This window comes from Oncorhynchus kisutch, linkage group LG16 (genome assembly GCF_002021735.2).
Source record: "Oncorhynchus kisutch isolate 150728-3 linkage group LG16, Okis_V2, whole genome shotgun sequence".
NCBI classification, from domain to species: Eukaryota; Metazoa; Chordata; class Actinopteri; order Salmoniformes; family Salmonidae; genus Oncorhynchus; species Oncorhynchus kisutch.
Genome location: NC_034189.2, coordinates 10247037 through 10309536, shown reverse-complemented (window position 1 = coordinate 10309536; position 62500 = coordinate 10247037). Strand labels below are relative to the sequence as shown.

Below are 62500 nucleotides of genomic sequence, written 5' to 3'. Positions count from 1 at the left end.
CAACACTTTGAGCTAATATTCTGTAAGAGGAACAGGAGCTCAAACAGTAGAACACTCAGCTCCGGTACTCAGCTCCGGTACTCAGCTCCGGTACTCGGCTCCGGTACTCAGCTCCGGTACTCGGCTCCGGTACTCAGCTCCGGTACTCAGCTCCGGTACTCGGCTCCGGTACTCAGCTCCGGTACTCGGCTTCGGTGCTCCTACCTAAGTCAACCACTGACTGTAGCAGGTTATTATCAGTAAAGACACGTTAAATATCTCTCTCTGGTCCATTTCCCAGAGAGCATCCTGAGTGTCACATGGGGTGGTGTGTATGGATGACTGTGACTGTGCCAAAACATGAGGCTCCCTTTCTAAGAATGTCTACCAAATGGGGGGTATCCCTCTTCTGTCTGTTGCTCCCCCTCATCTTCCCCCTCTCACCGGCTCAGAGAGGGGTGGATCTGGAAGACACACACACCACACACACACGCTGATTCGCACTCGTCTCCTCCATCTTTATTGTTGAAGCATATATCAACACTTTGGCTGAATGGAATGCAGACCAGTGAGACCACAGGGGGTGTGTGTGTGTGTGTGTGTGTGTGTGTGTGTGTGTGTGTGTGTGTGTGTGTGTGTGTGTGTGTGTGTGTGTGTGTGTGTGTGTGTGTGTGTGTGTGTGTGTGTGTGTGTGTGTGTGTGTGTGTGTGTGTGTGTTCTTTCTGCCCAGCTCTCTCAAACACACACACTTCATTGACTGAAAATCTTGACACTATTAATAAGAGAAAAGTAAACCATGAATCAGATTGGCCTAAATGAAAAGAGACACCGCCCCGATCACGACCGGTTGTGATACAGCCTGGAATCGAACCAGGGTGTCTTGAGATGCAGTGCCTTGGACCCCTGCGCCACTAGTTGTTTGTTTTTAATATTATCTAAAAAGAGGTATCCAAAATATTTACAGGTAGGAGCATATCAGCATATCATTGTATGTCCCTGACATTTTATCTCTAAAGTTTCTTAGAAAGATACATGTAAAAATGTGTAGATACATTTACTGGTGAGGTGCGACTACATTAGGTGGCAATATAGTTTTCCTGGATAGTCAACAAGGGTAGTTACACCGTTCTACACAGACTGGGCATGTAGATAGTAGTTACTATGTAACTATGTAACAGACTGAAACCACATAAATGTAGCCTGACAAAATGCACATTGCATTAGCTATAGGCCTACATAAAATGTTGCAAAGCTGTCAGCCTTTAACAATAAAAAATAAACGCTATTCCACGACAACAGAGAGCGTTGGTGACTTTCTGAAATCCAAATCACGACTCACTTTAGTGATGATGAGCGGTTCTCCGTGTTCGAGACCTCCTTTCAGCGTGAAGCCCCAAGGCGAGCCTCCCTTCAGCTGGACTTGGATATGGTTAAACGAAACGAGCTGCTCAACCGTCTCCATTCTCGATCTCTTTTACCGTTATTATCCTCGCCGTAATCGACCACGAGGAGTCACTTTTCTACCGGCGCAGTTTAAGAACTCTGAGTCTCCATCACGGGTCTACCACCGGAACGGACAGAGGAATGAGTGTGAGAGAGGTGGGGGGAGGGCTCAAAAAAAGTTTGGCCAGTGTTCCAAAACTTCTCTGACGCGTAGGAAGAAGTTATTTCCCAGTCCCACTATTCGAAAGCGAGTTTGATTGACTTCTTTCGCAGCCAGTCACGGTAGAGATTGAGCTGTGATTGTCCAATGAGAGCGCCCGGAGGGATGGACGTGTCAGGCGTCAACCGCTGTGTTGTATCGCCTTGTCTGTCTGAAAAGACACAACTTTAGAGAAATAATTGTATCCGCTATGTAGTGTGCTACGTTCCAAATGGTACCCTTTCCCATATGTAGTGCACTATTTTTGACCAGGACCCATAGGGTAGTGCATTATATAGGCTATAGTGAGTCGTTTGAGACGTAATTCCTGTGAATATCCAGTCGTTCATTTGTAACCTGAAACCGCTACTTTAGTAGCGGTGTTGTGAAGCTGTAAAGTTGTTATTAGGCCACTAGCGTACACACATTAAAAAAAAATATTTTTGTTGTCGGACATGTTTGAGACATAGGGGTCGCCTAGGCGTAGTTAGCCTACAGTAAAACAACATCGATATGTTTTCTATCCACTCTAATCATTTATTAAACATTTTGTGAAAGAAATGTTTACATTTCTAAGCCTTAAATTAAACAATTATTCAACTGTGAGCACGTTAATGAGAGCAAATTATATCTTACCTGTATATAACCATATATAAACATAACTGAGAAAGAAACCTTAGTTTGAAATGGATTGTCTTCAGATGGGTCTATTGTTTTTTGTGTTCAGTTTTCCCACATTCTTCTCCCCTGTAATTCACTTCAGATAATGACCGTTGTGGAATGTTTCAAACTGGCCCAACCTCTAATTTCTAAATACTGTGTGTGTGTGTGTGTGTGTGTATGTGTGTATGTTTCTAAAAATGACTTGCAACTAAAGCCTGCAGCCATTCTGTAGTTTTCCCTTAACAATAATACATTGGATTTCTTCACATTTAATTGTTACAAAGTGGGATTAAAATTGATTTAATTTTGATTTCTTGTCAACAATCTACACAACATAGTCTGTAATGTAAAAGTAGATGAAAATGTATATTTCTTTTAATGATAAAAAAATATATAAATAAATATAAAATATAGCCGTTGTATAGGTATTTCTTTAGGGAAACCTAAATTAGTTTGGGAGTAAAATTTGGCTTAGCAAATGACATGTACTCACTGTATGAAATAATAGCAGTTTACTTTATTTTTGAACGACTTACCCTTCTTCTGTCCCCATACATACAACATCTGTAAAGTCCCTCAGTCAAGTATTACATTTCAAACACAGATTCAATTACAAAGACCAGGGAGCTTTTCGAAAGCCTAATTTCGTATTTATTTAAATGTAACCTTTATTTATCTAGGCAAGTCAGTTTAAGAACTAATTCTAATTCTAATTATGGCAACTCTGAATAATTGATTATCAGAGGTCTCAATCTGGACTGGCTGATGCCAGCATCGCTTAAATTAAAAGACATTTGTAAAAAAACTCAATCTTACTCAACTAATAACTAATACCTACCCATCCTAATCCAAAAGACTCGGAAAAGTCTACATTAAAATACCTTATCTTAACAAATACACCTCAAAAATATATGGCTAGTGGGTTATTTTGCTAATGACATCAGTGACCACTGCCCTATTGCATGTATCAGAGACACTAGGCAAAAAAAAAACCTGACCCCCATATACTTCCAAAGAGAAACTATAAACACTTCTCAGAGCGAGTCTTTATCCATGACCTTCATTACTCAGAGCATTTTTCCGTAAACTGCATAATGGACCCCGTTTAAGCATTCTCTTTCTTTTCATCTTTTTTTTTTTAACCTCCAAGGCTGGTAAACACACCTCGTTAAAGAGGCTTAAGGTTTAAAAATATAAAACTAATCCTTTTCCTGCAAAATAATCAAACATGGGCCTGTTTCGGGTAATACAAGTTAATGTGCTGTTAGGGGAATAACCTGTTAGGGGAATAACCTGTTAGGGGAATGACCTGTTAGGGGAATAACCTGTTAGGAGAATAACCTGTTAGGAGAATGACCTGTTAGGAGAATAACCTGTTAGGAGAATAACCTGTTAGGGGAATAACCTGTTAGGAGAATAACCTGTTAGTAGAATAACCTGTTAGGGGAATAACCTGTTAGGGGAATAACCAGTTAGGAGAATAACCTGTTAGGGGAATAACCTGTTAGGAGAATAACCTGTTAGGAGAATAACCTGTTAGGAGAATAACCTGTTAGGGGAATAACCTGTTAGGGGAATAACCTGTTAGGAGAATAACCTGTTAGGGGAATAACCTGTTAGGAGAATAACCTGTTAGGGGAATAACCTGTTAGGGGAATTAGCTGTTAGGGGAATAACCTGTTAGGAGAATGACCCGTTAGGAGAATAACCTGTTAGGAGAATAACCTGTTAGGGGAATAACCTGTTAGGAGAATAACCTGTTAGGAGAATAACCTGTTAGGGGAATAACCTGTTAGGAGAATAACCTGTTAGGGGAATAACCTGTTAGGAGAATAACCTGTTAGGAGAATAACCTGTTAGGGGAATAACCTGTTAGGGGAATAACCTGTTAGGGAATAACCTGTTAGGAGAATAACCTGTTAGGAGAATAACCTGTTAGGAGAATAACCTGTTAGGGGAATAACCTGTTAGGGGAATAACCTGTTAGGAGAATAACCTGTTAGGGGAATAACCTGTTAGGAGAATAACCTGTTAGGAGAATAACCTGTTAGGGGAATAACCTGTTAGGAGAATAACCTGTTAGGAGAATAACCTGTTAGGGGAATAACCTGTTAGGAGAATAACCTGTTAGGAGAATAACCTGTTAGGGGAATAACCTGTTAGGAGAATAACCTGTTAGGGGAATAACCTGTTAGGAGAATAACCTGTTAGGAGAATAACCTGTTAGGAGAATAACCTGTTAGGGGAATAACCTGTTAGGGGAATAACCTGTTAGGGGAATAACCTGTTAGGGGAATAACCTGTGTAAATGTAACAATCTACTGTTGTTTTTTTTGTGTGTTATCTGTGATCGTTTTGTATTATCTTGTGTAGTTTCTTAATCATTCTACCTAAACTGTATGTGTAAGCATGTACACGCAGGGCCCAGCTGTAACAGAGACCTTGGTCTCAGTCTGTGTTCCTTGTTGAAAGAAAGTTGAATAACAACCACCGCTTCCAAGTGGTTATCAATAATCCTCGCTAACGTTCAGTCCCTGGATAATAAAATAGACACGCTCAGGGCGAAGGATCTCCTTCCAAATAGACATAAGGGACTGTAACATACTCTGTTTTACAGAATTATGGTTCTTTCCGGATATACTGTCCCCGTCCATTCAGCCAGCGGGGTTCTCCGTCCATTGTGTAGACAGGAAAATATATATCTTTGGGAAAACTAAAGGTGGAGGTGTATGTTTAATGATTAACTATCCGCGGTGTGATTGTGGTAACATACAGGAACTCGTGTCCTTTTGTTCTCCCGATCTGGAATAGCTCACCATTAAATGCCGACCGCATTACCTCCAGAGAGAATTCTAGTCGGTCATCGTCACAGACGTGTATATTCCCCCTCAAGTCGATACCAAGCCGGGTCCTCAGAGGATGTGCAGAACAGCTCGCTGAAATGTTTACAGATATATCCAATCTCTCCCTGTCTGTTGTCCCCACTTGCTTCAAGATGTCCACCATTGTTCCTGTACACAAGAAAGTGTAGGTAACTGAACTAATGACTATCGCCCTGGAGCACTCACTTCGGCCCTCAAGGAACCACACTGGACTTTGTGCAAACTTGGAAAAAGCATATCTTGAAACGACATTTATTGTAGCTGGGGACTTTAATAAAGGAAAATCTAAAGAAAACGATACTGAAGTTCTATCAGCACATCCCCTACTTGTGTATCGAGCACTTTTAACCATTGCTACTGCCCCTTCCGGGAGGGCTACAAGGCCCGCCCCCACCCTCCCTTTGGTAAATCAGATCACGCCTCCTTTAGTCATAAACTTAAACAGGCTGTATCTGTGGTAAGGACTGTTCAACGTTGGTCTGACCAATCGAAATATATATAAGTTTCAAGATTCATTTGATCACTCACTCACTCAGAATAGGGAATCTTGCAGGCGTTGCCTCCGAGAATAGTATCGACCATATACACTGACTAAGTGACTGGGTTCATCAGGAAGTGCATAGAGGATGCTGTTCCCATGATGACAATTAGAACCTATCCAAACCAAAAACTGTGGATATATGGCAACATTCGTGCAAAACTGAAATTGCAAACCACCACATTTAACCACGACAAGGTGACTGGGATGGATGGATGGGTACAAACAGACCATCTATACAGACCATTACAGTCAGAAAGTATTCCGGCCACTTTACCTTTTCCACATTTTTTTAACAGCCTTATTTTTGCCCTCATCAATCTACACACAATACCCCATAATGACAAAGTAAAAAAATTGCCAATTTATACAAAATTAAACACTGAAATATCACATTTACATAAGTATTCAGAACCTTCACTCAATACTTTTTCAAGCACCTTTGGCAGCGAATACAGCCTTGAGTCTTCTTGAGCATGACGTTACAAGCTTGGCACGCCTGTATTCTGGGAGTTTCTCCTATTCTTCTCAAACTCAATATCTCTCAAACTCTGTCAGATTGGATGGGGACAGGTGCTGCAGAGATATTTTCAGGTCTCTCCAGAGATGTTCGATCGGATTCAAGTCAGGACTCTGGCTAGGCCACTCAAGGACATTCAGAGACATGTCCCGAAGCCACTCGTCATCTTGGATGTGTGATTAGGGTTGTTGTCCTGTTGAAAGGTGAACCTTCGCCCCAGTCTGAGGTCGTGAGCACTCTAGAGCAGGTTTTCATCAAGGATCTCTCTGTACTTGGCTCCATTCATCTTTCCCTCAATCCTGACTAGTCTCCCAGTCCCTGCTGCAGAAAAACATCCCCACAGCATGATGCTGCCACCACCATGCTTCACCGTAGGGATGGTGCCAGGTTTCCTCCAGATGTGAAGCTTGGCATTCAGGCCAGAGAGTTTAATCTCGGTTTCATCAGACCAAAGAATCTTGTTTCTCACGGTCAAAGTCCTTTAGGTGCCTTTTGGCAAACTCCAAGTGGACTGTCATGTGACTTGTACTGATGAGTGGTTTCCATCTGGCCACTACCATAAAGGCCTGATTGGTGGAGTGCTGCAGAGATGGTTGTTCTTCTGGAAGGTTCTCCCATCTCCACAGAGGAACTCTGGAGCTCTGTCAGAGTGACCATCAGGTTCATGGTCACCTCTCTGACCAAGGTCCTCCCCTGATTGTTCAGTTTGGCTGAGTGGCCAGCTCTAGGAAGAGTCTTGGTGGTTCCAAACTTCTTCCATTTAAGAATGATGGAGGCCACTGTGTTCTTGGGGACCTTCAATGCTGCAGATTACTTTTTTTTGATACCCTTCCCCAGATCTGTGCCTCAACACAATCAAGTCTAGGTGCTCTACAGACCATTCCTTCAACCTCATGGCTTCGTTTTTGTTCTGACATGCACTGTTAACTGTGGGACCTTATGTAGACAGGTATGTGCCTTTCCAAATCATGTCCAATCAATTGAATTTACCACAGGTGGACTCCAATCAAGCTGTAGAAACACCTCAAGGATGATCAATGGAAACAGGAAGCACCGGAGCTCCATATCAAGTCTCATAGCAAAGGATCTGAATAATTAAACGTTTTTTTTTATATACATTTTCAAAATTGTATCCACTGCATTTTTAACTGCTTTTTTCCCACAAAAAAGGGTGTTTTATATAGAGAGTCAAAATGGCAGCCAAGATGATCAGTAATGAGAGTACGCCCACTCCAGTATTGCCACGTGTGCTCAGGCTAGGGATCACGTATAAGCCTACTTTAGATGATGGACAAAAGTGGAATCGTTTATCTTTGTCAAAACGGCAGCCAAGATGATCAGTAATGAGAGTACGCCCACTCCAGTATTGCCACGTGTGCTCAGGCTAGGGATCACGTGTAAGCCTACTTTAGATGATGGACAAAAGTGGAATCATTTATCTTTGTCAAAACGGCAGCCAAGATGATCAGTAATGAGAGTACGCCCACTCCAGTATTGCCACGTGTGCTCAGGCTAGGGATCACGTATAAGCCTACTTTAGATGATGGACAAAAGTGGAATCATTTATCTTTGTCAAAACGGCAGCCAAGATGATCAGTAATGAGAGTACGCCCACTCCAGTATTGCCACATGTGCTCAGGCTAGGGATCACGTATAAGCCTACTTTAGATGATGGACAAAAGTGGAATCATTTATCTTTGTCAAAACAGCAGCCAAGATGATCAGTAATGAGAGTACGCCCACTCCAGTATTGCCACGTGTGCTCAGGCTAGGGATCACGTATAAGCCTACTTTAGATGATGGACAAAAGTGGAATCATTTATCTTTGTCAAAACGGCAGCCAAGATGATCAGTAATGAGAGTACGCCCACTCCAGTATTGCCACGTGTGCTCAGGCTAGGGATCACGTATAAGCCTACTTTAGATGATGGACAAAAGTGGAATCATTTATCTTTGTCAAAACGGCAGCCAAGATGATCAGTAATGAGAGTACGCCCACTCCAGTATTGCCACGTGTGCTCAGGCTAGGGATCACGTATAAGCCTACTTTAGATGATGGACAAAAGTGGAATCATTTATCTTTGTCAAAACGGCAGCCAAGATGATCAGTAATGAGAGTATGCCCACTCCAGTATTGCCACGTGTGCTCAGGCTAGGGATCACGTATAAGCCTACTTTAGATGATGGACAAAAGTGGAATCATTTATCTTTGTCAAAACGGCAGCCAAGATGATCAGTAATGAGAGTACGCCCACTCCAGTATTGCCACGTGTGCTCAGGCTAGGGATCACGTATAAGCCTACTTTAGATGATGGACAAAAGTGGAATCATTTATCTTTGTCAAAACGGCAGCCAAGATGATCAGTAATGAGAGTATGCCCACTCCAGTATTGCCACGTGTCCTCAGGCTAGGGATCACGTATAAGCCTACTTTAGATGATGGACAAAAGTGGAATCATTTATCTTTGTCAAAACGGCAGCCAAGATGATCAGTAATGAGAGTATGCCCACTCCAGTATTGCCACGTGTCCTCAGGCTAGGGATCACGTATAAGCCTACTTTAGATGATGGACAAAAGTGGAATCATTTATCTTTGTCAAAACGGCAGCCAAGATGATCAGTAATGAGAGTACGCCCACTCCAGTATTGCCACGTGTGCTCAGGCTAGGGATCACGTATAAGCCTACTTTAGATGATGGACAAAAGTGGAATCATTTATCTTTGTCAAAACGGCAGCCAAGATGATCAGTAATGAGAGTACGCCCACTCCAGTATTGCCACGTGTGCTCAGGCTAGGGATCACGTATAAGCCTACTTTAGATGATGGACAAAAGTGGAATCATTTATCTTTGTCAAAACGGCAGCCAAGATGATCAGTAATGAGAGTATGCCCACTCCAGTATTGCCACGTGTCCTCAGGCTAGGGATCACGTATAAGCCTACTTTAGATGATGGACAAAAGTGGAATCATTTATCTTTGTCAAAACGGCAGCCAAGATGATCAGTAATGAGAGTATGCCCACTCCAGTATTGCCACGTGTCCTCAGGCTAGGGATCACGTATAAGCCTACTTTAGATGATGGACAAAAGTGGAATCATTTATCTTTGTCAAAACGGCAGCCAAGATGATCAGTAATGAGAGTACGCCCACTCCAGTATTGCCACGTGTGCTCAGGCTAGGGATCACGTATAAGCCTACTTTAGATGATGGACAAAAGTGGAATCATTTATCTTTGTCAAAACGGCAGCCAAGATGATCAGTAATGAGAGTACGCCCACTCCAGTATTGCCACGTGTGCTCAGGCTAGGGATCACGTGTAAGCCTACTTTAGATGATGGACAAAAGTGGAATCATTTATCTTTGTCAAAACGGCAGCCAAGATGATCAGTAATGAGAGTACGCCCACTCCAGTATTGCCACGTGTGCTCAGGCTAGGGATCACGTATAAGCCTACTTTAGATGATGGAGAAAAGTGGAATCATTTATCTTTGTCAAAACGGCAGCCAAGATGATCAGTAATGAGAGTACGCCCACTCCAGTATTGCCACGTGTGCTCAGGCTAGGGATCACGTATAAGCCTACTTTAGATGATGGACAAAAGTGGAATCATTTATCTTTGTCAAAACGGCAGCCAAGATGATCAGTAATGAGAGTACGCCCACTCCAGTATTGCCACGTGTGCTCAGGCTAGGGATCACGTATAAGCCTACTTTAGATGATGGACAAAAGTGGAATCATTTATCTTTGTCAAAACGGCAGCCAAGATGATCAGTAATGAGAGTACGCCCACTCCAGTATTGCCACGTGTGCTAAGGCTAGGGATCACGTATAAGCCTACTTTAGATGATGGACAAAAGTGGAATCATTTATCTTTGTCAAAACGGCAGCCAAGATGATCAGTAATGAGAGTACGCCCACTCCAGTATTGCCACGTGTGCTCAGGCTAGGGATCACGTATAAGCCTACTTCAAATTATGGACAAAAGTGGAATCATTTATCTTTGTCAAAACGGCAGCCAAGATGATCAGTAATGAGAGTACGCCCACTCCAGTATTGCCACGTGTGCTCAGGCTAGGGATCACGTATAAGCCTACTTCAAATTATGGACAAAAGTGGAATCATTTATCTTTGTCAAAACGGCAGCCAAGATGATCAGTAATGAGAGTACGCCCACTCCAGTATTGCCACGTGTGCTCAGGCTAGGGATCACGTATAAGCCTACTTTAGATGATGGACAAAAGTGGAATCATTTATCTTTGTCAAAACGGCAGCCAAGATGATCAGTAATGAGAGTACGCCCACTCCAGTATTGCCACGTGTGCTCAGGCTAGAGATCACGTATAAGCCTACTTTAGATGATGGACAAAAGTGGAATCATTTATCTTTGTCAAAACGGCAGCCAAGATGATCAGTAATGAGAGTACGCCCACTCCAGTATTGCCACGTGTGCTCAGGCTAGGGATCACGTATAAGCCTACTTTAGATGATGGACAAAAGTGGAATCATTTATCTTTGTCAAAACGGCAGCCAAGATGATCAGTAATGAGAGTACGCCCACTCCAGTATTGCCACGTGTGCTCAGGCTAGGGATCACGTATAAGCCTACTTTAGATGATGGACAAAAGTGGAATCATTTATCTTTGTCAAAACGGCAGCCAAGATGATCAGTAATGAGAGTACGCCCACTCCAGTATTGCCACGTGTGCTCAGGCTAGGGATCACGTATAAGCCTACTTTAGATGATGGACAAAAGTGGAATCATTTATCTTTGTCAAAACGGCAGCCAAGATGATCAGTAATGAGAGTATGCCCACTCCAGTATTGCCACGTGTGCTCAGGCTAGGGATCACGTATAAGCCTACTTTAGATGATGGACAAAAGTGGAATCATTTATCTTTGTCAAAACGGCAGCCAAGATGATCAGTAATGAGAGTACGCCCACTCCAGTATTGCCACGTGTGCTAAGGCTAGGGATCACGTATAAGCCTACTTTAGATGATGGACAAAAGTGGAATCATTTATCTTTGTCAAAACGGCAGCCAAGATGATCAGTAATGAGAGTACGCCCACTCCAGTATTGCCACGTGTGCTCAGGCTAGGGATCACGTATAAGCCTACTTCAAATTATGGACAAAAGTGGAATCATTTATCTTTGTCAAAACAGCAGCCAAGATGATCAGTAATGAGAGTACGCCCACTCCAGTATTGCCACGTGTGCTCAGGCTAGGGATCACGTATAAGCCTACTTTAGATGATGGACAAAAGTGGAATCATTTATCTTTGTCAAAACGGCAGCCAAGATGATCAGTAATGAGAGTACGCCCACTCCAGTATTGCCACGTGTGCTCAGGCTAGAGATCACGTATAAGCCTACTTTAGATGATGGACAAAAGTGGAATCATTTATCTTTGTCAAAACGGCAGCCAAGATGATCAGTAATGAGAGTACGCCCACTCCAGTATTGCCACGTGTGCTCAGGCTAGAGATCACGTATAAGCCTACTTTAGATGATGGACAAAAGTGGAATCATTTATCTTTGTCAAAACGGCAGCCAAGATGATCAGTAATGAGAGTACGCCCACTCCAGTATTGCCACGTGTGCTCAGGCTAGGGATCACGTATAAGCCTACTTTAGATGATGGACAAAAGTGGAATCATTTATCTTTGTCAAAACGGCAGCCAAGATGATCAGTAATGAGAGTACGCCCACTCCAGTATTGCCACATGTGCTCAGGCTAGGGATCACGTATAAGCCTACTTTAGATGATGGACAAAAGTGGAATCATTTATCTTTGTCAAAACAGCAGCCAAGATGATCAGTAATGAGAGTACGCCCACTCCAGTATTGCCACGTGTGCTCAGGCTAGGGATCACGTATAAGCCTACTTTAGATGATGGACAAAAGTGGAATCATTTATCTTTGTCAAAACGGCAGCCAAGATGATCAGTAATGAGAGTACGCCCACTCCAGTATTGCCACGTGTGCTCAGGCTAGGGATCACGTATAAGCCTACTTTAGATGATGGACAAAAGTGGAATCATTTATCTTTGTCAAAACGGCAGCCAAGATGATCAGTAATGAGAGTACGCCCACTCCAGTATTGCCACGTGTGCTCAGGCTAGGGATCACGTATAAGCCTACTTTAGATGATGGACAAAAGTGGAATCATTTATCTTTGTCAAAACGGCAGCCAAGATGATCAGTAATGAGAGTATGCCCACTCCAGTATTGCCACGTGTCCTCAGGCTAGGGATCACGTATAAGCCTACTTTAGATGATGGACAAAAGTGGAATCATTTATCTTTGTCAAAACGGCAGCCAAGATGATCAGTAATGAGAGTACGCCCACTCCAGTATTGCCACGTGTGCTCAGGCTAGGGATCACGTATAAGCCTACTTTAGATGATGGACAAAAGTGGAATCATTTATCTTTGTCAAAACGGCAGCCAAGATGATCAGTAATGAGAGTACGCCCACTCCAGTATTGCCACGTGTGCTCAGGCTAGGGATCACGTATAAGCCTACTTTAGATGATGGACAAAAGTGGAATCATTTATCTTTGTCAAAACGGCAGCCAAGATGATCAGTAATGAGAGTACGCCCACTCCAGTATTGCCACGTGTGCTCAGGCTAGGGATCACGTATAAGCCTACTTTAGATGATGGACAAAAGTGGAATCATTTATCTTTGTCAAAACGGCAGCCAAGATGATCAGTAATGAGAGTACGCCCACTCCAGTATTGCCACGTGTGCTCAGGCTAGGGATCACGTATAAGCCTACTTTAGATGATGGACAAAAGTGGAATCATTTATCTTTGTCAAAACGGCAGCCAAGATGATCAGTAATGAGAGTACTGCCCACTCCAGTATTGCCACGTGTGCTCAGGCTAGGGATCACGTATAAGCCTACTTTAGATGATGGACAAAAGTGGAATCATTTATCTTTGTCAAAACGGCAGCCAAGATGATCAGTAATGAGAGTACGCCCACTCCAGTATTGCCACGTGTGCTAAGGCTAGGGATCACGTATAAGCCTACTTTAGATGATGGACAAAAGTGGAATCATTTATCTTTGTCAAAACGGCAGCCAAGATGATCAGTAATGAGAGTACGCCCACTCCAGTATTGCCACGTGTGCTCAGGCTAGGGATCACGTATAAGCCTACTTTAGATGATGGACAAAAGTGGAATCATTTATCTTTGTCAAAACGGCAGCCAAGATGATCAGTAATGAGAGTACGCCCACTCCAGTATTGCCACGTGTGCTCAGGCTAGGGATCACGTATAAGCCTACTTTAGATGATGGACAAAAGTGGAATCATTTATCTTTGTCAAAACGGCAGCCAAGATGATCAGTAATGAGAGTACGCCCACTCCAGTATTGCCACGTGTGCTCAGGCTAGGGATCACGTATAAGCCTACTTTAGATGATGGACAAAAGTGGAATCATTTATCTTTGTCAAAACGGCAGCCAAGATGATCAGTAATGAGAGTACGCCCACTCCAGTATTGCCACGTGTGCTCAGGCTAGGGATCACGTATAAGCCTACTTTAGATGATGGACAAAAGTGGAATCATTTATCTTTGTCAAAACGGCAGCCAAGATGATCAGTAATGAGAGTACGCCCACTCCAGTATTGCCACATGTGCTCAGGCTAGGGATCACGTATAAGCCTACTTTAGATGATGGACAAAAGTGGAATCATTTATCTTTGTCAAAACGGCAGCCAAGATGATCAGTAATGAGAGTACGCCCACTCCAGTATTGCCACGTGTGCTCAGGCTAGGGATCACGTATAAGCCTACTTCAGATGATGGACAAAAGTGGAATCATTTATCTTTGTCAAAACGGCAGCCAAGATGATCAGTAATGAGAGTACGCCCACTCCAGTATTGCCACGTGTGCTCAGGCTAGGGATCACGTATAAGCCTACTTTAGATGATGGACAAAAGTGGAATCATTTATCTTTGTCAAAACGGCAGCCAAGATGATCAGTAATGAGAGTACGCCCACTCCAGTATTGCCACGTGTGCTCAGGCTAGGGATCACGTATAAGCCTACTTTAGATGATGGACAAAAGTGGAATCATTTATCTTTGTCAAAACGGCAGCCAAGATGATCAGTAATGAGAGTACGCCCACTCCAGTATTGCCACGTGTGCTCAGGCTAGGGATCACGTATAAGCCTACTTTAGATGATGGACAAAAGTGGAATCATTTATCTTTGTCAAAACGGCAGCCAAGATGATCAGTAATGAGAGTACGCCCACTCCAGTATTGCCACGTGTGCTCAGGCTAGGGATCACGTATAAGCCTACTTTAGATGATGGACAAAAGTGGAATCATTTATCTTTGTCAAAACGGCAGCCAAGATGATCAGTAATGAGAGTACGCCCACTCCAGTATTGCCACGTGTGCTCAGGCTAGGGATCACGTATAAGCCTACTTTAGATGATGGACAAAAGTGGAATCATTTATCTTTGTCAAAACGGCAGCCAAGATGATCAGTAATGAGAGTACGCCCACTCCAGTATTGCCACGTGTGCTCAGGCTAGGGATCACGTATAAGCCTACTTTAGATGATGGACAAAAGTGGAATCATTTATCTTTGTCAAAACGGCAGCCAAGATGATCAGTAATGAGAGTACGCCCACTCCAGTATTGCCACGTGTGCTCAGGCTAGGGATCACGTATAAGCCTACTTTAGATGATGGACAAAAGTGGAATCATTTATCTTTGTCAAAACGGCAGCCAAGATGATCAGTAATGAGAGTACGCCCACTCCAGTATTGCCACGTGTGCTCAGGCTAGGGATCACGTATAAGCCTACTTTAGATGATGGACAAAAGTGGAATCATTTATCTTTGTCAAAACGGCAGCCAAGATGATCAGTAATGAGAGTACGCCCACTCCAGTATTGCCACGTGTGCTCAGGCTAGGGATCACGTATAAGCCTACTTTAGATGATGGACAAAAGTGGAATCATTTATCTTTGTCAAAACGGCAGCCAAGATGATCAGTAATGAGAGTACGCCCACTCCAGTATTGCCACGTGTGCTCAGGCTAGGGATCACGTATAAGCCTACTTTAGATGATGGACAAAAGTGGAATCATTTATCTTTGTCAAAACAGCAGCCAAGATGATCAGTAATGAGAGTACGCCCACTCCAGTATTGCCACGTGTGCTCAGGCTAGGGATCACGTATAAGCCTACTTTAGATGATGGACAAAAGTGGAATCATTTATCTTTGTCAAAACGGCAGCCAAGATGATCAGTAATGAGAGTACGCCCACTCCAGTATTGCCACGTGTGCTCAGGCTAGGGATCACGTATAAGCCTACTTTAGATGATGGACAAAAGTGGAATCATTTATCTTTGTCAAAACGGCAGCCAAGATGATCAGTAATGAGAGTACGCCCACTCCAGTATTGCCACGTGTGCTCAGGCTAGGGATCACGTATAAGCCTACTTTAGATGATGGACAAAAGTGGAATCATTTATCTTTGTCAAAACGGCAGCCAAGATGATCAGTAATGAGAGTATGCCCACTCCAGTATTGCCACGTGTGCTCAGGCTAGGGATCACGTATAAGCCTACTTTAGATGATGGACAAAAGTGGAATCATTTATCTTTGTCAAAACGGCAGCCAAGATGATCAGTAATGAGAGTACGCCGACTCCAGTATTGCCACGTGTGCTAAGGCTAGGGATCACGTATAAGCCTACTTTAGATGATGGACAAAAGTGGAATCATTTATCTTTGTCAAAACGGCAGCCAAGATGATCAGTAATGAGAGTACGCCCACTCCAGTATTGCCACGTGTGCTCAGGCTAGGGATCACGTATAAGCCTACTTCAAATTATGGACAAAAGTGGAATCATTTATCTTTGTCAAAACAGCAGCCAAGATGATCAGTAATGAGAGTACGCCCACTCCAGTATTGCCACGTGTGCTCAGGCTAGGGATCACGTATAAGCCTACATTAGATGATGGACAAAAGTGGAATCATTTATCTTTGTCAAAACGGCAGCCAAGATGATCAGTAATGAGAGTACGCCCACTCCAGTATTGCCACGTGTGCTCAGGCTAGGGATCACGTATAAGCCTACTTTAGATGATGGACAAAAGTGGAATCATTTATCTTTGTCAAAACGGCAGCCAAGATGATCAGTAATGAGAGTACGCCCACTCCAGTATTGCCACATGTGCTCAGGCTAGGGATCACGTATAAGCCTACTTTAGATGATGGACAAAAGTGGAATCATTTATCTTTGTCAAAACAGGCAGCCAAGATGATCAGTAATGAGAGTACGCCCACTCCAGTATTGCCACGTGTGCTCAGGCTAGGGATCACGTATAAGCCTACTTTAGATGATGGACAAAAGTGGAATCATTTATCTTTGTCAAAACGGCAGCCAAGATGATCAGTAATGAGAGTACGCCCACTCCAGTATTGCCACATGTGCTCAGGCTAGGGATCACGTATAAGCCTACTTTAGATGATGGACAAAAGTGGAATCATTTATCTTTGTCAAAACGGCAGCCAAGATGATCAGTAATGAGAGTACGCCCACTCCAGTATTGCCACGTGTGCTCAGGCTAGGGATCACGTATAAGCCTACTTTAGATGATGGACAAAAGTGGAATCATTTATCTTTGTCAAAACGGCAGCCAAGATGATCAGTAATGAGAGTACGCCCACTCCAGTATTGCCACGTGTGCTCAGGCTAGGGATCACGTATAAGCCTACTTTAGATGATGGACAAAAGTGGAATCATTTATCTTTGTCAAAACGGCAGCCAAGATGATCAGTAATGAGAGTACGCCCACTCCAGTATTGCCACGTGTGCTCAGGCTAGGGATCACGTATAAGCCTACTTTAGATGATGGACAAAAGTGGAATCATTTATCTTTGTCAAAACGGCAGCCAAGATGATCAGTAATGAGAGTACGCCCACTCCAGTATTGCCACGTGTGCTCAGGCTAGGGATCACGTATAAGCCTACTTTAGATGATGGACAAAAGTGGAATCATTTATCTTTGTCAAAACGGCAGCCAAGATGATCAGTAATGAGAGTACGCCCACTCCAGTATTGCCACGTGTGCTCAGGCTAGGGATCACGTATAAGCCTACTTTAGATGATGGACAAAAGTGGAATCATTTATCTTTGTCAAAACGGCAGCCAAGATGATCAGTAATGAGAGTACGCCCACTCCAGTATTGCCACAGTGTGCTCAGGCTAGGGATCACGTATAAGCCTACTTTAGATGATGGACAAAAGTGGAATCATTTATCTTTGTCAAAACAGCAGCCAAGATGATCAGTAATGAGAGTACGCCCACTCCAGTATTGCCACGTGTGCTCAGGCTAGGGATCACGTATAAGCCTACTTTAGATGATGGACAAAAGTGGAATCATTTATCTTTGTCAAAACGGCAGCCAAGATGATCAGTAATGAGAGTACGCCCACTCCAGTATTGCCACATGTGCTCAGGCTAGGGATCACGTATAAGCCTACTTTAGATGATGGACAAAAGTGGAATCATTTATCTTTGTCAAAACGGCAGCCAAGATGATCAGTAATGAGAGTACGCCCACTCCAGTATTGCCACGTGTGCTCAGGCTAGGGATCACGTATAAGCCTACTTTAGATGATGGACAAAAGTGGAATCATTTATCTTTGTCAAAACGGCAGCCAAGATGATCAGTAATGAGAGTATGCCCACTCCAGTATTGCCACGTGTGCTCAGGCTAGGGATCACGTATAAGCCTACTTTAGATGATGGACAAAAGTGGAATCATTTATCTTTGTCAAAACGGCAGCCAAGATGATCAGTAATGAGAGTACGCCCACTCCAGTATTGCCACGTGTGCTAAGGCTAGGGATCACGTATAAGCCTACTTTAGATGATGGACAAAAGTGGAATCATTTATCTTTGTCAAAACGGCAGCCAAGATGATCAGTAATGAGAGTACGCCCACTCCAGTATTGCCACGTGTGCTCAGGCTAGGGATCACGTATAAGCCTACTTCAAATTATGGACAAAAGTGGAATCATTTATCTTTGTCAAAACGGCAGCCAAGATGATCAGTAATGAGAGTACGCCCACTCCAGTATTGCCACGTGTGCTCAGGCTAGGGATCACGTATAAGCCTACTTTAGATGATGGACAAAAGTGGAATCATTTATCTTTGTCAAAACGGCAGCCAAGATGATCAGTAATGAGAGTACGCCCACTCCAGTATTGCCACGTGTGCTCAGGCTAGGGATCACGTATAAGCCTACTTTAGATGATGGACAAAAGTGGAATCATTTATCTTTGTCAAAACGGCAGCCAAGATGATCAGTAATGAGAGTACGCCCACTCCAGTATTGCCACGTGTGCTCAGGCTAGGGATCACGTATAAGCCTACTTTAGATGATGGACAAAAGTGGAATCATTTATCTTTGTCAAAACGGCAGCCAAGATGATCAGTAATGAGAGTACGCCCACTCCAGTATTGCCACGTGTGCTCAGGCTAGGGATCACGTATAAGCCTACTTTAGATGATGGACAAAAGTGGAATCATTTATCTTTGTCAAAACGGCAGCCAAGATGATCAGTAATGAGAGTACGCCCACTCCAGTATTGCCACGTGTGCTCAGGCTAGGGATCACGTATAAGCCTACTTTAGATGATGGACAAAAGTGGAATCATTTATCTTTGTCAAAACGGCAGCCAAGATGATCAGTAATGAGAGTACGCCCACTCCAGTATTGCCACGTGTGCTCAGGCTAGGGATCACGTATAAGCCTACTTTAGATGATGGACAAAAGTGGAATCATTTATCTTTGTCAAAACGGCAGCCAAGATGATCAGTAATGAGAGTACGCCCACTCCAGTATTGCCACGTGTGCTCAGGCTAGGGATCACGTATAAGCCTACTTTAGATGATGGACAAAAGTGGAATCATTTATCTTTGTCAAAACGGCAGCCAAGATGATCAGTAATGAGAGTACGCCCACTCCAGTATTGCCACGTGTGCTCAGGCTAGGGATCACGTATAAGCCTACTTTAGATGATGGACAAAAGTGGAATCATTTATCTTTGTCAAAACGGCAGCCAAGATGATCAGTAATGAGAGTACGCCCACTCCAGTATTGCCACGTGTGCTCAGGCTAGGGATCACGTATAAGCCTACTTTAGATGATGGACAAAAGTGGAATCATTTATCTTTGTCAAAACGGCAGCCAAGATGATCAGTAATGAGAGTACGCCCACTCCAGTATTGCCACGTGTGCTCAGGCTAGGGATCACGTATAAGCCTACTTTAGATGATGGACAAAAGTGGAATCATTTATCTTTGTCAAAACGGCAGCCAAGATGATCAGTAATGAGAGTACGCCCACTCCAGTATTGCCACGTGTGCTCAGGCTAGGGATCACGTATAAGCCTACTTTAGATGATGGACAAAAGTGGAATCATTTATCTTTGTCAAAACGGCAGCCAAGATGATCAGTAATGAGAGTACGCCCACTCCAGTATTGCCACGTGTGCTCAGGCTAGGGATCACGTATAAGCCTACTTTAGATGATGGACAAAAGTGGAATCATTTATCTTTGTCAAAACGGCAGCCAAGATGATCAGTAATGAGAGTACGCCCACTCCAGTATTGCCACGTGTGCTCAGGCTAGGGATCACGTATAAGCCTACTTTAGATGATGGACAAAAGTGGAATCATTTATCTTTGTCAAAACGGCAGCCAAGATGATCAGTAATGAGAGTACGCCCACTCCAGTATTGCCACGTGTGCTCAGGCTAGGGATCACGTATAAGCCTACTTTAGATGATGGACAAAAGTGGAATCATTTATCTTTGTCAAAACGGCAGCCAAGATGATCAGTAATGAGAGTACGCCCACTCCAGTATTGCCACGTGTGCTCAGGCTAGGGATCACGTATAAGCCTACTTTAGATGATGGACAAAAGTGGAATCATTTATCTTTGTCAAAACGGCAGCCAAGATGATCAGTAATGAGAGTACGCCCACTCCAGTATTGCCACGTGTGCTCAGGCTAGGGATCACGTATAAGCCTACTTTAGATGATGGACAAAAGTGGAATCATTTATCTTTGTCAAAACGGCAGCCAAGATGATCAGTAATGAGAGTACGCCCACTCCAGTATTGCCACGTGTGCTCAGGCTAGGGATCACGTATAAGCCTACTTTAGATGATGGACAAAAGTGGAATCATTTATCTTTGTCAAAACGGCAGCCAAGATGATCAGTAATGAGAGTACGCCCACTCCAGTATTGCCACGTGTGCTCAGGCTAGGGATCACGTATAAGCCTACTTTAGATGATGGACAAAAGTGGAATCATTTATCTTTGTCAAAACGGCAGCCAAGATGATCAGTAATGAGAGTACGCCCACTCCAGTATTGCCACGTGTGCTCAGGCTAGGGATCACGTATAAGCCTACTTTAGATGATGGACAAAAGTGGAATCATTTATCTTTGTCAAAACGGCAGCCAAGATGATCAGTAATGAGAGTACGCCCACTCCAGTATTGCCACGTGTGCTCAGGCTAGGGATCACGTATAAGCCTACTTTAGATGATGGACAAAAGTGGAATCATTTATCTTTGTCAAAACGGCAGCCAAGATGATCAGTAATGAGAGTACGCCCACTCCAGTATTGCCACGTGTGCTCAGGCTAGGGATCACGTATAAGCCTACTTTAGATGATGGACAAAAGTGGAATCATTTATCTTTGTCAAAACGGCAGCCAAGATGATCAGTAATGAGAGTACGCCCACTCCAGTATTGCCACGTGTGCTCAGGCTAGGGATCACGTATAAGCCTACTTTAGATGATGGACAAAAGTGGAATCATTTATCTTTGTCAAAACGGCAGCCAAGATGATCAGTAATGAGAGTACGCCCACTCCAGTATTGCCACGTGTGCTCAGGCTAGGGATCACGTATAAGCCTACTTTAGATGATGGACAAAAGTGGAATCATTTATCTTTGTCAAAACGGCAGCCAAGATGATCAGTAATGAGAGTACGCCCACTCCAGTATTGCCACGTGTGCTCAGGCTAGGGATCACGTATAAGCCTACTTTAGATGATGGACAAAAGTGGAATCATTTATCTTTGTCAAAACGGCAGCCAAGATGATCAGTAATGAGAGTACGCCCACTCCAGTATTGCCACGTGTGCTCAGGCTAGGGATCACGTATAAGCCTACTTTAGATGATGGACAAAAGTGGAATCATTTATCTTTGTCAAAACGGCAGCCAAGATGATCAGTAATGAGAGTACGCCCACTCCAGTATTGCCACGTGTGCTCAGGCTAGGGATCACGTATAAGCCTACTTTAGATGATGGACAAAAGTGGAATCATTTATCTTTGTCAAAACGGCAGCCAAGATGATCAGTAATGAGAGTACGCCCACTCCAGTATTGCCACGTGTGCTCAGGCTAGGGATCACGTATAAGCCTACTTTAGATGATGGACAAAAGTGGAATCATTTATCTTTGTCAAAACGGCAGCCAAGATGATCAGTAATGAGAGTACGCCCACTCCAGTATTGCCACGTGTGCTCAGGCTAGGGATCACGTATAAGCCTACTTTAGATGATGGACAAAAGTGGAATCATTTATCTTTGTCAAAACGGCAGCCAAGATGATCAGTAATGAGAGTACGCCCACTCCAGTATTGCCACGTGTGCTCAGGCTAGGGATCACGTATAAGCCTACTTTAGATGATGGACAAAAGTGGAATCATTTATCTTTGTCAAAACGGCAGCCAAGATGATCAGTAATGAGAGTACGCCCACTCCAGTATTGCCACGTGTGCTCAGGCTAGGGATCACGTATAAGCCTACTTTAGATGATGGACAAAAGTGGAATCATTTATCTTTGTCAAAACGGCAGCCAAGATGATCAGTAATGAGAGTACGCCCACTCCAGTATTGCCACGTGTGCTCAGGCTAGGGATCACGTATAAGCCTACTTTAGATGATGGACAAAAGTGGAATCATTTATCTTTGTCAAAACGGCAGCCAAGATGATCAGTAATGAGAGTACGCCCACTCCAGTATTGCCACGTGTGCTCAGGCTAGGGATCACGTATAAGCCTACTTTAGATGATGGACAAAAGTGGAATCATTTATCTTTGTCAAAACGGCAGCCAAGATGATCAGTAATGAGAGTACGCCCACTCCAGTATTGCCACGTGTGCTCAGGCTAGGGATCACGTATAAGCCTACTTTAGATGATGGACAAAAGTGGAATCATTTATCTTTGTCAAAACGGCAGCCAAGATGATCAGTAATGAGAGTACGCCCACTCCAGTATTGCCACGTGTGCTCAGGCTAGGGATCACGTATAAGCCTACTTTAGATGATGGACAAAAGTGGAATCATTTATCTTTGTCAAAACGGCAGCCAAGATGATCAGTAATGAGAGTACGCCCACTCCAGTATTGCCACGTGTGCTCAGGCTAGGGATCACGTATAAGCCTACTTTAGATGATGGACAAAAGTGGAATCATTTATCTTTGTCAAAACGGCAGCCAAGATGATCAGTAATGAGAGTACGCCCACTCCAGTATTGCCACGTGTGCTCAGGCTAGGGATCACGTATAAGCCTACTTTAGATGATGGACAAAAGTGGAATCATTTATCTTTGTCAAAACGGCAGCCAAGATGATCAGTAATGAGAGTACGCCCACTCCAGTATTGCCACGTGTGCTCAGGCTAGGGATCACGTATAAGCCTACTTTAGATGATGGACAAAAGTGGAATCATTTATCTTTGTCAAAACGGCAGCCAAGATGATCAGTAATGAGAGTACGCCCACTCCAGTATTGCCACGTGTGCTCAGGCTAGGGATCACGTATAAGCCTACTTTAGATGATGGACAAAAGTGGAATCATTTATCTTTGTCAAAACGGCAGCCAAGATGATCAGTAATGAGAGTACGCCCACTCCAGTATTGCCACGTGTGCTCAGGCTAGGGATCACGTATAAGCCTACTTAGATGATGGACAAAAGTGGAATCATTTATCTTTGTCAAAACGGCAGCCAAGATGATCAGTAATGAGAGTACGCCCACTCCAGTATTGCCACGTGTGCTCAGGCTAGGGATCACGTATAAGCCTACTTTAGATGATGGACAAAAGTGGAATCATTTATCTTTGTCAAAACGGCAGCCAAGATGATCAGTAATGAGAGTACGCCCACTCCAGTATTGCCACATGTGCTCAGGCTAGGGATCACGTATAAGCCTACTTTAGATGATGGACAAAAGTGGAATCATTTATCTTTGTCAAAACAGGCATCCAAGATGATCAGTAATGAGAGTACGCCCACTCCAGTATTGCCACGTGTGCTCAGGCTAGGGATCACGTATAAGCCTACTTTAGATGATGGACAAAAGTGGAATCATTTATCTTTGTCAAAACGGCAGCCAAGATGATCAGTAATGAGAGTACGCCCACTCCAGTATTGCCACATGTGCTCAGGCTAGGGATCACGTATAAGCCTACTTTAGATGATGGACAAAAGTGGAATCATTTATCTTTGTCAAAACGGCAGCCAAGATGATCAGTAATGAGAGTACGCCCACTCCAGTATTGCCACGTGTGCTCAGGCTAGGGATCACGTATAAGCCTACTTTAGATGATGGACAAAAGTGGAATCATTTATCTTTGTCAAAACGGCAGCCAAGATGATCAGTAATGAGAGTACGCCCACTCCAGTATTGCCACGTGTGCTCAGGCTAGGGATCACGTATAAGCCTACTTTAGATGATGGACAAAAGTGGAATCATTTATCTTTGTCAAAACGGCAGCCAAGATGATCAGTAATGAGAGTACGCCCACTCCAGTATTGCCACATGTGCTCAGGCTAGGGATCACGTATAAGCCTACTTTAGATGATGGACAAAAGTGGAATCATTTATCTTTGTCAAAACGGCAGCCAAGATGATCAGTAATGAGAGTACGCCCACTCCAGTATTGCCACGTGTGCTCAGGCTAGGGATCACGTATAAGCCTACTTTAGATGATGGACAAAAGTGGAATCATTTATCTTTGTCAAAACGGCAGCCAAGATGATCAGTAATGAGAGTACGCCCACTCCAGTATTGCCACGTGTGCTCAGGCTAGGGATCACGTATAAGCCTACTTTAGATGATGGACAAAAGTGGAATCATTTATCTTTGTCAAAACGGCAGCCAAGATGATGCAGTAATGAGAGTACGCCCACTCCAGTATTGCCACGTGTGCTCAGGCTAGGGATCACGTATAAGCCTACTTTAGATGATGGACAAAAGTGGAATCATTTATCTTTGTCAAAACGGCAGCCAAGATGATCAGTAATGAGAGTACGCCCACTCCAGTATTGCCACGTGTGCTCAGGCTAGGGATCACGTATAAGCCTACTTTAGATGATGGACAAAAGTGGAATCATTTATCTTTGTCAAAACGGCAGCCAAGATGATCAGTAATGAGAGTACACCCACTCCAGTATTGCCACGTGTCCTCAGGCTAGGGATCACGTATAAGCCTACTTTAGATGATGGACAAAAGTGGAATCATTTATCTTTGTCAATACGGCAGCCAAGATGATCAGTAATGAGAGTACGCCCACTCCAGTATTGCCACGTGTGCTCAGGCTAGGGATCACGTATAAGCCTACTTTAGATGATGGACAAAAGTGGAATCATTTATCTTTGTCAAAACGGCAGCCAAGATGATCAGTAATGAGAGTACGCCCACTCCAGTATTGCCACATGTGCTCAGGCTAGGGATCACGTATAAGCCTACTTTAGATGATGGACAAAAGTGGAATCATTTATCTTTGTCAAAACGGCAGCCAAGATGATCAGTAATGAGAGTACGCCCACTCCAGTATTGCCACGTGTGCTCAGGCTAGGGATCACGTATAAGCCTACTTTAGATGATGGACAAAAGTGGAATCATTTATCTTTGTCAAAACGGCAGCCAAGATGATCAGTAATGAGAGTACGCCCACTCCAGTATTGCCACGTGTGCTCAGGCTAGGGATCACGTATAAGCCTACTTTAGATGATGGACAAAAGTGGAATCATTTATCTTTGTCAAAACGGCAGCCAAGATGATCAGTAATGAGAGTATGCCCACTCCAGTATTGCCACGTGTGCTCAGGCTAGGGATCACGTATAAGCCTACTTTAGATGATGGACAAAAGTGGAATCATTTATCTTTGTCAAAACGGCAGCCAAGATGATCAGTAATGAGAGTACGCCCACTCCAGTATAGCCACGTGTGCTAAGGCTAGGGATCACGTATAAGCCTACTTTAGATGATGGACAAAAGTGGAATCATTTATCTTTGTCAAAACGGCAGCCAAGATGATCAGTAATGAGAGTACGCCCACTCCAGTATTGCCACGTGTGCTCAGGCTAGGGATCACGTATAAGCCTACTTTAGATGATGGACAAAAGTGGAATCATTTATCTTTGTCAAAACGGCAGCCAAGATGATCAGTAATGAGAGTACGCCCACTCCAGTATTGCCACGTGTGCTCAGGCTAGGGATCACGTATAAGCCTACTTTAGATGATGGACAAAAGTGGAATCATTTATCTTTGTCAAAACGGCAGCCAAGATGATCAGTAATGAGAGTACGCCCACTCCAGTATTGCCACATGTGCTCAGGCTAGGGATCACGTATAAGCCTACTTTAGATGATGGACAAAAGTGGAATCATTTATCTTTGTCAAAACAGCAGCCAAGATGATCAGTAATGAGAGTACGCCCACTCCAGTATTGCCACGTGTGCTCAGGCTAGGGATCACGTATAAGCCTACTTTAGATGATGGACAAAAGTGGAATCATTTATCTTTGTCAAAACGGCAGCCAAGATGATCAGTAATGAGAGTACGCCCACTCCAGTATTGCCACATGTGCTCAGGCTAGGGATCACGTATAAGCCTACTTTAGATGATGGACAAAAGTGGAATCATTTATCTTTGTCAAAACGGCAGCCAAGATGATCAGTAATGAGAGTACGCCCACTCCAGTATTGCCACGTGTGCTCAGGCTAGGGATCACGTATAAGCCTACTTTAGATGATGGACAAAAGTGGAATCATTTATCTTTGTCAAAACGGCAGCCAAGATGATCAGTAATGAGAGTACGCCCACTCCAGTATTGCCACGTGTGCTCAGGCTAGGGATCACGTATAAGCCTACTTTAGATGATGGACAAAAGTGGAATCATTTATCTTTGTCAAAACGGCAGCCAAGATGATGAGTAATGAGAGTACGCCCACTCCAGTATTGCCACGTGTCCTCAGGCTAGGGATCACGTATAAGCCTACTTTAGATGATGGACAAAAGTGGAATCATTTATCTTTGTCAAAACGGCAGCCAAGATGATCAGTAATGAGAGTACGCCCACTCCAGTATTGCCACGTGTGCTCAGGCTAGGGATCACGTATAAGCCTACTTTAGATGATGGACAAAAGTGGAATCATTTATCTTTGTCAAAACAGCAGCCAAGATGATCAGTAATGAGAGTACGCCCACTCCAGTATTGCCACGTGTGCTCAGGCTAGGGATCACGTATAAGCCTACTTTAGATGATGGACAAAAGTGGAATCATTTATCTTTGTCAAAACAGCAGCCAAGATGATCAGTAATGAGAGTACGCCCACTCCAGTATTGCCACATGTGCTCAGGCTAGGGATCACGTATAAGCCTACTTTAGATGATGGACAAAAGTGGAATCATTTATCTTTGTCAAAACGGCAGCCAAGATGATCAGTAATGAGAGTACGCCCACTCCAGTATTGCCACGTGTGCTCAGGCTAGGGATCACGTATAAGCCTACTTTAGATGATGGACAAAAGTGGAATCATTTATCTTTGTCAAAACGGCAGCCAAGATGATGAGTAATGAGAGTACGCCCACTCCAGTATTGCCACGTGTCCTCAGGCTAGGGATCACGTATAAGCCTACTTTAGATGATGGACAAAAGTGGAATCATTTATCTTTGTCAAAACGGCAGCCAAGATGATCAGTAATGAGAGTACGCCCACTCCAGTATTGCCACGTGTGCTCAGGCTAGGGATCACGTATAAGCCTACTTTAGATGATGGACAAAAGTGGAATCATTTATCTTTGTCAAAACGGCAGCCAAGATGATCAGTAATGAGAGTACGCCCACTCCAGTATTGCCACATGTGCTCAGGCTAGGGATCACGTATAAGCCTACTTTAGATGATGGACAAAAGTGGAATCATTTATCTTTGTCAAAACGGCAGCCAAGATGATGAGTAATGAGAGTACACCCACTCCAGTATTGCCACGTGTCCTCAGGCTAGGGATCACGTATAAGCCTACTTTAGATGATGGACAAAAGTGGAATCATTTATCTTTGTCAAAACGGCAGCCAAGATGATCAGTAATGAGAGTACGCCCACTCCAGTATTGCCACGTGTGCTCAGGCTAGGGATCACGTATAAGCCTACTTTAGATGATGGACAAAAGTGGAATCATTTATCTTTGTCAAAACGGCAGCCAAGATGATCAGTAATGAGAGTACGCCCACTCCAGTATTGCCACATGTGCTCAGGCTAGGGATCACGTATAAGCCTACTTTAGATGATGGACAAAAGTGGAATCATTTATCTTTGTCAAAACGGCAGCCAAGATGATCAGTAATGAGAGTACGCCCACTCCAGTATTGCCACGTGTGCTCAGGCTAGGGATCACGTATAAGCCTACTTTAGATGATGGACAAAAGTGGAATCATTTATCTTTGTCAAAACGGCAGCCAAGATGATCAGTAATGAGAGTAGGCCCACTCCAGTATTGCCACATGTGCTCAGGCTAGGGATCACGTATAAGCCTACTTTAGATGATGGACAAAAGTGGAATCATTTATCTTTGTCAAAACGGCAGCCAAGATGATGAGTAATGAGAGTACGCCCACTCCAGTATTGCCACGTGTCCTCAGGCTAGGGATCACGTATTAGCCTACTTTAGATGATGGACAAAAGTGGAATCATTTATCTTTGTCAAAACGGCAGCCAAGATGATCAGTAATGAGAGTACGCCCACTCCAGTATTGCCACGTGTGCTCAGGCTAGGGATCACGTATAAGCCTACTTTAGATGATGGACAAAAGTGGAATCATTTATCTTTGTCAAAACGGCAGCCAAGATGATCAGTAATGAGAGTACGCCCACTCCAGTATTGCCACGTGTGCTCAGGCTAGGGATCATGTATAAGCCTACTTTAGATGATGGACAAAAGTGGAATCATTTATCTTTGTCAAAACGGCAGCCAAGATGATCAGTAGAGTACGCCCACTCCAGTATTGCCACGTGTCCTCAGGCTAGGGATCACGTATAAGCCTACTTTAGATGATGGACAAAAGTGGAATCATTTATCTTTGTCAAAACGGCAGCCAAGATGATCAGTAATGAGAGTACGCCCACTCCAGTATTGCCACGTGTGCTCAGGCTAGGGATCACGTATAAGCCTACTTTAGATGATGGACAAAAGTGGAATCATTTATCTTTGTCAAAACGGCAGCCAAGATGATCAGTAATGAGAGTACGCCCACTCCAGTATTGCCACGTGTGCTCAGGCTAGGGATCACGTATAAGCCTACTTTAGATGATGGACAAAAGTGGAATCATTTATCTTTGTCAAAACGGCAGCCAAGATGATCAGTAATGAGAGTACGCCCACTCCAGTATTGCCACGTGTGCTCAGGCTAGGGATCACGTATAAGCCTACTTTAGATGATGGACAAAAGTGGAATCATTTATCTTTGTCAAAACGGCAGCCAATATGATCAGTAATGAGAGTACGCCCACTCCAGTATTGCCACGTGTGCTCAGGCTAGGGATCACGTATAAGCCTACTTTAGATGATGGACAAAAGTGGAATCATTTATCTTTGTCAAAACGGCAGCCAAGATGATCAGTAATGAGAGTACGCCCACTCCAGTATTGCCACATGTGCTCAGGCTAGGGATCACGTATAAGCCTACTTTAGATGATGGACAAAAGTGGAATAATTTATCTTTGTCAAAACGGCAGCCAAGATTATGAGTAATGAGAGTACGCCCACTCCAGTATTGCCACGTGTCCTCAGGCTAGGGATCACGTATAAGCCTACTTTAGATGATGGACAAAAGTGGACCATTTATCTTTGTCAAAACGGCAGCCAAGATGATCAGTAATGAGAGTACGCCCACTCCAGTATTGCCACGTGTGCTCAGGCTAGGGATCACGTATAAGCCTACTTTAGATGATGGACAAAAGTGGAATCATTTATCTTTGTCAAAACGGCAGCCAAGATGATCAGTAATGAGAGTACGCCCACTCCAGTATTGCCACATGTGCTCAGGCTAGGGATCACGTATAAGCCTACTTTAGATGATGGACAAAAGTGGAATCATTTATCTTTGTCAAAACGGCAGCCAAGATGATGAGTAATGAGAGTACGCCCACTCCAGTATTGCCACGTGTCCTCAGGCTAGGGATCACGTATAAGCCTACTTTAGATGATGGACAAAAGTGGAATCATTTATCTTTGTCAAAACGGCAGCCACGATGATCAGTAATGAGAGTACGCCCACTCCAGTATTGCCACGTGTGCTCAGGCTAGGGATCACGTATAAGCCTACTTTAGATGATGGACAAAAGTGGAATCATTTATCTTTGTCAAAACGGCAGCCAAGATGATCAGTAATGAGAGTACGCCCACTCCAGTATTGCCACATGTGCTCAGGCTAGGGATCACGTATAAGCCTACTTTAGATGATGGACAAAAGTGGAATCATTTATCTTTGTCAAAACGGCAGCCAAGATGATGAGTAATGAGAGTACGCCCACTCCAGTATTGCCACGTGTCCTCAGGCTAGGGATCACGTATAAGCCTACTTTAGATGATGGACAAAAGTGGAATCATTTATCTTTGTCAAAACGGCAGCCAAGATGATCAGTAATGAGAGTACGCCCACTCCAGTATTGCCACGTGTGCTCAGGCTAGGGATCACGTATAAGCCTACTTTAGATGATGGACAAAAGTGGAATCATTTATCTTTGTCAAAACGGCAGCCAAGATGATCAGTAATGAGAGTACGCCCACTCCAGTATTGCCACGTGTGCTCAGGCTAGGGATCATGTATAAGCCTACTTTAGATGATGGACAAAAGTGGAATCATTTATCTTTGTCAAAACGGCAGCCAAGATGATCAGTAGAGTACGCCCACTCCAGTATTGCCACGTGTCCTCAGGCTAGGGATCACGTATAAGCCTACTTTAGATGATGGACAAAAGTGGAATCATTTATCTTTGTCAAAACGGCAGCCAAGATGATCAGTAATGAGAGTACGCCCACTCCAGTATTGCCACGTGTGCTCAGGCTAGGGATCACGTATAAGCCTACTTTAGATGATGGACAAAAGTGGAATCATTTATCTTTGTCAAAACGGCAGCCAAGATGATCAGTAATGAGAGTACGCCCACTCCAGTATTGCCACGTGTGCTCAGGCTAGGGATCACGTATAAGCCTACTTTAGATGATAGACAAAAGTGGAATCATTTATCTTTGTCAAAACGGCAGCCAAGATGATCAGTAATGAGAGTACGCCCACTCCAGTATTGCCACGTGTGCTCAGGCTAGGGATCACGTATAAGCCTACTTTAGATGATGGACAAAAGTGGAATCATTTATCTTTGTCAAAACGGCAGCCAAGATGATCAGTAATGAGAGTACGCCCACTCCAGTATTGCCACATGTGCTCAGGCTAGGGATCACGTATAAGCCTACTTTAGATGATGGACAAAAGTGGAATCATTTATCTTTGTCAAAACGGCAGCCAAGATGATCAGTAATGAGAGTACGCCCACTCCAGTATTGCCACGTGTCCTCAGGCTAGGGATCACGTATAAGCCTACTTTAGATGATGGACAAAAGTGGAATAATTTATCTTTGTCAAAACGGCAGCCAAGATGATCAGTAATGAGAGTACGCCCACTCCAGTATTGCCACGTGTGCTCAGGCTAGGGATCACGTATAAGTCTACTTTAGATGATGGACAAAAGTGGAATCATTTATCTTTGTCAAAACGGCAGCCAAGATGATCAGTAATGAGAGTACGCCCACTCCAGTATTGCCACGTGTGCTCAGGCTAGGGATCACGTATAAGCCTACTTTAGATGATGGACAAAAGTGGAATCATTTATCTTTGTCAAAACGGCAGCCAAGATGATCAGTAGAGTACGCCCACTCCAGTATTGCCACGTGTGCTCAGGCTAGGGATCACGTATAAGCCTACTTTAGATGATGGACAAAAGTGGAATCATTTATCTTTGTCAAAACGGCAGCCAAGATGATCAGTAATGAGAGTACGCCCACTCCAGTATTGCCACGTGTGCTCAGGCTAGGGATCACGTATAAGCCTACTTTAGATTATGGACAAAAGTGGAATCATTTATCTTTGTCAAAATGGCAGCCAAGATGATCAGTAATGAGAGTACGCCCACTCCAGTATTGCCACATGTGCTCAGGCTAGGGATCACGTATAAGCCTACTTTAGATGATGGACAAAAGTGGAATCATTTATCTTTGTCAAAACGGCAGCCAAGATGATGAGTAATGAGAGTACGCCCACTCCAGTATTGCCACGTGTCCTCAGGCTAGGGATCACGTATAAGCCTACTTTAGATGATGGACAAAAGTGGAATCATTTATCTTTGTCAAAACGGCAACCAAGATGATCAGTAATGAGAGTACGCCCACTCCAGTATTGCCACGTGTGCTCAGGCTAGGGATCACGTATAAGCCTACTTTAGATGATGGACAAAAGTGGAATCATTTATCTTTGTCAAAACGGCAGCCAAGATGATCAGTAATGAGAGTACGCCCACTCCAGTATTGCCACGTGTCCTCAGGCTAGGGATCATGTATAAGCCTACTTTAGATGATGGACAAAAGTGGAATCATTTATCTTTGTCAAAACGGCAGCCAAGATGATCAGTAGAGTACGCCCACTCCAGTATTGCCACGTGTGCTCAGGCTAGGGATCACGTATAAGCCTACTTTAGATGATGGACAAAAGTGGAATCATTTATCTTTGTCAAAACGGCAGCCAAGATGATGAGTAATGAGAGTACGCCCACTCCAGTATTGCCACGTGTCCTCAGGCTAGGGATCACGTATAAGCCTACTTTAGATGATGGACAAAAGTGGAATCATTTATCTTTGTCAAAACGGCAGCCAAGATGATCAGTAATGAGAGTACGCCCACTCCAGTATTGCCACGTGTGCTCAGGCTAGGGATCACGTATAAGCCTACTTTAGATGATGGACAAAAGTGGAATCATTTATCTTTGTCAAAACGGCAGCCAAGATGATCAGTAATGAGAGTACGCCCACTCCAGTATTGCCACGTGTGCTCAGGCTAGGGATCATGTATAAGCCTACTTTAGATGATGGACAAAAGTGGAATCATTTATCTTTGTCAAAACGGCAGCCAAGATGATCAGTAGAGTACGCCCACTCCAGTATTGCCACGTGTGCTCAGGCTAGGGATCACGTATAAGCCTACTTTAGATGATGGACAAAAGTGGAATCATTTATCTTTGTCAAAACGGCAGCCAAGATGATCAGTAATGAGAGTACGCCCACTCCAGTATTGCCACGTGTCCTCAGGCTAGGGATCATGTATAAGCCTACTTTAGATGATGGACAAAAGTGGAATCATTTATCTTTGTCAAAACGGCAGCCAAGATGATCAGTAGAGTACGCCCACTCCAGTATTGCCACGTGTGCTCAGGCTAGGGATCACGTATAAGCCTACTTTAGATGATGGACAAAAGTGGAATCATTTATCTTTGTCAAAACGGCAGCCAAGATGATGAGTAATGAGAGTACGCCCACTCCAGTATTGCCACGTGTCCTCAGGCTAGGGATCACGTATAAGCCTACTTTAGATGATGGACAAAAGTGGAATCATTTATCTTTGTCAAAACGGCAGCCAAGATGATCAGTAATGAGAGTACGCCCACTCCAGTATTGCCACGTGTGCTCAGGCTAGGGATCACGTATAAGCCTACTTTAGATGATGGACAAAAGTGGAATCATTTATCTTTGTCAAAACGGCAGCCAAGATGATCAGTAATGAGAGTACGCCCACTCCAGTATTGCCACGTGTGCTCAGGCTAGGGATCATGTATAAGCCTACTTTAGATGATGGACAAAAGTGGAATCATTTATCTTTGTCAAAACGGCAGCCAAGATGATCAGTAGAGTACGCCCACTCCAGTATTGCCACGTGTGCTCAGGCTAGGGATCACGTATAAGCCTACTTTAGATGATGGACAAAAGTGGAATCATTTATCTTTGTCAAAACGGCAGCCAAGATGATCAGTAATGAGAGTACGCCCACTCCAGTATTGCCACGTGTCCTCAGGCTAGGGATCATGTATAAGCCTACATTAGATGATGGACTAAAGTGGAATCATTTATCTTTGTCAAAACGGCAGCCAAGATGATCAGTAGAGTACGCCCACTCCAGTATTGCCACGTGTGCTCAGGCTAGGGATCACGTATAAGCCTACTTTAGATGATGGACAAAAGTGGAATCATTTATCTTTGTCAAAACGGCAGCCAAGATGATCAGTAATGAGAGTACGCCCACTCCAGTATTGCCACATGTGCTCAGGCTAGGGATCACGTATAAGCCTACTTTAGATGATGGACAAAAGTGGAATCATTTATCTTTGTCAAAACGGCAGCCAAGATGATCAGTAATGAGAGTACGCCCACTCCAGTATTGCCACGTGTCCTCAGGCTAGGGATCACGTATAAGCCTACTTTAGATGATGGACAAAAGTGGAATCATTTATCTTTGTCAAAACGGCAGCCAAGATGATCAGTAATGAGAGTACGCCCACTCCAGTATTGCCACGTGTGCTCAGGCTAGGGTTCACGTATAAGCCTACTTTAGATGATGGACAAAAGTGGAATCATTTATCTTTGTCAAAACGGCAGCCAAGATGATCAGTAATGAGAGTACACCCACTCCAGTATTGCCACGTGTGCTCAGGCTAGGGATCACGTATAAGCCTACTTTAGATGATGGACAAAAGTGGAATCATTTATCTTTGTCAAAACGGCAGCCAAGATGATCAGTAGAGTACGCCCACTCCAGTATTGCCACGTGTGCTCAGGCTAGGGATCACGTATAAGCCTACTTTAGATGATGGACAAAAGTGGAATCATTTATCTTTGTCAAAACGGCAGCCAAGATGATCAGTAATGAGAGTACGCCCACTCCAGTATTGCCACGTGTGCTCAGGCTAGGGATCACGTATAAGCCTACTTTAGATTATGGACAAAAGTGGAATCATTTATCTTTGTCAAAACGGCAGCCAAGATGATCAGTAATGCCTCCACAATAAGATCCTGGATATTTATTGGAAAAGAGCATCAAACTCATCACCATGCACTTTCATCATTTATTTCATCTGTAGCCTAATGAACTGCATGGTTTCCTGACAAGTCCTAGTGAGGACCACACAGTTTAGATCGATATGGCGATTATATCAATATGATTTGTGCATGAAAGTTTCCACCACTTTTCTTGCATAATTCATTTTACCGACAGATCCCACCATGGCCAGCGTATTTGAACTGAAACTGTTCAGTTTCCATTCAGGCCGGTCATGAAATCCTCTATCCGACAGACTTGTACTTTACTCACGTAAAAAGGTTTGAAACCTTTATCTTTTGATTGAAACCTGGTTACAGGTACATCCGTTCTGAACTTATCCGTCACAGTAAGACAAACATCTTGAGATCTGTGCATAGTGGTGTGAAAGAGCAAAAAAATACATCTGATTTACAAAGTCTTTCTCCCGGTGTTCTGAGGCAGTCGTTAACCAGTGGTTGCAAGCCAACGTCAACTAGTTTTGGGAAATAGGTCAGATTTAAGGATACACCCATGACAGTTCTAACAATTTACGTAGCCTTAATTAACCAATTAGGCACATTTGGGCAGTCTTGATACAAAATGTTGAACAGCAATGCAATGGTTCATTCGATCTGTGAAACTTCGCACCTACACTCCTGCCATCTAGTGTACAAAATCTAAATTACGTCTGGGCTGGAATAATACATTATGGCCTCTTGCATTTCAAAGATGTTACAAAAAAATATATATATTTGTATGATCTTTCACCAGATCGGTTTTATATTCTCCAACATGCATTTCACATTTCCACAAACTTCAGTGTTTCCTTTCAAATAGTATCAAGAATATGCACATCCTTGCTTCAGGTAGTTTGATTTCCGTATGTCATTTTAGGTGAAAATGGAAGAAAAAGGGGCAGATCCTTGAGGTTAATTAACCTCTACAGGATCTGTGGGTCCACCGCAGGACGGTTGAGCTAACGTAGGCTAATGTGATTAGCATGAGGTTATAGGTCACAAGAACATTTCCCAGGACATAGACATCTGAGATTGGCAGAAAGCGTAACTTGTTAATCTAACTGCACTGTCCCAATTACCAGTAGCTATTACAGTGAAAGAATACCATGCTATTGTTTGAGGAGAGTGCACAGTTATGAACTTAAATGTATTACGACGCTTTTGGGAAACCGGGCCCAGGTCAATAAATAAAAATATTTATGAGGTATAAATAGCACTCATTTTGTGAGCCCATACAAAACTACTTTAATGATTAGCAGTAGCCTAGGCCTAAATGGTTTATAAGGACCTATAAACATCTTACAAATGATTATTACATACTTTTAAAAAGTAATTTATGCAAATACAAGCTAACATTTAAAATGTGGGAGCATTGATTAAAATGAATGAATAAGCGTAGTCATATTTCATTTTAAATGCTTTATTACAACGTGCTACCAACGTGGTTACATGATTTGAATGACCAAACTATCAATAAAACTTGAATATGGCCAAGAACACATTCAGTAAGTTCCTCATAACACCACTGTGCTATCCAGTGATATACATGCAGCTCTGTGACCCATTTAAAACGTTTCACCCCATCCCATTGCTGACGAGGAGCGTTCCATCTAATCTGTTCAGCAGGGGCTCAGAAGTTCCTGACGAGGAGCGTTCCATCTAATCTGTTCAGCAGGGGCTCAGAAGTTCCTGACGAGGAGCGTTCCATCTAATCTGTTCAGCAGGGGCTCAGAAGTTCCTGACGAGGAGCGTTCCATCTAATCTGTTCAGCAGGGGCTCAGAAGTTCCTATGTCTTATAGGTATCCATTCCAAGATCATTATTCAAGGCTCAATAGGCCTTTACATCCAGTTCTCATACATTTTTTTTCACAGGTTCCCCCCCCCCCCCCATTTTTACTGCACGTGTCCATTCTAGATGTTCACTGTCGGAGGATTGGATCACTGTAGTTTTCTCTGAGCGTTGGGTCCCTCTCCCACCAGCTGGCTGCCATCTAAAAAGCAATACATCTGATCAGGTAATCAATATATTTATTGCTGTGATTTATCATGATTAGGATGATCAGGTATCATGTTAGTTGCCTGGTGTTGAGGTAGAGGAGAAAAGAGGACAGATGACTAAAGGTTAAAAAAAAGTCATTCCTGAGAGGCGCAGGGAGAAACGAGTTCAGACACTGCCGTCCCCCTGACTGCCGTCCCCCTGACTGCAATCTTTTTTGCTAAGGGAAGGGTGAAGAGAGTGCGTGAGCTGCCATTTATGTCAACGGTGCCTCTAGTAAAGTGAAGTCCATTTGAATATTGACAGGTCTCAGGCCACTCCCCTCGAATGCTAAATACAACCGTAGATGCATCACACACACACACACTTACTGTGCGTGAGTCCGTGGTGGAACGTTCCGGGAGTGGTGCCGGTGACCAGGGCGTCTTTGGAATGTTGTGACTGGGTCAGTGTTCCCATGGTTCCTGGTCCGAAGTCGGAGAGCGGGAAACCCAGGGCATGGAGTAGAGGGATTCCAGGAAGACCAGGAGCGGGCTTGTGTCCCGGAGGGGGCTTGTGTCCCGGAGGGGGCTTGTGTCCCGGAGGGGGCTTGTGTCCCGGAGGGGGCTTGTGTCCCGGAGGGGGCAAGCTCCGTGCAGACCCCTCAGAAACCTGCAAACAATAAACAAACTATGGCACCGGATTCACTTTGTAGTACACTTCATAGGGAAAAAGCTGCCATTTGGGACAAAGCCTATGACTTTCAGAATCCTGAACTAACAAATAAACCAAATGGCTTTATGCATCACAACTAGGGTTGCAACATTCTTGGAACTTTCAATCAATTCCCTTGTTTTCCAGAAATCCTGGTTAGAGGTTCCCGGAGTTTCTGCTTATTCTCTCCTGATTATAGAAACTTAGAACCAGATTTCGGGGAAACCAGGGAATTTATTGAAAGTTCCCCAAATTTTGCAACTCTAATCACAAACACATTATAATGCATTCTACCCGTCTGTCAACTTTGAATAATGTGGTTACCAGTTTCTTCTTCTTCTGTGGTGGAGGGTGGTTGTTCTGGAGTGAAAGGTCCTGCGTCAACGCTAGGTGCCCCTGGGAAATGTAGTCTTTGTGGATGTGGACTTGCGCCAGCGCCTGGTTAGCGAGCACAGTCAGAGGAGACTGGGAGGGAGTGTTCGCCTGAGGGGGTGTGTTCGCGGTCATTGACTGAGCATGTGTGTTGGCATTGGCTGACATGCTGACAGGCAAAGGCTTCAAATCATCGTAGGGGGTCAACACAGCGATGGGGAAACCAAAATCAGACCGGCAACTCTCCTCCCCCCTCAGCTCAGGTAGCTCCTCCTTCACAACCCCTAAAGAGGGGGGTGTGAGGATGCGACCCTGTTCCAGAGAGTCATCTAGATTCTGGCGGGTTGTGGATACGCCTGAGCCCAGACGAGGTGAACCGTTCTGGGGTTGAACTCCTAGGAAAACCTGAGGCTCCCCAGGCCCACTGGAGGTGCCTGGAAGAGTTGGAGCACTGCCCAAAGAGGACTGTTTCTTCACCGACTTCCTCTTCACTCTGTGGGAGAGAACACGTTTTCTTTCACTCCTTACAACAAAAAACACAATCTGTGTGATGCAGTCAGAGAGAGTCATGCAGAGCTATAGGGAGCATGCTTTAGCTCCAGCCCAGCAGCAACACCCTGGTTCAGCTAATAAAGAGTTTGATGGACGCTACCATAGAGATCTAGGGAGAAAAAAGGTATTATAATTCCTAGTTGTAGTTGTATGGATGATACTTACTGCTGTAGAGGTGCAGTGGGGCAGTGGACCCTTCTACTCTCCTTCAGCAGCACTCTGAGGAACCAACAAACTAGTAAAACACACGTCAACAAGTCAACTGGAATATTTGAAGGTTGCGTGTGTGTGTGTACCTGGGCTGCATCCAGCCTTTAGGCCAGAGGGCTTTGATCTCAGTGTCCAAGAATGCTTTCAGGAACTCCTCCGGTCCCTGCGTCTCACCTTTCCCTTTCTCCACTTCGAATCTGTCCATCCTCACCCGAACTGCACTGCACAGGCACTCCCTATCGGGCAAGATAGGATAGTCACCATAGGTGTTTATACATGCGTGTTGAACCGCACTGCACAGGCACTCCCTATCGGGCAAGATAGGATAGTCACCATAGGGGTTTATACGTGTGTGTGTTGATAGAATGATAGGATAGTCACCATAGGGGTTTATACTTGTGTGTGTTGATAGAATGACAGGATAGTCACCATAGGGGTTTATACGTGTGTGTGTTGATAGAATGATAGGATAGTCACCATAGGTGTTTATACGTGTGTGTGTTGATAGAATGATAGGATAGTCACCATAGGGGTTTATACGTATGTGTGTTGATAGAATGATGAGTAAACATTTAGAACAGTACAGACACCTGATCTCTTGGTTCCATTTGAATTTCTTCCTGGGGCCCACCACTCGTTTACCACTCCTCTCTTCCCCCTCCTCCTCCTCCTCTGATCCTGTGTTCTCCTTCTGTTCTCGCTCTTTACTCTCCTCCACCATCCTGGAGCGGGTCAGAACCAGCCACACGGGTAACAGCGAGGCGGCCAGCCACACAGGTTAGCTAGATCACTCCAAGTAGCACATTAAGTGGACTATGAGTTATGTTCTGTGTGTTGACGATAGTTGCCATGGTGACCTACTTAGCGGCCCTGGCCTGGACGTGGGCCTGGCAGTCGTCGTGGTAACGGGAGATCTGTTCCGGCATCGCCTTGTCGATTGCCTGCCTCAACCTCTGGAGAGGCTCCTCCTAAACCACACAGACAAACATTTGCGCCTGCACACACACACACACACACACACACACACAGAGGACGAGCTATCCTGTGTTACCTGTGTCAGCAGTAGTTTCTTGACCCGTTTCAGTAGTGTCTCTCTGCTGCAGGGGAGGAATGAGGCAAGGTGTGTGTACACCTTAGAACGCACCTGGCCACTCACATCTCTGCACTGCAGCTCAATGCTGAGGACCACACACACACACACACACACATCCATTACTCGTAAGGCTGAACATTGTTATGGGACTTGTATAAGAAAATGTTTTTGATAGTAGTTTAAACATGAAACCAAACCAAGTGACTTACTCCAGTAGGATGGCGTTGACCTCTGGTGTGAAGAACTTGACCTTTGACTCTCCCTCCAACCCCTTAGCAGCCTGAACAAGATCAACCAATACATCAATCAATGTGGCGCTCAACAACATAAGGGCACAGCATAACGCAAAGCCCAGTGTCCGGTAGCATACCAGGGCCAGGTCTTGAGCGCTCTTCTCAATGGCTGGTGACAGACCTTCAGGCAGGGGAGTGGGCTGTGGCGGGGGCTGGACCTGTGGGCCAGAGACTGGCTGTGATGGGGGCTGGACCTGTGGGTCAGAGACTGGCTGTGTAGATGGTTTTGGGGCCTGGGGCTTGGAGATGGATTCAGAGACAAGGTCAATCTGGTCCTGGGGGTGAGGGACAGGGTCGATGGGGGTCTGTGTGTGGCTCTCCAGGGTGGAAGTAGGGGGGTCACCACCTGCACTGCCACAGAGTCCTGGAACAACAGTAATGTAATGTAATATATATATATATATATATATTATGTTGTAATTATTGGACTTCAAATGTACCATTATCAACACAAAATAAATATCAATGAAAATGGACAATAAAGTATAGTAGAGTATCGAACCGTTCACTTCCTCGTAGGCCAAGTTCTTGGCGTTGACCTCCTGATTGGTTAAGGTCATGGCAACGACTACCTGATTGGCCAGCGTCTCAGCGGAGGCGTCCAATAGGGTGTCTAGATCGAGGTCAAAGTCCACAGTGCTGGCTGCCTGGAGAAACGCCCTGTCATTGGTCGATCCGATCAAGCTGAGCAGAGGGTCCGCCATGTTGGCTCCGCCCCCAGCAGGGTCTGCAGAAACATAGGGGGTTGTGGGTAGTGTAGTCTTCTCCAGACCAAACTTCTGTTGCTCTCGCTCTTTCTCTCTTTTTAGTTTCTCTTTGTCTTTCTGTTTCTGGAACTTTCTCAACATGTCTGTGACACTCAGAGGACCAGCAGGCTTCTTCCTTTTCTTCTTCTTTGGTTTCTCCTCCAACATGTTCTTGTCAGGTAGAACACTGGGGAAGAGAGAGGGGGCGCACAGAGAGAGAGGGGGCGCACAGAGAGAGAGGGGGCGCACAGAGAGAGAGGGGGCGCACAGAGAGAGAGGGGGCGCACAGAGAGAGAGGGGGCGCACAGAGAGAGAGGGGGCGCACAGAGAGAGAGGGGGCGCACAGAGAGAGAGGGGGCGCACAGAGAGAGAGGGGGCGCACAGAGAGAGAGGGGGCGCACAGAGAGAGAGGGGGCGCACAGAGAGAGAGAGGGAGCACAGAGAGAGGGAGCGTAAATGGACAAGCTATGATCCATAGTTGTCAATCAACTGATCAGGAGTCAGTCCGTCTCTCACCCAGTGTTTGACACCGCGGGGTTTGCAGTCGCCACCTGTCCAGGGTATTTCCTCCTCTTCACTTCTCCCTCTTGCTTCCTGCGTTTCTGGAACAAAACAAAGAATGATGTCTGAACTGGAACATGTTCTATTCACAAACACAAATACAGTTATAATCCTACATATTGTCCGCATCCCAAATAGCATCCTATTCAGAGACCACTCCGGCCAAAAGTAGTACACCATAGAAGGATTAGGGCGCTATTTGGAACGGGACTCAGCCATAGAGTTAATTACTTTAGGGGGCTTGGGTTGTTGGTTCTTGGTCATGAAGTCGTCGTCTGTCTCCGTATCAGAGGCCTGGCGGAACTGGAGAGGTCCAGAGTTGACATAGAACCCTCCTAGCTTGGTGCTCAGAGAGGCTGGGACCAACTCATCATACTGCAGAGAGGACAGGAGGGGGCGATATTACAGTATAATACTACATTACTAATCAGACAGGCTGGGACCAACTCATCATACTGCAGAGGTCAGGAGGTGGCGATATTACAGTATAATACAGTACTATACTACATTACTAAACTAATCAGACCAGCTTAGTGCTCAGAGAGGCTGGGACCAACTCATCATACTGCAAAGAGGACAGGAGGGGGAGATATTAGAGTATAATACAGTACTATACTACATTAATAATCAGACCAGCTTAGTGTTCAGAGAGAACAGGAGGGAGCGATATTACAGTATAATACTACATTACTAAACCGAACCAGGAGAAACCAGGAGAAACCGAACCAGGGTAAACCGAACCAGGGTAAACCGAACCAGGGTAAACCGAACCAGGGTAAACCGAACCAGTAGAAACATGGTAAACTGAACCTACTGCCTCGGAGTTGTCGATGAAAGAGTCTTCGTTGTCATAACCATAGCCTATATCCACTAGATCCTGAATACGATCCTTCTTACGTTTGTTCCCAAATCCCTGGACAGAGAGAGAACAAGAGAGCAGAAGAGTACGAGAGAGAAAGACAAAAGACAGGGGGTTCATCAAGACAATAAGGCATTAAAACAATGACATTGAATGCATCCCAAATGGCACCCTAATCCCTAAAGTTCTGGTCTAAAGTAGTGCACTATATAGGGAATAGGGTGGCATTTGGGACACAATATTTAAACAGTCTTAAGGCCAGGCACCACACACTAATAAAGAAATACATTTTTTTTTTATCATATCACAATACACTTTTACCAATTTAATGTTTCGGAAATATTGTATTTAAGTACGCAGCTCAGGTGATATGCAAATGTGTGCATTTTTAATTATCAGGCAAATAAAAATTGTACACAGGATCAAATCAGCCTAAATCTTTAATAATTGAAAACATTTAACATATAAAAGCAATTCCCTATGTGTATACGTCTGGAGAATATGTCAAATGATAAACACAACATTTGCGGAATGCTTCAAAGGCTGAGAAATGTGTTGGCATGTGCATAGAGAGGTTAAAGACAAGGACACTGAATTCAGACTGCCAAAAAACTATTTACACCCAATCACCATCTCGTCAGTCAGTTACTACATATAGACCAGTTTGTAACATTCGATGAGAAGGGCTTTTAAAATGGTGTGATTCAATGTAGTGAGCTTAGAAATTAAGTGGTAACAATTCATGACATTTTGATTAAAGTTGTAGGATAAGCTAACGAAAATATGTATTTAGCAACTTTTTTGGGGGGGGGGGGGTGTAAACTCCTCAATGGACCAAAAAAAGTAATTCTGTATGTAAAATGTAATTTTAGCTTGTGGTGCCTGGCCATAATATTAGGCTTGGCACCAAATACTAATATTCAACTCCACTAACATATTTATCCTCGAATCTCCTGGCGATCGCTCCAAGTTCATCCTTCTCTCTGTTCTCCTGTTCAATTGTGTTTGGTAGATCTTTGTCTGAAACGCTCTTCTGGAAAACAGTGCCTTTGTTAGTGGCGTCAATGAAACGTATTTAGGATAATACATTTAGCTAGTTTCCTAGCTGATTTAACATTCATAATCGATCAGTCTAAATCTATTGATCAATCACACCAATTCTATCTGAACGGAGCGTCTTTCTTTCTCACCTTTTTGTAAACAAGTTCAGGGTAGTAGAACTCAGGACACCTATGCTGGTCTGGCTCAAACAACGTCAGGACAAAGCGTTCGGTCTTAACCAGTTTGGTTGAAGTACCCTGAGAAGACGAGTTGGATGTGGCTACAGGTTGTTTGGTTGGACTTCCCCAGGAAGTTGAGGTCGACGCAGCTACTGGAGTAATAGTGAGCTCCTCTTTAGGGGGTAACGCTGGTTTAATGACCCCCACCGCTGACTGCAGGGGGACATTACTGGATAGAGTAGTCAGTTGAACCCTTCGTGGTTCGGCCATGGCAGCGAACAAAAGACTATCGGAACATCCGCGTCCCGCTGAATTAGTAGCTGTCCAAATAACTTCAACAGACACTCCCCGCCCCTAATCAGCAGCAGCAGGTGTTCGTTTGAATTTCACCTGTGCTGCGTTCAGTACGATAGAACGTATTGCAACCAGAGAGGAAGAGGGGAAGCGAGAGGATATCTGCCTTCTCATTGGCTAGAATGGTCTGAACTGATCTCACCTGCAGTCAATCATTTGGGAAACACTCGTCACTTCGATAACTAAGTTACTTTTTCGTAGCAGGTTAGGAGACTAAATGCTTACCTAACCTGCTACAAAAATCTTATTTTTTTTAATCAAAGTGCTCTGAAAAGAGTGTGTCCCTTCAATAATTGAGGACATGTATTTCCATTGTTAGAGAGTTCAATCAGGTATCTCGTCAATATAATTACTGTGGAGGCTGCTGAGGGGAGGACGGCTCATAATAATGGCTGGAACGGAGTAAAATGGAATGGCATCAAACACATGGAAACCATGTGTTTACTAATAATTTAACCTATTCCACTCCAGCCATTACCACGAGCCCATCCTCCCCAATTAAGGTTCCACCAACCTCCTGTGAAATAATAGAACGTCTTTGCTGCAACGTTCAATTAAACGGAAACGGTGCTGTTCTGAACGACCAGTTGAAAAAACGGGGAGGGGTTGGGTTGTGGGTTGGGGAATTCTTCTTCGTTGGGGTTTTATGGCGGTGTCACCTACCAGGCTGGAGTTTGATGTTTTAAATTCTGCACTCTAGTCCAAGGTTTCTAACGCTTTTTTTTTGTTGCCCAGGGAAACCCCACCCCAGGCATACCGGCGACCAAGGGACATACATTATATGTTAGAATTATGTGAATGATAATAGCAAGTAGAAGAAGTAATCACCGTTTTAAAATGAATAGATTTAGTAGACCGTGTCATTTATTTTGACCTCTCCACAGCCCCCTGGAAGAGGAAGTGTAAACTATAACATAGTATATTAGCTAGAATGGTATCTTTGGCGATTTAGAGAAAATTTTGCTGTTGTAAAGCACATTGTCTGCAATTCTGCAAATATTTTTATTGAGTAGAGGTTTTTTTCTGTACAGTTTTGAAACTTATTTCTAGCAATTCTACACAGTTTGGCATGGAGCTGAAAGGAAAGTTTGCCGTTTTATAGCTAATTTCCTGCAATTCTATGCATTTTGACATGGCTAATCCTGCGTTCCTTTGCTCAAACAAAATCAACAGGCATCAATTCTCCCTGACTGTCTAGCTTTTATTTGTTTGTTATTTCTTGAAGATGGTATTATAAAAAAAATAATATATATAGTTCAATATCTTTTCGGCATGCTTTCTATCCGTTTTTGGTTGTTTAAGATCACACCAACAGTTGGAGGGTGTAGGGGCTAATAAGACCCTCAGATAGCGGCTGCAGGCTTCAGAGCGATGAGCGATTTGTTTGTGTCTAATTTCGAGACTCGCCACGTGAAATAACAGGATAAATACCTCCCAAATTAAATAACAGGATAAATACCTCCCAAATTAAATAACAGGATAAATACCTCCCAAATTAAATAACAGGTTAAATACCTCCCAAATTAAATAACAGGATAAATACCTCCCAAATTAAATAACAGGATAAATACCTCCCAAAATAAATGTTTAACTGTTTCTGAAGTGTAAAACATGTATTTGTTCATTTGAATTTCATACCAGTTTTACTATTTAAAAGTGGAACATGAATTAATTGAAGTCACTTAGTGTACAGGAGTTGATGGGTTTATTGATCCCCTCGCCACTCTCACCCCTTGACAACTAAGGACCCTCTGAGTGAGTTGGTATGGGCGAGGGGGTGGTTTGGGATTCACCGATTGGCTGATCGCTCCCAACCCAGAGGAATCCCCAACCAGTTGATTACTTTAAAATTGTGGAAGCCCTTAAAGAGATTCTCCGGTACTTTTGGATACTTTTTAGCCAGTAGTTCTGAAAGCAGAGCTCGCGAGCCAAAAGTGGTCCACGGAAATTGCGTACTACGTCACATATGTGAAGATATGCACCACGTCATTGCTCTCTCTCTCTCTCTCGCTCTGCTGTTGGTGCATCATGTGCATCTTGCTAGCTGTCACTCATATAGTGAGGAGCTGAAGCTCATTGGTTGAACTCAAATTGCTAAGGGGCTGGCCCATGTGGAAGAAAATGTAGTGGAAATGGCACAGCACAGCCTCCAGAAAAACAGTCGCTTTCAAACTAGAGATTTCGAGGCTAATTGAGGTAAAACAGTAATTATGCGCATAGATTATGTGTGTATGAGTTACACATGAACACATCCAGCTCAAAGCAGGAAGTTTAAAAAAAATACTTAGTAGGCCCCAAAGTTCCGGAGCATGTCTTTAATGTCACTGTCCATGCTAAAATAGTTTCTATCCAAGTTGAGTCCTCTAACTTATCTCTATGAGTTTGGCCTATTTCGCGTTTCAGCTTTCATCAGGGCGTGACAATTGTTCCTTTGCGTCACACCTGTCGTCCACACCTCACGAGAGGGGTCAATTGGGGGTCAAACAGATTATGGTGTTTTCCACTGCCACAAAGTCATATCGTAAAAATGCATATAAACAACAATGATTTCATTTAAGGTTAGGCACACGGTTAGCAGTGTGGTTAAAGTTAGGTTTAAAAACATATTTTGAGAATATAATTTGTAGAAATGGGCGTGGTTTATGGCGCTGTGGTAACTAGTGATGAGCGAAAATGGCCGGTTGTTTGTCAGGTGAGCGCGCGTCTCACCTTGTCCTCGGTAAGAAATCACACCTTTTGATTCCATCCTTCTGGTGGCAGTAACTCGGGCTTTCACCGGTGCTAGGTCGAACATGAGGGCTACCCACCGTAACAACACATGTATCCTGTCCTTTTTTGTATTTTTCTTGTGTTCTACGTTTACCCGAGCGGACGGGAAAATGGCCAACATTCCTACCGATCCCTCTGCTTCGTTACAATCACAACTCGGTGGGAGATGTCGCCGAAATCACCATAGCACTAGTCAGAAAAGCCAGCAGGAGCCGCTTCACACGCTGCTAACAGAAGCACAGAAGGCCGACCAGAACTTGCAATATATGTTAAGTTTGTTTAAGAGCGCGGCCGACCCGGATGGGAGGCCTAAACAGCATCGGATGTTCGGGTCGAACACAGCGCGTCTGTTGCGACCCAACACCACCCAGGTGTGGTCTCTGACATCGTCTTCAGGTGAGACACACAGTGTGTAAGATAGACAAAACCTTCAGCGCTTGTTATCTGATTATATGAAATTGTAGTGGTAAGGCTAGGCCTGTTGTACAACTATTCATTGTCATTCATAATAACAATATAAACCGTTATTAAGGCTATAGGTTATGATGGGTATTGGGTATATGCTATGGTGTAGAATAGTCTAGGTTACCTTTTGTCTTTGTAACTGTTTGTTGTTATGTTGAAGCCTGACCATTTTTCAATTTAGAAGTGTATCAGGTCAAAGGTGAGATGAAGATATTGACTCCTACCATTGTCATCTCTCCCTGTTCTTTACATCCTTTCTCTCCCTCAACCCTCTCCATCTCTCTCTCTCTCCCTATACACATTTTTCTCCCTCCTGTCCTCTCTCTGCATGTTCTCTCTCCCTCCTCCAGTCCTGCGCTACACCTACACAGTGGAGTACGACCTCCAGTCCCTCTCCCTGGAACAGCTAGTGAGAGCCTCTTTTGTCCACCTCCGTCCCTCTAATACATCCAGGACGCCCCACCCCTCCCCTCTCCGTTGCAGGGCCAGAGTCACCTCTCTGGGGCATGATAGCTGGACAAGCCCCCATGGAGGTCTGGGGCGCCTAGTCACCCTGGAGCCGCATCAGCAGTGGACAGAAACTGACATCACAGAGCACCTCACCGCACAGGTGGTAACGATGACCCAGGGAAGGCCAAAGCAGGGCAGTTGCCTGACCCTCATGGCCCAGTATTGGTGCTTGGATCCTGGGCATTGGAGGAGCGAGGCCTTGGGAAGCCTGTGGAGAATCCGAGGGGGACACAGGAGGGGAAGGAGGGCGACCTCCGCAAATCACCTCAACACCCCCGCTCTCCTCCTCTTCCTCAATGAAGAGGAAGAAACCAGAGAGTGGAGGGCAGCGACCCGAACTGGGTGGTCCAGTTTGGGGCGTCTGACTCCAGAGCCTCACCACCTCTCCGCCCCCCGACTCCGTCGCTCCAATGGCCCTAATCCCCCAGGTAGCATCGCCTCCGACATACCCAACTACCGAAAACACAAGAAACCCTCGCCCAAGAACCAGTGCAAACTCCACTCCTACCGGGTCACCTTTGCCGCGTTAGGCCTGGTCAAATACCTCGCCCCACACCAGTACAACCCTGGCTACTGTAAAGGAGACTGTCCCAGAATCCTCCACTACGGCCTCAACCCCTCCAGCCATGCCATAATGCAGAACCTGATTAAAGGGAAGGGGATGGACGAGGTGCCGTCGCTGTCCTGCGTGCCGTATAAGTACAAGCCCATCAGCGTACTGATGCTGCTGGATGACAACAAGACAGTGGATTATAAGGAGATCCCTGACATGATAGCTGAGTCCTGCACCTGTCGGTAGTTTGAGAAATGAGGGGGGGGGTGGGAGGACGTTAGGAGCATGGACCCCCCCCCCTCCCTCACACACTTGCTGCTAGTTAAAGACATTTGGGTGGGGAGGGAGTCAGGGGGAGGCCGGTCCCCCTCTTCATTGCTCGGTAGAGACTGGGGCTTAGCTTACCCTCCCTTTCACTAAGCTGTCCCTCCCACCGCTGGCTTCAGATGCCCCATGTCACACTGAACCTTTTGGAGGAGAGGAGGGAAAAGACGGTGGTAGAGGGTGGGGTAGCTTGGCGGGGGTTCCACAAAAACAAAATGGCTTGTTGCCTTTAACAGGCTCTGTGTACAGGTTTATATTAGAATCAGTGGACCAGTAAATGAATCATGTGAGACTGAAGGCTCTTCACTTCACTGTGAACCTCCTGGAGGGCAGAGAGAACAACTTAAGAGCCCAGGTCACACCACCATAAAGCTCTGTGGGTAGTGAAGTCTGACAATGGTCATGTGATGATGAAATAATGGGCTGTAGGAATATGTTGATGGGTGTACAGGAAGGGTCAATCCTGGCGTTCTGCTTGAACCAATTTGGTGTTTGTTTTTTTGTTTTTTCTGGTCTTTTTCTTTTTAGAATCTTGTTATCAATGCTTGACATCTGGACACAGGAAGTGAGTGATGGAACACAACGTGATTGGCCAGAGACTAAGCTTCGTAAGATATGTACATATTTGGATCCACACACTTTGTGTTGTTGGCATGTTGGGCCCCTCTAACAGTTTGGGTGTCTGCCCATAAAATTAAATAATAATTTAAAAAATGCATTTTAAAATATAAAAAAATGGTCGCCGGCCTTTTTCAGTGCGCCTTTATATTGAGTTATTAAGGACTCGATGGAGTCTTGCTAGACTTGATGTGTGTCCCAAATGACACCCTATTCCCTCTGTAGTGCACTACTTTTAGGGTAGTCGTGCATTACATAAGGAATAGGGTGCCATTTGGGACGTAACCTTGGAGTTTACTGCTTCTTTACAAAACCACAGATTTGTCTAATATTTCTGGGCTGAGGGTGTGGCCTTCCCAAATGGATAAGGGCGGGAGGGAGGATAAGAACTAGGGCAGTATCACTGTCAATGGCGTATCCCAGGGGAAAATAAACTAAACGGGGAAAGTGCAATGTGTCTAAGTATTTTTCAGGAGTGTGTCTTATGAATGTTTAGCTAAAAGTCTCGCACTGAAATTATTGTGACGTTTTATTATAATGAATGAAAAATAAATAATAAAATGAATATTTTGTAAACATCTGATTTGACATTGGTTTTGTTTCTGAACTACAGTTGGATGATAGTGCCCCTAATGTTGACTTGGTAGTCACTAGTTAGCATGTTTTCAAACTAACTTTTTTTGAAATTTGGTTTTGTGTTCTGGTTTTGTGAGAAGGCTTTAAAAAATAACGTTTTCTGTCTCTTTTTTTTGGGGGACACAGAATTTAGCCTATTGGACAAAGAAGCATTTTGACTGGAGACTATCCATTTTAACATGATATTTAGTCCAGAACTAGACTCAATCTGTGTCTGAGAAAACCAACTGTTTATATTCATGATTTTACCATGTTACCCTGTTAATGTAGTTCAGGGTTCTCCACATCATGATGCATGCTGGAGTGGACAAAATGGACAATATTATATTATGGGTTGATGGGCCTGTTAATGTAGTTCAGGGTTCTCCACATCATGATGCATGCTGGAGTGGACAACATGGATATTAAGGGTTGATGGGCCTGTTAATGTAGTTCAGGGTTCTCCACATCATGATGCATGCTGGAGTGGACAACATGGATATTAAGGGTTGATGGGCCTGTTAATGTAGTTCACGGTTCTCCACATCATGATGCATGCTGGAGTGGACAAAATGGATATTAAGGGTTGATGGGCCTGTTAATGTAGTTCAGGGTTCTCCACATCATGATGCATGCTGGAGTGGACAAAATGGACTATTATATTAAGGGTTGATGGGCCTGTTAATGTAGTTCAGGGTTCTCCACATCATGATGCATGCTAGAGTGGACAAAATGGACAATATTATATTAAGGGTTGATGGGTCTGTTAATGTAGTTCAGGGTTCTCCACATCATGATGCATGCTGGAGTGGACAAAATGGATATTAAGGGTTGATGGGCCTGTTAATGTAGTTCAGGGTTCTCCACATCATGATGCATGCTGGAGTGGACAAAATGGATATTAAGGGTTGATGGGCCTGTTAATGTAGTTCAGGGTTCTCCACATCATGATGCATGCTGGAGTGGACAAAATGGATATTAAGGGTTGATGGGCCTGTTAATGTAGTTCAGGGTTCTCCACATCATGATGCATGCTGGAGTGGACAAAATGGATATTAAGGGTTGATGGGCCTGTTAATGTAGTTCAGGGTTCTCCACATCATGATGCATGCTGGAGTGGACAAAATGGATATTAAGGGTTGATGGGCCTGTTTATGTAGTTCAGGGTTCTCCACATCATGATGCATGCTGAAGTGGACAATATTATATTAAGGGTTGATGGGCCTGTTAATGTAGTTCAGGGTTCTCCACATCATGATGCATGCTGGAGTGGACAACATGGATATTAAGGGTTGATGGGCCTGTTAATGTAGTTCAGGGTTCTCCACATCATGATGCATGCTGGAGTGGACAAAATGGATATTAAGGGTTGATGGGCCTGTTAATGTAGTTCAGGGTTCTCCACATCATGATGCATGCTGGAGTGGACAAAATGGATATTAAGGGTTGATGGGCCTGTTTATGTAGTTCAGGGTTCTCCACATCATGATGCATGCTGGAGTGGACAAAATGGATATTAAGGGTTGATGGGCCTGTTAATGTAGTTCAGGGTTCTCCACATCTGTTAATGTAGTTCAGGGTTCTCCACATCTGTTAATGTAGTTCAGGGTTCTCCACATCTGTTAATGTAGTTCAGGGTTCTCCACATCTGTTAATGTAGTTCAGGGTTCTCCACATCTGTTAATGTAGTTCAGGGTTCTCCACATCTGTTAATGTAGTTCAGGGTTCTCCACATCTGTTAATGTAGTTCAGGGTTCTCCACATCTGTTAATGTAGTTCAGGGTTCTCCACATCTGTTAATGTAGTTCAGGGTTCTCCACATCTGTTAATGTAGTTCAGGGTTCTCCACATCTGTTAATGTAGTTCAGGGTTCTCCACATCTGTTAATGTAGTTCAGGGTTCTCCACATCTGTTAATGTGGGGCTTAAGTTTAGTTTTGCTTCACATTTTATTTGGGTGCATTGAATTTTTTTTGAATTTGGCATTGTATCCAGAGTATACCAGACATTAGGAACATCTTCCTAGTGTTGAGATGCACCCCCCTTCTGCTCTCAGAACAGCCGCCATTCGTCAGGACATGGACTCTGCAAGGTGGGGAAAGCGTTCCACAGGGATGCTGGACCATGTGTACTCTGCAAGGTGGGGAAAGCGTTCCACAGGGATGCTGGACCATGTGTACTCTGCAAGGTGGGGAGAGCGTTCCACAGGGATGCTGGACCATGTGTACCTTACAAGGTGGGGAGAGCGTTCCACAGGGATGCTGGACCATGTGTACTCTGCAAGGTGGGGAAAGCGTTCCACAGGGATGCTGGACCATGTGTACTCTGCAAGGTGGGGAAAGCATTCCACAGGGATGCTGGACCATGTGTACTCTGCAAGGTGGGGAGAGCGTTCCACAGGGATGCTGGACCATGTGTACTCTACAAGGTGGGGAGAGCGTTCCACAGGGATGCTGGACCATGTGAACTCTACAAGGTGGGGAGAGCGTTCCACAGGGATGCTGGTCCATGTTGACTCCAATGGTTCCCACAGTTGTGTCAAGTTTCCTTGTTTATCTTTTGGGTGGTCGACTATTCTTGATACACACAACTGTTGAGTGTGAAAAAAAAACAGCAGTGTTGTAGTTGACACACTCAAACCGGTGGGCGTGGCACGTACAACCATGTTCAAAGGCACTTCAATATTTAGTCTTGCCCATTCACCCTGGGAATAGCACATACACACCATGTCTCGGGCTTAAAAAGCCTTTAACCTGCCTCCTCCCCTTCATCTACACTGATTGAAGTGGATTTAACAAGTGACATCAATAAAGGATCATATATCTTTCAGCTGAATTCACCTGATTAGTCTTTGTCATGGAAAGAGCAGGTGTTCATAATGTTTTGTGTATTTTTGTGTTGTTTGCCGTCTTTGATCTGCAGTAGATGCCTTTCACCCACAGAGGGTGCTGTTACTGTCATTTAAACCAGGGTTTCACCACTTCTCTCCCACACAACTGCTACAGGCCAGGGGGTTGAGCTGTACCAGTGCTGTCTGGTATAGAAAGACCAGATTGGTTCTTAAATAGACCATAGTAGTCTAAAAGTGAAATGAGAACTGGCACCTTTTTTTTCTCGTTCCACTTCAAGCACTGCTATATGTTAAAAGAACAGTGGAAACTTGGAGCTCTCCCTGTTCCTCTCCCTGTCCCTGTTCCTCTCCCTGTTCCTGTTCCTGTCCCTGTTCCTCTCCCTGTTCCTGTTCCTGTCCCTGTTCCTCTCCCTGTCCCTGTTCCTCTCCCTGTTCCTGTTCCTGTCCCTGTTCCTCTCCCTGTTCCTGTCCCTGTTCCTGTCCATGTTCCTGTTCCTCTCCCTGTCCCTGTTCCTGTTCCTTTCCCTGTTCCTGTCCCTGTTCCTCTCCCTGTCCCTGTTCCTCTCCCTGTTCCTGTTCCTGTCCCTGTTCCTCTCCCTGTTCCTGTTCCTGTCCCTGTTCCTGTCCATGTTCCTGTTCCTCTCCCTGTCCCTGTCCCTGTTCCTGTTCCTTTCCCTGTTCCTGTCCCTGTCCCTGTTCCTGTTCCTGTCCCTGTTCCTGTCCCTGTCCCTGTTCCTGTTCCTCTCCCTGTCCCTGTTCCTGTCCCTGTTCCTCTCCCTGTCCATGTTCCTGTCCCTGTTCCTCTCCCTGTCCCTGTTCCTGTCCTTGTCCCTGTTCCTGTCCCTGTTCCTGTCCCTGTTCCTCTCCCTGTCCCTGTTCCTTTCCCTGTTTCTCTCCCTGTTCATGTTCCTGTCCCTGTTCCTGTCTCTGTTCCTGTTCCTCTCCCTGTCCCTGTTCCTCTCCCTGTCCCTGTCCCTGTTCCTGTCCCTGTTCCTCTCCCTGTTCCTGTCCCTGTTCCTCTCCCTGTCCCTGTTCCTGTTCCTTTCCCTGTCCCTGTTCCTCTGAAAAATGTATAATTGGTGGAGGGCTGTGGATACCAATATTCCTGTGAGCCGCCCAGGCCCATGTTGCCCAAGGTTAATATTGTATTACACCTAAACTTATTCCACTATCCCTTGGCCGAAATGATTTGAATCTGTTGTTAGTCATGTAAAAAAAAACATGTATCTGGCCTCGGACCCCCTTAACTACATCTGCAGACTCCTGTCTTAAAAAATACATGTTTTATATCAGTAGAATCACCTGGAACGGATTGTGACTAATAAACTTAAAAAACAAGTATGGGACAGGTTCCCGGACACAAATTAAGTCCTGGACTAAAAACCTTATTTCGGTGTAAAAATTTACACTGAGCTTTTTACTTAGCCTGAGTACCGGTCTGTTTGTGCTATCATTCCACTCCCTGCCATTTCTGTCCAGCCCAGTCCTGGTCATCTCCAGCCGGGACAGAGGGTACTGAAGGGGACGGTCCGTATGAACCCACTGTGGAGGTTTTCATTCTTTCCCAATAGCTGTTTTAGTTATCTCCTGTCCCTGTCATAGCACACATGAGAGTGCATGGGTGTCTCTCTCTCTCTCTCTCTCTGTCTCTCTCTCTCTGTCTCTCTCTCTTTCTCTCTGTCTCTCTCTGTCTCTCCCTCACTCTCTCTCTTTCTGTCTCTCCCTCACTCTCTCTCTTTCTGTCTCTCCCTCACTCTCTCTCTTTCTGTCTCTCCCTCACTCTCTCTCTTTCTGTCTCTCTCTCTGTCTCTCTCTCTCCCTCTCTCTCTTTCTGTCTCTCTGTCTCTCTCTGTCTCTCTGTCTCTCTCTCTCTCTTTCTCTCTGTCTCTCTCTGTCTCTCTCTCTCTCTCTCTCTTTCTCTCTGTCTCTCTCTGTCTCTCTCTCTTTCTCTCTGTCTCTCTCTGTCTCTCTCTCTCTATCTCACACACACACACACACACACACACACACACACACACACACACACACACACACACACACACACACACACACACACACACACACACACACACACATACATGTGTGGTCAAATGTAGTGCACTATATAGGGAATAGGGTGCCATTTGGAATGTAGCCTGTGTGTCTCTGTTAGCATAGGGCTCTGGTCAAATGTAGTGTACTATATAGGGAATAGGGTGCCATTTGGAATGTAGCCTGCGTGTCTCTGTTAGCATAGGGCTCTGGTCAAATGTAGTGTACTATATAGGGAATAGGGTGCCATTTGGGATTCAGGTTCTCTCTGTTATCAGTTATCCCTGGGATAAGGTGAACTACAGCACGGCTGAACATTTACAGGATTTTATGTATGTGTCCGTCTCGCTCAAGTTGAAGACGTGTTTTCAGGAATGTGTCACGGAGCATTTAGAGGTCACCAGGCAGAGAGACTGAGGAATGTTACTCTCCCCAGGAGAGAGACAGAGGGGGGAGAGAGGAGGAGGGGGAGGGGGAAGAGAGACAGACAGAGACAGAGTGGGGAGAGAGGGGGAGGGGGGAGAGAGAGAGACAGGGGGGGGACTATCACTTAGCTGAGCTTCAGAACATGATTAAACTATCACCTTGCTCAGCTTCAGAACATGGTTAAACTATCACCTTGCTCAGCTTCAGAACATGGTTAAACTATCACCTTGCTCAGCTTCAGAACATGGTTAAACTATCACTTTGCTCAGCTTCAGAACATGGTTAAACTATCACCTTGCTCAGCTTCAGAACATGGTTAAACTATCACCTTGCTCAGCTTCAGAACATGGTTAAACTATCACTTTGCTCAGCTTCAGAACATGGTTAAACTATCACCTTGCTCAGCTTCAGAACATGGTTAAACTATCACCATGCTCAGCTTCAGAACATGGTTAAACTATCACCTTGCTCAGCTTCAGAACATGATTAAACTATCACCTTGCTCAGCTTCAGAACATGGTTAAACTATCACCGTGCTCAGCTTCAGAACATGATTAAACTATCACCTTGCTCAGCTTCAGAACATGGTTAAACTATCACCTTGCTCAGCTTCAGAACATGGTTAAACTATCACCTTGCTCAGCTTCAGAACATGGTTAAATTATCACCTTGCTCAGCTTTCAGAACATGGTTAAACTATCACCTTGCTCAGCTTCAGAACATGGTTAAACTATCACCTTACTCAGCTTTCAGAAAATGGTTAAACTATCACCTTGCTCTACTTCAGAACATGGTTAAACTATCACCTTGCTCAGCTTCAGAACATGGTTAAACTATCACCGTGCTCAGCTTTCAGAACATGGTTAAACTATCACCTTGCTCAGCTTCAGAACATGATTAAACTATCACCTTGCTCAGCTTCAGAACATGGTTAAACTATCACCTTGCTCAGCTTCAGAACATGATTAAACTATCACCATGCTCAGCTTCAGAACATGGTTAAACTATCACCATGCTCAGCTTCAGAACATGGTTAAACTATCACCTTGCTCAGCTTTCAGAACATGGTTAAACTATCACCTTGCTCAGCTTCAGAACATGGTTAAACTATCACCTTGCTCAGCTTCAGAACATGGTTAAACTATCACCTTGCTCAGCTTCAGAACATGATTAATCTATCACCTTGCTCAGCTTCAGAACATGGTTAAACTATCACCTTGCTCAGCTTCAGAACATGGTTAAACTATCACCTTGCTCAGCTTTCAGAACATGGTTAAACTATCACCTTGCTCAGCTTCAGAACATGGTTAAACTATCACCGTGCTCAGCTTCAGAACATGGTTAAACTATCACCGTGCTCAGCTTCAGAACATGGTTAAACTATCACCTTGCTCAGCTTCAGAACATGGTTAATTCACTTTGATCCCATGGCTCCGTCTTTGAATTTGAGACCAGGTTACATGTAACATTTCTCCAGTCCCAACTCACAGCTGTTCACCAAAACAAGTGGCAAGGTGTCCCTTTGGTTGTTTTTACACATCTCAGACTAGACATTTAAACGTCATTTCTAGCTCTTCTAGAAGAATCTTCTCTTCTTCTTTTGGCTCGTGTTAGAGACTGGGAGTTTACAACAGTGATTCCACTGTTTCAGTTGTACATTTTTTTTGACATCTCGCTGCTTATCTCAGAAGATGTTCATGTGCACGTTGGTTCCTGAGATATCAGAGATTTACGGGCGTTGTGAGATTATCAGATTATGTGTTAATCTGCACAGTATGACTGCAGTAAAGACAAAATGACAACAGTGTTCTTTGTCCTGGCGTGCTGCCTGCTGATGACTCTTCAATCGACCCTGCAGACAGTCAGCTGGGAGGGAGTCTGACAGAACTCCTAAACAAATAACACAGCAAAGGTCAATTGCATCCCTGCAGCACCAAGAGAGAGAGAGAAAGAGTGAGAGAGACGGAGAGAGAGACAGAGCGAGAGGGAGGGAGAGAGAGAGAGACAGAGAGAGATGGAGCGAGAGGGAGGGAGAGAGAGAGACAGAGAGACGGAGCGAGAGAAAGAGAGAGAGAGACGGGTTCAGAGAGAGAGAGAGAGACGGAGCGACAGAGAGAGAGATGGAGCGAGAGAGAGAGAGAGACGGAGAGAGAGACGGAGCGAGAGAGAGAGAGAGAGGCAGGTGGAGCTGGAACAGGAGGTGAACACACTCCAGTCAGCACAAAACAATCATCCAGCTCAACAACACTCCCTCAACCAGAGCTGGAGGTGGAGAGAGACATATCTGCACTCTGGACTGTAGTGAGACAACTTCAACAGGAGAAGGAGCGGGAGAAGAACAGAGCACTAGAGGAGAGGATCAGACTGCTGGAGGAGAGGGTGAGGGGGATGGCGTGTGACAGAAAACAACCCACTAGAGAGGTGGCCACCCCTGCAGAGAACCCAGCAGAACAGCCCACCTCAGCACCCGACAAAAGTATCGACACCACAGCAGAACAGCCCACCTCAGCCCCCTACAAAAGTATTGACACCACATCCAAACAGTCCACACCAGTCCCATGGCCTAAACATCACAGCAGGACAGACAAATGAAGAACCACAATCCCAGGGGATCCCACTGCCTCTGAGCACCCCCCCCCCCCTGTCAGCCACCCTGATAGCCCTCCTAACAACCCCTCCACACCCACTGAGGACAAACACAAGCCACAGATTGTTCTCCTTATGGACTCAAACGGGAAATAAATCAAATGAATACATTCCCAAACGTAGTGTCTTTCCCTGTGCCTCAAAACCAAATGTTTACCTGGCCCACCACTCCACCCTGAACAGCCTCTATGACCAGGTCCACCTATACAAGGCAGCAGTGCCCACCTTCTCCCGGACTCTAAAGGACATCACCCTCAAACGCAGACCCAACACTTCATACAGGAGCAACAGATCAATAGACACCCGCCCAGACCAGCGAGACACTTTCCCAGACCTGCGGGACCCCCCCGGACCTACACATAGAGGAGCCACGCCGAGAGGACCTACATCCAGACCACAGCACCACCAGCCACCTCCACATCCACACCCGCACCCCAAACCAACCATGCCCATACCCCATTTAGGCCCCCTCAGATCAGACCTATGCCCCTCCTGCCCACCCCATGCGCCCCACTCCTGCAAAGAGGGCCACACATTCGACCAGGCCGTAAGTAGGCAAACCCCCACTCTTACACTAGCCCAAGCCAATGGCATGTACCAGACACTCAGCAGGCCCAACCCCCACTCTTACACTATCCCAAGCCAATGGCATGTACCAGACACTCAGCAGGCCCAACCCCCACTCTTACACTAGCCCAAGCCAATGGCATGTACCAGACACTCAGCAGGCCCAACCCCCCACTCTTACACTAGCCCAAGCGAATGGCATGTACCAGACACTCAGCAGGCCCAACCCCCACTCTTACACTAGCCCAAGCCAATGGCATGTACCAGACACTCAGCAGGCCCAACCCCCACTCTTACACTAGCCCAAGCCAATGGCATGTACCAGACACTCAGCAGGCCCAACCCCCACTCTTACACTAGCCCAAGCCAATGGCATGTACCAGACACTCAGCAGGCCCAACCCCCACTCTTACACTAGCCCAAGCGAATGGCATGTACCAGACACTCAGCAGGCCCAACCCCCACTCTTACACTAGCCCAAGCCAATGGCATGTACCAGACACTCAGCAGGCCCAACCCCCACTCTTACACTAGCCCAAGCCAATGGCATGTACCAGACACTCAGCAGGCCCAACCCCCACTCTTACACTAGCCCAAGCCAATGGCATGTACCAGACACTCAGCAGGCCCAACCCCCCACTCTTACACTAGCCCAAGCCAATGGCATGTACCAGACACTCAGCAGGCCCAACCCCCACTCTTACACTAGCCCAAGCCAATGGCATGTACCAGACACTCAGCAGGCCCAACCCCCACTCTTACACTAGCCCAAGCCAATGGCATGTACCAGACACTCAGCAGGCCCAACCCCCACTCTTACACTAGCCCAAGCCAATGGCATGTACCAGACACTCAGCAGGCCCAACCCCCAGTCTTACACTAGCCCAAGCCAATGGCATGTACCAGACACTCAGCAGGCCCAACCCCCACTCTTACACTAGCCCAAGCCAATGGCATGTACCAGACACTCGGCAAGCTCTGCTCACACTTACAGGTCTGAGGCCAAACCACACGACTAACAACATTGGACACTTTATGGAACACAAAGCCTTCACTATTTCATACTGGAATATCCAAGGCCTGAGTTCATCTGCCTTTGGCCTAAAGAGCAGGAACCTGGACTTCACCAAATAAATCGGAAATACAGACATTGTCATCCTACAAGAAACATGGTATAGAGGAGACAGACCCACTGGTTGCTCTCTAGGTTACAGAGAGCTGGTAGTCTCATCCACCAAACTACCAGGTGTGAAACAGGGAAGGGACTCAGGGGGTATGCTAATTTGGTATAGAGCAGACCTAACTCACTCCGTTAAATTAATCAAAACAGGAACATTTTACATTTGGCTAGAAATGAAAAAGGAAATGATCTTAACAGAGAAAAATGTCTCCTGTGTGCTACCTATATCCCCCCACTAGAATCCCCATACTTTAATGATGGCAACTTCTCCATCCTGGAGGGGAAACCAATCATTTCCAGGCCCAGTGACATGTTGATCACCAACCACTCACCAACCAAGAATTCACAAAATGGGACAAACACCAAATTGAGACTCTGCATGCAGAATTCTGTAAAAAATCCTCTGTGTACAACGTAGAACACCAAATAATGCATACAGAGCAGAATTAGTCCGATACCCGCTAATGATCAAAATCCAGAAAAGAGCTGTTAAATTCTACAACCACCTAAAAGGAAGCAATTCCCAAACCTTCCATAACAAAGCCATCACCTTTGAGAGATGAACCTGGAGAAGAGTCCCCTAAGCAAGCTGGTCCTGCAGCTCTGTTAACAAACACAAACAGACCCCACAGAGCCCCAGGACAGCAGCACAATTAGACCCAACCAAATCATGAGAAAACAAAAAGATAATTACTTGACACATTGGAAATAATTAACAGAAAAACAGAGCAAACTAGAATGCTATTTGGCCCTAAACAGAGAGTACACGGTGGCAGAATTCCTGACCACTGTGACTGACCCAAACTTAAGGAAAGCTTTAACTATGTACAGACTCAGTGAGCATAGCCTTGCTATTGAGAAAAGCCGTCATAGGCCGACCTGGCTCTCAAGAGAAGACCGGCTATGTGCTCACTGCCCACAAAATGAGGTGGAAACTGAGCTGAACTTCCTAACCTCCTGCCCAATGTATGACCATAGAGACACATATTTCCCACAGATTACACAGATCCACAAAGAATTTGAAAACAAACACCATTTTGATAAACTCCCATATCTACTGGGTGAAATACCACAGTGTGCCATCACAGCAGCAAGATTTGTGACCTGTTGCCACAAGAAAAGGGCAACCAGTGAAGAACAAACACCATTGTAAATACAAATCCATTATTATGTTTATTTATTTTCCCTTTTGTACTTTAACCATTTGCACATCATTACAACACTATATATAGACATAATATGACATTTGAAATGTCTTTATTCTATATATATATATATATATATATATATATATAAATGTCATACACAGAATCATCTAGAATGTCATTGTAGTGTTAACGATTTCCCTTCACTGGAACTAAGGGGCCCGAACCATGAAAAACAGCCCCAGACCATTATTCCTCCTCCACCAAACTTTACAGTTAGTACTATGTATATGGGAAGGTAGCGTTCTCCTGGCATCCGCCAAACCCAGATTAGTCCGTCGAACTGTCAGATGGTGAAGTGTGATGGAAACCCATTTCATGAAGCTCCTGACGAACAGTTCTTGTGCTGACGTTGCTTCCAGAGGCAGTTTGGAACTCGGAAGTGAGTGTTGCAACCGAGGACAGATAATTTTTACGCGCTATGTGCTTCAGCACTCCCCTGTCCCGTTCTGTGAGCTTACTGTATGTGGCCTACCACTTCGTGGCTGAGCCGTTCTTGCTCCTAGTCGTTTACACTTTACAAAAAGAGCACGTACAGTTGACCTTTGGCAGCTCTAGCAGGGCAGAAATTTGACGAACATTTCTCTCTCTCTCCATTCCTCTCTCTCTCTGCTCTATCTCTCTCCCTTGCTGTCTCTACTCTCTCCCTCTGTCTCTCTCTCTCTCCATTCCTCTCTCTCTCTACTCTCTCTCTCCCTCTGTCTCTACTCTCTCTCTCCCTCTGTCTCTGCTCTATCTCTCTCCCTTGCTGTCTCTACTCTCTCCCTCTGTCTCTCTCTCTCCATTCCTCTCTCTCTCTCTCTCTCTCTCTCTCTCTCTCTCTCTACTCTCTCTCTCTCTCTCTCTCTCTCTCTCTCCATTCCTCTCTCTCTCTCTCTCTCTCTCTCTCTCTCTCTCTCTCTCTCTACTCTCTCTCTCTCTCTCTCTCTCTCTCTCTAATCTCTCTCTCTCTGTGTCTGTTTCTCTGTCTCTCTCTCTCTCTCTCTTCACTCAGATAGAGTAGTGTTGACACTAACCCAGCTGAAGGATTTGTGCTTCTTGAATTTATCCGTCCCAGGAGTGTGACAAGATCACTGACATCTCCCCCAAAATATGTCCCACTAAGCACACATTGCATTGGCACGAATTCCTCACTTTTCACTGCGTGTGCGTTTTAGCGATTCAAGCGCTTTCAGTTGGGAAATTAATTTGATTCAAGGCCTGAACTGTGCCCATAGATTCTAACATTCTGAGTATGTCCATTCTGTGAAGGTCTGTGTTCACAGTGCAGTTTGCAACGGTCACATTTTTGGGGGATGATTGATTGATAAGAGAATCGTGTCTCAGGTCAGATTTTGTAGTCGGTGTTACTCAATGCCAATCAAAGTTCAAAGGGCACGAAACACCAACATGAGGTGACAGACAGAGCTTTGTCTTCTAAGCATGTTGACGTCAGAACTTAGAACTCATAATTCAGAACTTAGAACTCAGAACATAGAACTTTCATTTTGGATTGTTTTATGTCTGTATTGTGAATACGTAAATCCTAGAATTCAAACATGTGTTCTTGCAAGAGCTTTAACCTAATTTTAGATCACATTTAACTTGTCAAATCAATATGATTGCATGTTTTTTGTTTCAAAATACAATAACATGCAAGAGATAGACCACATCCCTTTCCATAACGTATGGATTGTTCTGGAAGACATACACTATAAATACAAACGTATGTGGACACCCCTTCAAATGAGTGCATTCAGCTATTTCAGCCACACCCATTACTGACAGTGTCAAACCCTGATCTGTTTCACCTGTCCTTGTGCTTGTCTCCACCCCCTCCAGGTGTCGCCCATCTTCCCCATTATCCCCTGGGTACTTATACCCGTGTTCTCTGTTTGTCTGTTGCCAGTTTGTCTTGTTTGTCAAGTCAACCAGCATTTTGTCTCGGCTCCTGCTTTTTCCCAGTCACTCTTTTTCTTGCCCTCCTGGTTTTGACCCTTGCCTGTCCTGACTCTGAGCCCGCCTGCCTGACCCCTCTGCCTCCCCCTGACTCTGAGCCCGCCTGCCTGACCTCTCTGTCTGCTCCTGAGGCTGCCTGC

The 62500-nt window shown here is 44.8% G+C and overlaps 3 protein-coding genes across 6 annotated transcripts in view; 1 reads left to right on the top strand and 2 right to left on the bottom strand.

Annotated features, from left to right (window-relative positions):
• Positions 1-1599, bottom strand: part of LOC109882784 (protein Shroom4) — a 128637-nt gene extending 127038 nt beyond the window's left edge. Inside the window, exon 1 of the mRNA XM_031793071.1 lies at positions 1319-1599. Within this exon, the coding sequence (XP_031648931.1) occupies positions 1319-1441 (123 nt within the window). The 5' untranslated portion in view covers positions 1442-1599. The remainder of the gene's footprint in view (positions 1-1318) is intronic.
• Positions 1600-36112: 34513 nt separating this feature from the next.
• Positions 36113-43681, bottom strand: LOC109906308 (ubinuclein-1). Of its 4 annotated transcripts, none has more exons than XM_031791772.1 (16): positions 43280-43678; positions 43024-43122; positions 42045-42143; positions 41462-41605; positions 41186-41271; positions 40426-40856; positions 40001-40287; positions 39840-39910; positions 39589-39715; positions 39399-39505; positions 39128-39259; positions 38624-38845; positions 38493-38546; positions 37728-38268; positions 37082-37361; positions 36113-36705 (listed from the first exon to the last, which is right to left on the bottom strand). In XM_031791772.1, the coding sequence occupies exons 1-16, from the start codon at positions 43577-43579 to the stop codon at positions 36653-36655; spliced, it is 3033 nt and encodes a 1010-aa protein (XP_031647632.1). In that variant the 5' UTR covers positions 43580-43678; the 3' UTR covers positions 36113-36652. The 4 variants fall into 4 exon arrangements, with proteins under 4 accessions (XP_031647632.1, XP_020359544.1, XP_031647631.1 ...); XM_020503955.2 differs by having other exon boundaries at positions 38624-38773; positions 43280-43674; XM_031791771.1 differs by having other exon boundaries at positions 38624-38773; positions 39840-40287; positions 43024-43119; positions 43280-43681.
• Positions 43682-46096: 2415 nt separating this feature from the next.
• bmp15 (bone morphogenetic protein 15) lies at positions 46097-49484 on the top strand. The gene is made up of 2 exons (XM_020504661.2): positions 46097-46828; positions 47248-49484. The coding sequence occupies exons 1-2, from the start codon at positions 46456-46458 to the stop codon at positions 48204-48206; spliced, it is 1332 nt and encodes a 443-aa protein (XP_020360250.1). The 5' UTR covers positions 46097-46455; the 3' UTR covers positions 48207-49484.
• The last annotated feature ends 13016 nt before the right edge of the window (positions 49485-62500 follow it).

Bases quoted from the DNA above. Each gene is read 5' to 3' on its own strand.
- bmp15 (XM_020504661.2), top strand. From the start codon at position 46,456: ATGAGGGCTACCCACCGTAACAACACATGTATCCTGTCCTTTTTTGTA. The intron at 46,829-47,247 runs GTGAGACACACA...TCCCTCCTCCAG, and splicing joins GTCTCTGACATCGTCTTCAG to TCCTGCGCTACACCTACACA.
- LOC109906308 (XM_031791770.1), bottom strand. From the start codon at position 43,579: ATGGCCGAACCACGAAGGGTTCAACTGACTACTCTATCCAGTAATGTC. The intron at 43,123-43,279 runs GTGAGAAAGAAA...ACTGTTTTCCAG, and splicing joins CTGAACTTGTTTACAAAAAG to AAGAGCGTTTCAGACAAAGA. The intron at 39,716-39,839 runs GTAAGTCACTTG...TGTGGTCCTCAG, and splicing joins GTCAACGCCATCCTACTGGA to CATTGAGCTGCAGTGCAGAG.